This window comes from Pan paniscus, chromosome 7 (assembly GCF_029289425.2).
Source record: "Pan paniscus chromosome 7, NHGRI_mPanPan1-v2.0_pri, whole genome shotgun sequence".
In the NCBI taxonomy this organism is placed as follows: Eukaryota; Metazoa; Chordata; class Mammalia; order Primates; family Hominidae; genus Pan; species Pan paniscus.
The window spans coordinates 22603032-22675120 of NC_073256.2; the positions used below are offsets into that span (position 1 = coordinate 22603032).

Genomic DNA, 72089 nt, shown 5'->3' on the forward strand with positions numbered 1-72089 from the left:
CAATGCATAACTGGAAATGGAGGCAACATCTCCGATCCTGAACAATCGATGCGAGAATCCAGGATATACAAGGCTTATTTTTGCCTTTTCCCACTGAAACAAGGGCCAGTATTAAAAATGGTATGCTATCCTCTGTTTCACTCCCTGCTTTTAAACGTCTCCAATGTTTCTTCTTGAGACAGGGCCTCACTTCCGTCACCCGGGCTTTTCTACGGTATAATTTTCCTTGTTTGCTTTTGTCAAAATTAGAACTTTTTATTTCATCTCTATGAAACGTTGATCCATTATCACATACGTATGGAAATATTATCACACATGCTGTGAGATACGTTCTTTTTATTTTCATCAATTCTTTAATAAACAAAAGGTTATAGCTGGGATACCTTCTGATTTCTCAAGTTTTTTGTTTCATGTTTTCTTAAACTGCCGTGGCACGTCCGGAACCACTCACTATACAATGTCAGGACCGTCTCTCTTTTCTGGCAAACATAAATTTGGGGATTGTCATCAATTAGTCTCTCGGTGATTGCATGATTTCCCCAAAGTCTTTCACAGTCTACTTTGTGCACTGAGTATCTCTTCAAACTTCAGTGCATGTTTCTACCATTTGATGCTTTATTATTTGGCAATCTAGCTTCCACAAGAGCATTTCATGCAAAGACTTGTCTTGTTCTCCACTGGCAGCTAATTTCACTCGGATAGAGAATCGATAGGCTCAACGTGGAAAGGTTATCGCTGGAAGGTCTGTTAGATTCCACGGATCTCTCCTTTCTCATTAGGGAAGAAAATACGCTGTGCTAAATATTATACTTCATTGACTATTCTCAGGTCAGAAAGCGCACTTCCGACTTCTTGTCCTTCCGTCGCTGAGAGGATGATGGCAGCTGCCAAAAGTACATACTTGGAAGTTCATCCCAGCACAAACACACACACACACACACGCCCCCCCCCCCGCACACACAAACACACTCACACACACACTCACACTGTTTCCCAGGTAAAGATTTCTTCCCTGCCATTGCTTTACCTAAAATAAGGCAACTGTGTGGCCACTGTCCCAACCCGGTTACACTCATATTATATGTGCCTATCATCCTGAGGAGTAATTTGATTCAGGTGTTCTGGAAGTCATGATGTGGGCTGTGTCTGTTGAATTCCCAGCGATGCAAGGGGACACACCCTGTGACTCATTCCTGAATTGAGTGCTGATATTTGGTTGGTTTATCGCGCACCTGAGGAGTGGGTGGGGTGTTCGCGGTTGGTGGGGGTGAGTTATAGAAGGGCTGATGCGGCCAGAGAGCTCGTCATTTGAAGACTCTCTCGGAAGAGATAGCGTCTTTCTGCAACCTGCGGTCCCAGCAGAAAAACCTTGTGATCCTTGTTCCAGTCGACATGGAGGACGACTCACTCTACTTGGGAGGTGAGTGGCAGTTCAACCACTTTTCAAAACTCACATCTTCTCGGCCAGATGCAGCTTTTGCTGAAATCCAGCGGACTTCTCTCCCTGAGAAGTCACCACTCTCATCTGAGACCCGTGTCGACCTCTGTGATGATTTGGCTCCTGTGGCAAGACAGCTTGCTCCCAGGGAGAAGCTTCCTCTGAGTAGCAGGAGACCTGCTGCGGTGGGGGCTGGGCTCCAGAATATGGGAAATACCTGCTACGTGAACGCTTCCCTGCAGTGCCTGACGTACACACCGCCCCTTGCCAACTACATGCTGTCCCGGGAGCACTCTCCAACGTGTCATCGTCACAAGGGCTGCATGCTCTGTACTATGCAAGCTCACATCACACGGGCCCTCCACATTCCTGGCCGTGTCATCCAGCCCTCACAGGCATTGGCTGCTGACTTCCATAGAGGCAAGCAGGAAGATGCCCATGAATTTCTCATGTTCACTGTGGATGCCATGAAAAAGGCATGCCTTCCCGGGCACAAGCAGGTAGATCATCACTCTAAGGACACCACCCTCATCCACCAAATATTTGGAGGCTACTGGAGATCTCAAATCAAGTGTCTCCACTGCCACGGCATTTCAGACACTTTTGACCCTTACCTGGACAGCGCCCTGGATATCCAGGCAGCTCAGAGTGTCAAGCAAGCTTTGGAACAGTTGGTGAAGCCCGAAGAACTCAATGGAGAGAATGCCTATCATTGTGGTCTTTGTCTCCAGAGGGCGCCGGCCTCCAAGACGTTAACTTTACACACTTCTGCCAAGGTCCTCATCCTTGTATTGAAGAGATTCTCCGATGTCACAGGCAACAAACTTGCCAAGAATGTGCACTATCCTGAGTGCCTTGACATGCAGCCATACATGTCTCAGCAGAACACAGGACCCCTTGTCTATGTCCTCTATGCTGTGCTGGTCCACGCTGGGTGGAGTTGCCACAACGGACATTACTTCTCTTATGTCAAAGCTCAAGAAGGCCAGTGGTATAAAATGGATGATGCCGAGGTCACCGCCTCTAGCATCACTTCTGTCCTGAGTCAACAGGCCTATGTCCTCTTTTACATCCAGAAGAGTGAATGGGAAAGACACAGTGAGAGTGTGTCAAGAGGCAGGGAACCAAGAGCCCTTGGCGCTGAAGACACACACAGGCGAGCAACGCAAGGAGAGCTCAAGAGAGACCACCCCTGCCTCCAGGCACCCGAGTTGGACGAGCACTTGGTGGAAAGAGCCACTCAGGAAAGCACCTTAGACCACTGGAAATTCCTTCAAGAGCAAAACAAAACGAAGCCTGAGTTCAACGTCAGAAAAGTCGAAGGTACCCTGCCTCCCAACGTACTTGTGATTCATCAATCCAAATACAAGTGTGGGATGAAGAACCGTCATCCTGAACAGCAAAGCTCCCTGCTAAACCTCTCTTCGACGACCCCGACAGATCAGGAGTCCATGAACACTGGCACACTCGCTTCCCTGCAAGGGAGGACCAGGAGATCCAAAGGGAAGAACAAACACAGCAAGAGGGCTCTGCTTGTGTGCCAGTGATCTCAGTGCAAGTACCGACCCACACGTAGGGGTGCACACACACACACATAACTACACCCAGAAGCGCGCACGCAAACACACACACACACACACACACAAACACGAACACCGTCAATCCTACATAAACTAATGAGGAGCCCAAGTTTCTGTCTCTACAACAGGGACAACTGGATAGTGATGGCTACATCTCAGGATGAGCCCGCATATGGGAAACATCGAGTTTTGGGGTCGTGAGTCTTCCGAACCTCTGGAGGGACTGTCTGAGTGTTTGTGTTCATGATAGATGACATTCAGTGTGTATTTCTGAATATGACCTACCGACGTGTAGGTTTGCGTGTGAGGTTATTGCAGGGGACTCGGTTTCGTATTTTCTCTTGGGGTGTGTTTCATTCGTCAGTTGTTGGTCGGCATGAGAAGGTGAAATTTGGCTCATGTGGGACATCCGTGGATCATTCTCGCCACCTTGAATAGTGGAAACTGGAATGCATTTGGAAGATAAGAACGGTGCTCTTCTTTCTTACCGGGGCTCGCTGTTTTTACATTGGTTCCTGAATGGACCTCAGGCGCCCTGGGACTTGTGCTCTTGCTGGAACCCACATAACGCCGGAAACAGACAGACCGACTTGCCTGTTTCACGGTGCCCACTTCCCATGAGTCGAAACGGAAAATTTTCCCACTGGCATGTAAGTCATCTGGAACGAAGCTGTATTGATAATAAAGGAAAGCAAACACAGGAGTGTGTGTATTCAACTGAAATAAATTCAGAAAGCCCTGAACTAAATCTCATTTGGTGTGTTTAAAAATGGCATTTGGGGAATTTCTGGGTCATTCGTCCAGCTGCGAAAGCTGCGTCTCTGAAGCACAGTCCCTGTCCTGCAGTCAGACTTATTTATCCGACGTGGTGTTTCCGTGGAAATGATTGTGGGAAATCGCCCCTTCCTTTTCTCTATTTGCTGATTAGATTTCATGGTCCCTTTCTCGTCAGGTACAGGGATCAAAGTTGACCAACCCCAGAGGAAAGCTGCCCAGGGCACAACTCAGGGCTCCGTAGAACCACAGAATCTTGGGCGCAGCCCTGCTCAAGCACCCAAATGTGCATACGAACAGGGTCTCCGTGTGACGTGTGTGAAAACTACGGTGTGATGAGCATGACTGGCAGACAGCTTATCGATTGGGCTCCCCTCAAAATCGGTTATGAGCGTTAAAGCACACCGATGCCCAGGTCCCGGCTGCAGGAATAAGACCCTCCAGGGTCTTGTGTGAAGCCTCGGCATCTGCATTGCTCATGCTTCTGGGGATCATTCTCCTGAAAATGGTGGCTCCTTTCTCCCTGTGGAGCATCTTTCTAAGCAGTGCTCTTTTCTTCCCCCAGGACACTTTACATCCGGCACAGGAAGCCTTCTGATGGAGCACACCTGGCCCATGAAAAGACAAGGGAAAGAAACGGGGCCAAAGGTCACAGTCCACTCATTCCATCATCCTCCTTAAAATCATCCTAATTTCATGGGCCCTGAAGCCAGGGCTGTTTCTTTACACCTAGAGGCCTTGGCGCCGGGCCTCAATTCTGCCCTGTTCCTTACTGTCTAAGACATGTTGGGAAAATCCCTAGAGCCAGGATCTTCATTCCTGGTAAGCCAGACAGCCGGAAGACACACCCAAATTCTGTCCCTCTTACTTCAGGGAACATGTCCACTTTCGTCAGCATTACAATTTTGGCACCAAATGTGCGAACTGCAATTCCACCATACAATGCATAACTGGAAATGGAGGCAACATCTCCGATCCTGAACAATCGATGCGAGAATCCAGGATATACAAGGCTTATTTTTGCCTTTTCCCACTGAAACAAGGGCCAGTATTAAAAATGGTATGCTATCCTCTGTTTCACTCCCTGCTTTTAAACGTCTCCAATGTTTCTTCTTGAGACAGGGCCTCACTTCCGTCACCCGGGCTTTTCTACGGTATAATTTTCCTTGTTTGCTTTTGTCAAAATTAGAACTTTTTATTTCATCTCTATGAAACGTTGATCCATTATCACATACGTATGGAAATATTATCACACATGCTGTGAGATACGTTCTTTTTATTTTCATCAATTCTTTAATAAACAAAAGGTTATAGCTGGGATACCTTCTGATTTCTCAAGTTTTTTGTTTCATGTTTTCTTAAACTGCCGTGGCACGTCCGGAACCACTCACTATACAATGTCAGGACCGTCTCTCTTTTCTGGCAAACATAAATTTGGGGATTGTCATCAATTAGTCTCTCGGTGATTGCATGATTTCCCCAAAGTCTTTCACAGTCTACTTTGTGCACTGAGTATCTCTTCAAACTTCAGTGCATGTTTCTACCATTTGATGCTTTATTATTTGGCAATCTAGCTTCCACAAGAGCATTTCATGCAAAGACTTGTCTTGTTCTCCACTGGCAGCTAATTTCACTCGGATAGAGAATCGATAGGCTCAACGTGGAAAGGTTATCGCTGGAAGGTCTGTTAGATTCCACGGATCTCTCCTTTCTCATTAGGGAAGAAAATACGCTGTGCTAAATATTATACTTCATTGACTATTCTCAGGTCAGAAAGCGCACTTCCGACTTCTTGTCCTTCCGTCGCTGAGAGGATGATGGCAGCTGCCAAAAGTACATACTTGGAAGTTCATCCCAGCACAAACACACACACACACACACGCCCCCCCCCCCCGCACACACAAACACACTCACACACACACTCACACTGTTTCCCAGGTAAAGATTTCTTCCCTGCCATTGCTTTACCTAAAATAAGGCAACTGTGTGGCCACTGTCCCAACCCGGTTACACTCATATTATATGTGCCTATCATCCTGAGGAGTAATTTGATTCAGGTGTTCGGGAAGTCATGATGTGGGCTGTGTCTGTTGAATTCCCAGCGATGCAAGGGGACACACCCTGTGACTCATTCCTGAATTGAGTGCTGATATTTGGTTGGTTTATCGCGCACCTGAGGAGTGGGTGGGGTGTTCGCGGTTGGTGGGGGTGAGTTATAGAAGGGCTGATGCGGCCAGAGAGCTCGTCATTTGAAGACTCTCTCGGAAGAGATAGCGTCTTTCTGCAACCTGCGGTCCCAGCAGAAAAACCTTGTGATCCTTGTTCCAGTCGACATGGAGGACGACTCACTCTACTTGGGAGGTGAGTGGCAGTTCAACCACTTTTCAAAACTCACATCTTCTCGGCCAGATGCAGCTTTTGCTGAAATCCAGCGGACTTCTCTCCCTGAGAAGTCACCACTCTCATCTGAGACCCGTGTCGACCTCTGTGATGATTTGGCTCCTGTGGCAAGACAGCTTGCTCCCAGGGAGAAGCTTCCTCTGAGTAGCAGGAGACCTGCTGCGGTGGGGGCTGGGCTCCAGAATATGGGAAATACCTGCTACGTGAACGCTTCCCTGCAGTGCCTGACGTACACACCGCCCCTTGCCAACTACATGCTGTCCCGGGAGCACTCTCCAACGTGTCATCGTCACAAGGGCTGCATGCTCTGTACTATGCAAGCTCACATCACACGGGCCCTCCACATTCCTGGCCGTGTCATCCAGCCCTCACAGGCATTGGCTGCTGACTTCCATAGAGGCAAGCAGGAAGATGCCCATGAATTTCTCATGTTCACTGTGGATGCCATGAAAAAGGCATGCCTTCCCGGGCACAAGCAGGTAGATCATCACTCTAAGGACACCACCCTCATCCACCAAATATTTGGAGGCTACTGGAGATCTCAAATCAAGTGTCTCCACTGCCACGGCATTTCAGACACTTTTGACCCTTACCTGGACAGCGCCCTGGATATCCAGGCAGCTCAGAGTGTCAAGCAAGCTTTGGAACAGTTGGTGAAGCCCGAAGAACTCAATGGAGAGAATGCCTATCATTGTGGTCTTTGTCTCCAGAGGGCGCCGGCCTCCAAGACGTTAACTTTACACACTTCTGCCAAGGTCCTCATCCTTGTATTGAAGAGATTCTCCGATGTCACAGGCAACAAACTTGCCAAGAATGTGCACTATCCTGAGTGCCTTGACATGCAGCCATACATGTCTCAGCAGAACACAGGACCCCTTGTCTATGTCCTCTATGCTGTGCTGGTCCACGCTGGGTGGAGTTGCCACAACGGACATTACTTCTCTTATGTCAAAGCTCAAGAAGGCCAGTGGTATAAAATGGATGATGCCGAGGTCACCGCCTCTAGCATCACTTCTGTCCTGAGTCAACAGGCCTATGTCCTCTTTTACATCCAGAAGAGTGAATGGGAAAGACACAGTGAGAGTGTGTCAAGAGGCAGGGAACCAAGAGCCCTTGGCGCTGAAGACACACACAGGCGAGCAACGCAAGGAGAGCTCAAGAGAGACCACCCCTGCCTCCAGGCACCCGAGTTGGACGAGCACTTGGTGGAAAGAGCCACTCAGGAAAGCACCTTAGACCACTGGAAATTCCTTCAAGAGCAAAACAAAACGAAGCCTGAGTTCAACGTCAGAAAAGTCGAAGGTACCCTGCCTCCCAACGTACTTGTGATTCATCAATCCAAATACAAGTGTGGGATGAAGAACCGTCATCCTGAACAGCAAAGCTCCCTGCTAAACCTCTCTTCGACGACCCCGACAGATCAGGAGTCCATGAACACTGGCACACTCGCTTCCCTGCAAGGGAGGACCAGGAGATCCAAAGGGAAGAACAAACACAGCAAGAGGGCTCTGCTTGTGTGCCAGTGATCTCAGTGCAAGTACCGACCCACACGTAGGGGTGCACACACACACACATAACTACACCCAGAAGCGCGCACGCAAACACACACACACACACACACAAACACGAACACCGTCAATCCTACATAAACTAATGAGGAGCCCAAGTTTCTGTCTCTACAACAGGGACACCTGGATAGTGATGGCTACATCTCAGGATGAGCCCGCATATGGGAAACGTCGAGTTTTGGGGTCGTGAGTCTTCCGAACCTCTGGAGGGACTGTCTGAGTGTTTGTGTTCATGATAGATGACATTCAGTGTGTATTTCTGAATATGACCTACCGACGTGTAGGTTTGCGTGTGAGGTTATTGCAGGGGACTCGGTTTCGTATTTTCTCTTGGGGTGTGTTTCATTCGTCAGTTGTTGGTCGGCATGAGAAGGTGAAATTTGGCTCATGTGGGACATCCGTGGATCATTTTCGCCACCTTGAATAGTGGAAACTGGAATGCATTTGGAAGATAAGAACGGTGCTCTTCTTTCTTACCGGGGCTCGCTGTTTTTACATTGGTTCCTGAATGGACCTCAGGCGCCCTGGGACTTGTGCTCTTGCTGGAACCCACATAACGCCGGAAACAGACAGACCGACTTGCCTGTTTCACGGTGCCCACTTCCCATGAGTCGAAACGGAAAATTTTCCCACTGGCATGTAAGTCATCTGGAACGAAGCTGTATTGATAATAAAGGAAAGCAAACACAGGAGTGTGTGTATTCAACTGAAATAAATTCAGAAAGCCCTGAACTAAATCTCATTTGGTGTGTTTAAAAATGGCATTTGGGGAATTTCTGGGTCATTCGTCCAGCTGCGAAAGCTGCGTCTCTGAAGCACAGTCCCTGTCCTGCAGTCAGACTTATTTATCCGACGTGGTGTTTCCGTGGAAATGATTGTGGGAAATCGCCCCTTCCTTTTCTCTATTTGCTGATTAGATTTCATGGTCCCTTTCTCGTCAGGTACAGGGATCAAAGTTGACCAACCCCAGAGGAAAGCTGCCCAGGGCACAACTCAGGGCTCCGTAGAACCACAGAATCTTGGGCGCAGCCCTGCTCAAGCACCCAAATGTGCATACGAACAGGGTCTCCGTGTGACGTGTGTGAAAACTACGGTGTGATGAGCATGACTGGCAGACAGCTTATCGATTGGGCTCCCCTCAAAATCGGTTATGAGCGTTAAAGCACACCGATGCCCAGGTCCCGGCTGCAGGAATAAGACCCTCCAGGGTCTTGTGTGAAGCCTCGGCATCTGCATTGCTCATGCTTCTGGGGATCATTCTCCTGAAAATGGTGGCTCCTTTCTCCCTGTGGAGCATCTTTCTAAGCAGTGCTCTTTTCTTCCCCCAGGACACTTTACATCCGGCACAGGAAGCCTTCTGATGGAGCACACCTGGCCCATGAAAAGACAAGGGAAAGAAACGGGGCCAAAGGTCACAGTCCACTCATTCCATCATCCTCCTTAAAATCATCCTAATTTCATGGGCCCTGAAGCCAGGGCTGTTTCTTTACACCTAGAGGCCTTGGCGCCGGGCCTCAATTCTGCCCTGTTCCTTACTGTCTAAGACATGTTGGGAAAATCCCTAGAGCCAGGATCTTCATTCCTGGTAAGCCAGACAGCCGGAAGACACACCCAAATTCTGTCCCTCTTACTTCAGGGAACATGTCCACTTTCGTCAGCATTACAATTTTGGCACCAAATGTGCGAACTGCAATTCCACCATACAATGCATAACTGGAAATGGAGGCAACATCTCCGATCCTGAACAATCGATGCGAGAATCCAGGATATACAAGGCTTATTTTTGCCTTTTCCCACTGAAACAAGGGCCAGTATTAAAAATGGTATGCTATCCTCTGTTTCACTCCCTGCTTTTAAACGTCTCCAATGTTTCTTCTTGAGACAGGGCCTCACTTCCGTCACCCGGGCTTTTCTACGGTATAATTTTCCTTGTTTGCTTTTGTCAAAATTAGAACTTTTTATTTCATCTCTATGAAACGTTGATCCATTATCACATACGTATGGAAATATTATCACACATGCTGTGAGATACGTTCTTTTTATTTTCATCAATTCTTTAATAAACAAAAGGTTATAGCTGGGATACCTTCTGATTTCTCAAGTTTTTTGTTTCATGTTTTCTTAAACTGCCGTGGCACGTCCGGAACCACTCACTATACAATGTCAGGACCGTCTCTCTTTTCTGGCAAACATAAATTTGGGGATTGTCATCAATTAGTCTCTCGGTGATTGCATGATTTCCCCAAAGTCTTTCACAGTCTACTTTGTGCACTGAGTATCTCTTCAAACTTCAGTGCATGTTTCTACCATTTGATGCTTTATTATTTGGCAATCTAGCTTCCACAAGAGCATTTCATGCAAAGACTTGTCTTGTTCTCCACTGGCAGCTAATTTCACTCGGATAGAGAATCGATAGGCTCAACGTGGAAAGGTTATCGCTGGAAGGTCTGTTAGATTCCACGGATCTCTCCTTTCTCATTAGGGAAGAAAATACGCTGTGCTAAATATTATACTTCATTGACTATTCTCAGGTCAGAAAGCGCACTTCCGACTTCTTGTCCTTCCGTCGCTGAGAGGATGATGGCAGCTGCCAAAAGTACATACTTGGAAGTTCATCCCAGCACAAACACACACACACACACGCCCCCCCCACACACACACAAACACACTCACACACACACTCACACTGTTTCCCAGGTAAAGATTTCTTCCCTGCCGTTGCTTTACCTAAAATAAGGCAACTGTGTGGCCACTGTCCCAACCCGGTTACACTCATATTATATGTGCCTATCATCCTGAGGAGTAATTTGATTCAGGTGTTCGGGAAGTCATGATGTGGGCTGTGTCTGTTGAATTCCCAGCGATGCAAGGGGACACACCCTGTGACTCATTCCTGAATTGAGTGCTGATATTTGGTTGGTTTATCGCGCACCTGAGGAGTGGGTGGGGTGTTCGCGGTTGGTGGGGGTGAGTTATAGAAGGGCTGATGCGGCCAGAGAGCTCGTCATTTGAAGACTCTCTCGGAAGAGATAGCGTCTTTCTGCAACCTGCGGTCCCAGCAGAAAAACCTTGTGATCCTTGTTCCAGTCGACATGGAGGACGACTCACTCTACTTGGGAGGTGAGTGGCAGTTCAACCACTTTTCAAAACTCACATCTTCTCGGCCAGATGCAGCTTTTGCTGAAATCCAGCGGACTTCTCTCCCTGAGAAGTCACCACTCTCATCTGAGACCCGTGTCGACCTCTGTGATGATTTGGCTCCTGTGGCAAGACAGCTTGCTCCCAGGGAGAAGCTTCCTCTGAGTAGCAGGAGACCTGCTGCGGTGGGGGCTGGGCTCCAGAATATGGGAAATACCTGCTACGTGAACGCTTCCCTGCAGTGCCTGACGTACACACCGCCCCTTGCCAACTACATGCTGTCCCGGGAGCACTCTCCAACGTGTCATCGTCACAAGGGCTGCATGCTCTGTACTATGCAAGCTCACATCACACGGGCCCTCCACATTCCTGGCCGTGTCATCCAGCCCTCACAGGCATTGGCTGCTGACTTCCATAGAGGCAAGCAGGAAGATGCCCATGAATTTCTCATGTTCACTGTGGATGCCATGAAAAAGGCATGCCTTCCCGGGCACAAGCAGGTAGATCATCACTCTAAGGACACCACCCTCATCCACCAAATATTTGGAGGCTACTGGAGATCTCAAATCAAGTGTCTCCACTGCCACGGCATTTCAGACACTTTTGACCCTTACCTGGACAGCGCCCTGGATATCCAGGCAGCTCAGAGTGTCAAGCAAGCTTTGGAACAGTTGGTGAAGCCCGAAGAACTCAATGGAGAGAATGCCTATCATTGTGGTCTTTGTCTCCAGAGGGCGCCGGCCTCCAAGACGTTAACTTTACACACTTCTGCCAAGGTCCTCATCCTTGTATTGAAGAGATTCTCCGATGTCACAGGCAACAAACTTGCCAAGAATGTGCACTATCCTGAGTGCCTTGACATGCAGCCATACATGTCTCAGCAGAACACAGGACCCCTTGTCTATGTCCTCTATGCTGTGCTGGTCCACGCTGGGTGGAGTTGCCACAACGGACATTACTTCTCTTATGTCAAAGCTCAAGAAGGCCAGTGGTATAAAATGGATGATGCCGAGGTCACCGCCTCTAGCATCACTTCTGTCCTGAGTCAACAGGCCTATGTCCTCTTTTACATCCAGAAGAGTGAATGGGAAAGACACAGTGAGAGTGTGTCAAGAGGCAGGGAACCAAGAGCCCTTGGCGCTGAAGACACACACAGGCGAGCAACGCAAGGAGAGCTCAAGAGAGACCACCCCTGCCTCCAGGCACCCGAGTTGGACGAGCACTTGGTGGAAAGAGCCACTCAGGAAAGCACCTTAGACCACTGGAAATTCCTTCAAGAGCAAAACAAAACGAAGCCTGAGTTCAACGTCAGAAAAGTCGAAGGTACCCTGCCTCCCAACGTACTTGTGATTCATCAATCCAAATACAAGTGTGGGATGAAGAACCGTCATCCTGAACAGCAAAGCTCCCTGCTAAACCTCTCTTCGACGACCCCGACAGATCAGGAGTCCATGAACACTGGCACACTCGCTTCCCTGCAAGGGAGGACCAGGAGATCCAAAGGGAAGAACAAACACAGCAAGAGGGCTCTGCTTGTGTGCCAGTGATCTCAGTGCAAGTACCGACCCACACGTAGGGGTGCACACACACACACATAACTACACCCAGAAGCGCGCACGCAAACACACACACACACACACACAAACACGAACACCGTCAATCCTACATAAACTAATGAGGAGCCCAAGTTTCTGTCTCTACAACAGGGACACCTGGATAGTGATGGCTACATCTCAGGATGAGCCCGCATATGGGAAACGTCGAGTTTTGGGGTCGTGAGTCTTCCGAACCTCTGGAGGGACTGTCTGAGTGTTTGTGTTCATGATAGATGACATTCAGTGTGTATTTCTGAATATGACCTACCGACGTGTAGGTTTGCGTGTGAGGTTATTGCAGGGGACTCGGTTTCGTATTTTCTCTTGGGGTGTGTTTCATTCGTCAGTTGTTGGTCGGCATGAGAAGGTGAAATTTGGCTCATGTGGGACATCCGTGGATCATTTTCGCCACCTTGAATAGTGGAAACTGGAATGCATTTGGAAGATAAGAACGGTGCTCTTCTTTCTTACCGGGGCTCGCTGTTTTTACATTGGTTCCTGAATGGACCTCAGGCGCCCTGGGACTTGTGCTCTTGCTGGAACCCACATAACGCCGGAAACAGACAGACCGACTTGCCTGTTTCACGGTGCCCACTTCCCATGAGTCGAAACGGAAAATTTTCCCACTGGCATGTAAGTCATCTGGAACGAAGCTGTATTGATAATAAAGGAAAGCAAACACAGGAGTGTGTGTATTCAACTGAAATAAATTCAGAAAGCCCTGAACTAAATCTCATTTGGTGTGTTTAAAAATGGCATTTGGGGAATTTCTGGGTCATTCGTCCAGCTGCGAAAGCTGCGTCTCTGAAGCACAGTCCCTGTCCTGCAGTCAGACTTATTTATCCGACGTGGTGTTTCCGTGGAAATGATTGTGGGAAATCGCCCCTTCCTTTTCTCTATTTGCTGATTAGATTTCATGGTCCCTTTCTCGTCAGGTACAGGGATCAAAGTTGACCAACCCCAGAGGAAAGCTGCCCAGGGCACAACTCAGGGCTCCGTAGAACCACAGAATCTTGGGCGCAGCCCTGCTCAAGCACCCAAATGTGCATACGAACAGGGTCTCCGTGTGACGTGTGTGAAAACTACGGTGTGATGAGCATGACTGGCAGACAGCTTATCGATTGGGCTCCCCTCAAAATCGGTTATGAGCGTTAAAGCACACCGATGCCCAGGTCCCGGCTGCAGGAATAAGACCCTCCAGGGTCTTGTGTGAAGCCTCGGCATCTGCATTGCTCATGCTTCTGGGGATCATTCTCCTGAAAATGGTGGCTCCTTTCTCCCTGTGGAGCATCTTTCTAAGCAGTGCTCTTTTCTTCCCCCAGGACACTTTACATCCGGCACAGGAAGCCTTCTGATGGAGCACACCTGGCCCATGAAAAGACAAGGGAAAGAAACGGGGCCAAAGGTCACAGTCCACTCATTCCATCATCCTCCTTAAAATCATCCTAATTTCATGGGCCCTGAAGCCAGGGCTGTTTCTTTACACCTAGAGGCCTTGGCGCCGGGCCTCAATTCTGCCCTGTTCCTTACTGTCTAAGACATGTTGGGAAAATCCCTAGAGCCAGGATCTTCATTCCTGGTAAGCCAGACAGCCGGAAGACACACCCAAATTCTGTCCCTCTTACTTCAGGGAACATGTCCACTTTCGTCAGCATTACAATTTTGGCACCAAATGTGCGAACTGCAATTCCACCATACAATGCATAACTGGAAATGGAGGCAACATCTCCGATCCTGAACAATCGATGCGAGAATCCAGGATATACAAGGCTTATTTTTGCCTTTTCCCACTGAAACAAGGGCCAGTATTAAAAATGGTATGCTATCCTCTGTTTCACTCCCTGCTTTTAAACGTCTCCAATGTTTCTTCTTGAGACAGGGCCTCACTTCCGTCACCCGGGCTTTTCTACGGTATAATTTTCCTTGTTTGCTTTTGTCAAAATTAGAACTTTTTATTTCATCTCTATGAAACGTTGATCCATTATCACATACGTATGGAAATATTATCACACATGCTGTGAGATACGTTCTTTTTATTTTCATCAATTCTTTAATAAACAAAAGGTTATAGCTGGGATACCTTCTGATTTCTCAAGTTTTTTGTTTCATGTTTTCTTAAACTGCCGTGGCACGTCCGGAACCACTCACTATACAATGTCAGGACCGTCTCTCTTTTCTGGCAAACATAAATTTGGGGATTGTCATCAATTAGTCTCTCGGTGATTGCATGATTTCCCCAAAGTCTTTCACAGTCTACTTTGTGCACTGAGTATCTCTTCAAACTTCAGTGCATGTTTCTACCATTTGATGCTTTATTATTTGGCAATCTAGCTTCCACAAGAGCATTTCATGCAAAGACTTGTCTTGTTCTCCACTGGCAGCTAATTTCACTCGGATAGAGAATCGATAGGCTCAACGTGGAAAGGTTATCGCTGGAAGGTCTGTTAGATTCCACGGATCTCTCCTTTCTCATTAGGGAAGAAAATACGCTGTGCTAAATATTATACTTCATTGACTATTCTCAGGTCAGAAAGCGCACTTCCGACTTCTTGTCCTTCCGTCGCTGAGAGGATGATGGCAGCTGCCAAAAGTACATACTTGGAAGTTCATCCCAGCACAAACACACACACACACACGCCCCCCCCACACACACACAAACACACTCACACACACACTCACACTGTTTCCCAGGTAAAGATTTCTTCCCTGCCATTGCTTTACCTAAAATAAGGCAACTGTGTGGCCACTGTCCCAACCCGGTTACACTCATATTATATGTGCCTATCATCCTGAGGAGTAATTTGATTCAGGTGTTCGGGAAGTCATGATGTGGGCTGTGTCTGTTGAATTCCCAGCGATGCAAGGGGACACACCCTGTGACTCATTCCTGAATTGAGTGCTGATATTTGGTTGGTTTATCGCGCACCTGAGGAGTGGGTGGGGTGTTCGCGGTTGGTGGGGGTGAGTTATAGAAGGGCTGATGCGGCCAGAGAGCTCGTCATTTGAAGACTCTCTCGGAAGAGATAGCGTCTTTCTGCAACCTGCGGTCCCAGCAGAAAAACCTTGTGATCCTTGTTCCAGTCGACATGGAGGACGACTCACTCTACTTGGGAGGTGAGTGGCAGTTCAACCACTTTTCAAAACTCACATCTTCTCGGCCAGATGCAGCTTTTGCTGAAATCCAGCGGACTTCTCTCCCTGAGAAGTCACCACTCTCATCTGAGACCCGTGTCGACCTCTGTGATGATTTGGCTCCTGTGGCAAGACAGCTTGCTCCCAGGGAGAAGCTTCCTCTGAGTAGCAGGAGACCTGCTGCGGTGGGGGCTGGGCTCCAGAATATGGGAAATACCTGCTACGTGAACGCTTCCCTGCAGTGCCTGACGTACACACCGCCCCTTGCCAACTACATGCTGTCCCGGGAGCACTCTCCAACGTGTCATCGTCACAAGGGCTGCATGCTCTGTACTATGCAAGCTCACATCACACGGGCCCTCCACATTCCTGGCCGTGTCATCCAGCCCTCACAGGCATTGGCTGCTGACTTCCATAGAGGCAAGCAGGAAGATGCCCATGAATTTCTCATGTTCACTGTGGATGCCATGAAAAAGGCATGCCTTCCCGGGCACAAGCAGGTAGATCATCACTCTAAGGACACCACCCTCATCCACCAAATATTTGGAGGCTACTGGAGATCTCAAATCAAGTGTCTCCACTGCCACGGCATTTCAGACACTTTTGACCCTTACCTGGACAGCGCCCTGGATATCCAGGCAGCTCAGAGTGTCAAGCAAGCTTTGGAACAGTTGGTGAAGCCCGAAGAACTCAATGGAGAGAATGCCTATCATTGTGGTCTTTGTCTCCAGAGGGCGCCGGCCTCCAAGACGTTAACTTTACACACTTCTGCCAAGGTCCTCATCCTTGTATTGAAGAGATTCTCCGATGTCACAGGCAACAAACTTGCCAAGAATGTGCACTATCCTGAGTGCCTTGACATGCAGCCATACATGTCTCAGCAGAACACAGGACCCCTTGTCTATGTCCTCTATGCTGTGCTGGTCCACGCTGGGTGGAGTTGCCACAACGGACATTACTTCTCTTATGTCAAAGCTCAAGAAGGCCAGTGGTATAAAATGGATGATGCCGAGGTCACCGCCTCTAGCATCACTTCTGTCCTGAGTCAACAGGCCTATGTCCTCTTTTACATCCAGAAGAGTGAATGGGAAAGACACAGTGAGAGTGTGTCAAGAGGCAGGGAACCAAGAGCCCTTGGCGCTGAAGACACACACAGGCGAGCAACGCAAGGAGAGCTCAAGAGAGACCACCCCTGCCTCCAGGCACCCGAGTTGGACGAGCACTTGGTGGAAAGAGCCACTCAGGAAAGCACCTTAGACCACTGGAAATTCCTTCAAGAGCAAAACAAAACGAAGCCTGAGTTCAACGTCAGAAAAGTCGAAGGTACCCTGCCTCCCAACGTACTTGTGATTCATCAATCCAAATACAAGTGTGGGATGAAGAACCGTCATCCTGAACAGCAAAGCTCCCTGCTAAACCTCTCTTCGACGACCCCGACAGATCAGGAGTCCATGAACACTGGCACACTCGCTTCCCTGCAAGGGAGGACCAGGAGATCCAAAGGGAAGAACAAACACAGCAAGAGGGCTCTGCTTGTGTGCCAGTGATCTCAGTGCAAGTACCGACCCACACGTAGGGGTGCACACACACACACATAACTACACCCAGAAGCGCGCACGCAAACACACACACACACACACACAAACACGAACACCGTCAATCCTACATAAACTAATGAGGAGCCCAAGTTTCTGTCTCTACAACAGGGACACCTGGATAGTGATGGCTACATCTCAGGATGAGCCCGCATATGGGAAACGTCGAGTTTTGGGGTCGTGAGTCTTCCGAACCTCTGGAGGGACTGTCTGAGTGTTTGTGTTCATGATAGATGACATTCAGTGTGTATTTCTGAATATGACCTACCGACGTGTAGGTTTGCGTGTGAGGTTATTGCAGGGGACTCGGTTTCGTATTTTCTCTTGGGGTGTGTTTCATTCGTCAGTTGTTGGTCGGCATGAGAAGGTGAAATTTGGCTCATGTGGGACATCCGTGGATCATTCTCGCCACCTTGAATAGTGGAAACTGGAATGCATTTGGAAGATAAGAACGGTGTTCTTCTTTCTTACCGGGGCTCGCTGTTTTTACATTGGTTCCTGAATGGACCTCAGGCGCCCTGGGACTTGTGCTCTTGCTGGAACCCACATAACGCCGGAAACAGACAGACCGACTTGCCTGTTTCACGGTGCCCACTTCCCATGAGTCGAAACGGAAAATTTTCCCACTGGCATGTAAGTCATCTGGAACGAAGCTGTATTGATAATAAAGGAAAGCAAACACAGGAGTGTGTGTATTCAACTGAAATAAATTCAGAAAGCCCTGAACTAAATCTCATTTGGTGTGTTTAAAAATGGCATTTGGGGAATTTCTGGGTCATTCGTCCAGCTGCGAAAGCTGCGTCTCTGAAGCACAGTCCCTGTCCTGCAGTCAGACTTATTTATCCGACGTGGTGTTTCCGTGGAAATGATTGTGGGAAATGGCCCCTTCCTTTTCTCTATTTGCTGATTAGATTTCATGGTCCCTTTCTCGTCAGGTACAGGGATCAAAGTTGACCAACCCCAGAGGAAAGCTGCCCAGGGCACAACTCAGGGCTCCGTAGAACCACAGAATCTTGGGCGCAGCCCTGCTCAAGCACCCAAATGTGCATACGAACAGGGTCTCCGTGTGACGTGTGTGAAAACTACGGTGTGATGAGCATGACTGGCAGACAGCTTATCGATTGGGCTCCCCTCAAAATCGGTTATGAGCGTTAAAGCACACCGATGCCCAGGTCCCGGCTGCAGGAATAAGACCCTCCAGGGTCTTGTGTGAAGCCTCGGCATCTGCATTGCTCATGCTTCTGGGGATCATTCTCCTGAAAATGGTGGCTCCTTTCTCCCTGTGGAGCATCTTTCTAAGCAGTGCTCTTTTCTTCCCCCAGGACACTTTACATCCGGCACAGGAAGCCTTCTGATGGAGCACACCTGGCCCATGAAAAGACAAGGGAAAGAAACGGGGCCAAAGGTCACAGTCCACTCATTCCATCATCCTCCTTAAAATCATCCTAATTTCATGGGCCCTGAAGCCAGGGCTGTTTCTTTACACCTAGAGGCCTTGGCGCCGGGCCTCAATTCTGCCCTGTTCCTTACTGTCTAAGACATGTTGGGAAAATCCCTAGAGCCAGGATCTTCATTCCTGGTAAGCCAGACAGCCGGAAGACACACCCAAATTCTGTCCCTCTTACTTCAGGGAACATGTCCACTTTCGTCAGCATTACAATTTTGGCACCAAATGTGCGAACTGCAATTCCACCATACAATGCATAACTGGAAATGGAGGCAACATCTCCGATCCTGAACAATCGATGCGAGAATCCAGGATATACAAGGCTTATTTTTGCCTTTTCCCACTGAAACAAGGGCCAGTATTAAAAATGGTATGCTATCCTCTGTTTCACTCCCTGCTTTTAAACGTCTCCAATGTTTCTTCTTGAGACAGGGCCTCACTTCCGTCACCCGGGCTTTTCTACGGTATAATTTTCCTTGTTTGCTTTTGTCAAAATTAGAACTTTTTATTTCATCTCTATGAAACGTTGATCCATTATCACATACGTATGGAAATATTATCACACATGCTGTGAGATACGTTCTTTTTATTTTCATCAATTCTTTAATAAACAAAAGGTTATAGCTGGGATACCTTCTGATTTCTCAAGTTTTTTGTTTCATGTTTTCTTAAACTGCCGTGGCACGTCCGGAACCACTCACTATACAATGTCAGGACCGTCTCTCTTTTCTGGCAAACATAAATTTGGGGATTGTCATCAATTAGTCTCTCGGTGATTGCATGATTTCCCCAAAGTCTTTCACAGTCTACTTTGTGCACTGAGTATCTCTTCAAACTTCAGTGCATGTTTCTACCATTTGATGCTTTATTATTTGGCAATCTAGCTTCCACAAGAGCATTTCATGCAAAGACTTGTCTTGTTCTCCACTGGCAGCTAATTTCACTCGGATAGAGAATCGATAGGCTCAAGGTGGAAAGGTTATCGCTGGAAGGTCTGTTAGATTCCACGGATCTCTCCTTTCTCATTAGGGAAGAAAATACGCTGTGCTAAATATTATACTTCATTGACTATTCTCAGGTCAGAAAGCGCACTTCCGACTTCTTGTCCTTCCGTCGCTGAGAGGATGATGGCAGCTGCCAAAAGTACATACTTGGAAGTTCATCCCAGCACAAACACACACACACACACGCCCCCCCCACACACACACAAACACACTCACACACACACTCACACTGTTTCCCAGGTAAAGATTTCTTCCCTGCCATTGCTTTACCTAAAATAAGGCAACTGTGTGGCCACTGTCCCAACCCGGTTACACTCATATTATATGTGCCTATCATCCTGAGGAGTAATTTGATTCAGGTGTTCGGGAAGTCATGATGTGGGCTGTGTCTGTTGAATTCCCAGCGATGCAAGGGGACACACCCTGTGACTCATTCCTGAATTGAGTGCTGATATTTGGTTGGTTTATCGCGCACCTGAGGAGTGGGTGGGGTGTTCGCGGTTGGTGGGGGTGAGTTATAGAAGGGCTGATGCGGCCAGAGAGCTCGTCATTTGAAGACTCTCTCGGAAGAGATAGCGTCTTTCTGCAACCTGCGGTCCCAGCAGAAAAACCTTGTGATCCTTGTTCCAGTCGACATGGAGGACGACTCACTCTACTTGGGAGGTGAGTGGCAGTTCAACCACTTTTCAAAACTCACATCTTCTCGGCCAGATGCAGCTTTTGCTGAAATCCAGCGGACTTCTCTCCCTGAGAAGTCACCACTCTCATCTGAGACCCGTGTCGACCTCTGTGATGATTTGGCTCCTGTGGCAAGACAGCTTGCTCCCAGGGAGAAGCTTCCTCTGAGTAGCAGGAGACCTGCTGCGGTGGGGGCTGGGCTCCAGAATATGGGAAATACCTGCTACGTGAACGCTTCCCTGCAGTGCCTGACGTACACACCGCCCCTTGCCAACTACATGCTGTCCCGGGAGCACTCTCCAACGTGTCATCGTCACAAGGGCTGCATGCTCTGTACTATGCAAGCTCACATCACACGGGCCCTCCACATTCCTGGCCGTGTCATCCAGCCCTCACAGGCATTGGCTGCTGACTTCCATAGAGGCAAGCAGGAAGATGCCCATGAATTTCTCATGTTCACTGTGGATGCCATGAAAAAGGCATGCCTTCCCGGGCACAAGCAGGTAGATCATCACTCTAAGGACACCACCCTCATCCACCAAATATTTGGAGGCTACTGGAGATCTCAAATCAAGTGTCTCCACTGCCACGGCATTTCAGACACTTTTGACCCTTACCTGGACAGCGCCCTGGATATCCAGGCAGCTCAGAGTGTCAAGCAAGCTTTGGAACAGTTGGTGAAGCCCGAAGAACTCAATGGAGAGAATGCCTATCATTGTGGTCTTTGTCTCCAGAGGGCGCCGGCCTCCAAGACGTTAACTTTACACACTTCTGCCAAGGTCCTCATCCTTGTATTGAAGAGATTCTCCGATGTCACAGGCAACAAACTTGCCAAGAATGTGCACTATCCTGAGTGCCTTGACATGCAGCCATACATGTCTCAGCAGAACACAGGACCCCTTGTCTATGTCCTCTATGCTGTGCTGGTCCACGCTGGGTGGAGTTGCCACAACGGACATTACTTCTCTTATGTCAAAGCTCAAGAAGGCCAGTGGTATAAAATGGATGATGCCGAGGTCACCGCCTCTAGCATCACTTCTGTCCTGAGTCAACAGGCCTATGTCCTCTTTTACATCCAGAAGAGTGAATGGGAAAGACACAGTGAGAGTGTGTCAAGAGGCAGGGAACCAAGAGCCCTTGGCGCTGAAGACACACACAGGCGAGCAACGCAAGGAGAGCTCAAGAGAGACCACCCCTGCCTCCAGGCACCCGAGTTGGACGAGCACTTGGTGGAAAGAGCCACTCAGGAAAGCACCTTAGACCACTGGAAATTCCTTCAAGAGCAAAACAAAACGAAGCCTGAGTTCAACGTCAGAAAAGTCGAAGGTACCCTGCCTCCCAACGTACTTGTGATTCATCAATCCAAATACAAGTGTGGGATGAAGAACCGTCATCCTGAACAGCAAAGCTCCCTGCTAAACCTCTCTTCGACGACCCCGACAGATCAGGAGTCCATGAACACTGGCACACTCGCTTCCCTGCAAGGGAGGACCAGGAGATCCAAAGGGAAGAACAAACACAGCAAGAGGGCTCTGCTTGTGTGCCAGTGATCTCAGTGCAAGTACCGACCCACACGTAGGGGTGCACACACACACACATAACTACACCCAGAAGCGCGCACGCAAACACACACACACACACACACAAACACGAACACCGTCAATCCTACATAAACTAATGAGGAGCCCAAGTTTCTGTCTCTACAACAGGGACACCTGGATAGTGATGGCTACATCTCAGGATGAGCCCGCATATGGGAAACGTCGAGTTTTGGGGTCGTGAGTCTTCCGAACCTCTGGAGGGACTGTCTGAGTGTTTGTGTTCATGATAGATGACATTCAGTGTGTATTTCTGAATATGACCTACCGACGTGTAGGTTTGCGTGTGAGGTTATTGCAGGGGACTCGGTTTCGTATTTTCTCTTGGGGTGTGTTTCATTCGTCAGTTGTTGGTCGGCATGAGAAGGTGAAATTTGGCTCATGTGGGACATCCGTGGATCATTCTCGCCACCTTGAATAGTGGAAACTGGAATGCATTTGGAAGATAAGAACGGTGTTCTTCTTTCTTACCGGGGCTCGCTGTTTTTACATTGGTTCCTGAATGGACCTCAGGCGCCCTGGGACTTGTGCTCTTGCTGGAACCCACATAACGCCGGAAACAGACAGACCGACTTGCCTGTTTCACGGTGCCCACTTCCCATGAGTCGAAACGGAAAATTTTCCCACTGGCATGTAAGTCATCTGGAACGAAGCTGTATTGATAATAAAGGAAAGCAAACACAGGAGTGTGTGTATTCAACTGAAATAAATTCAGAAAGCCCTGAACTAAATCTCATTTGGTGTGTTTAAAAATGGCATTTGGGGAATTTCTGGGTCATTCGTCCAGCTGCGAAAGCTGCGTCTCTGAAGCACAGTCCCTGTCCTGCAGTCAGACTTATTTATCCGACGTGGTGTTTCCGTGGAAATGATTGTGGGAAATCGCCCCTTCCTTTTCTCTATTTGCTGATTAGATTTCATGGTCCCTTTCTCGTCAGGTACAGGGATCAAAGTTGACCAACCCCAGAGGAAAGCTGCCCAGGGCACAACTCAGGGCTCCGTAGAACCACAGAATCTTGGGCGCAGCCCTGCTCAAGCACCCAAATGTGCATACGAACAGGGTCTCCGTGTGACGTGTGTGAAAACTACGGTGTGATGAGCATGACTGGCAGACAGCTTATCGATTGGGCTCCCCTCAAAATCGGTTATGAGCGTTAAAGCACACCGATGCCCAGGTCCCGGCTGCAGGAATAAGACCCTCCAGGGTCTTGTGTGAAGCCTCGGCATCTGCATTGCTCATGCTTCTGGGGATCATTCTCCTGAAAATGGTGGCTCCTTTCTCCCTGTGGAGCATCTTTCTAAGCAGTGCTCTTTTCTTCCCCCAGGACACTTTACATCCGGCACAGGAAGCCTTCTGATGGAGCACACCTGGCCCATGAAAAGACAAGGGAAAGAAACGGGGCCAAAGGTCACAGTCCACTCATTCCATCATCCTCCTTAAAATCATCCTAATTTCATGGGCCCTGAAGCCAGGGCTGTTTCTTTACACCTAGAGGCCTTGGCGCCGGGCCTCAATTCTGCCCTGTTCCTTACTGTCTAAGACATGTTGGGAAAATCCCTAGAGCCAGGATCTTCATTCCTGGTAAGCCAGACAGCCGGAAGACACACCCAAATTCTGTCCCTCTTACTTCAGGGAACATGTCCACTTTCGTCAGCATTACAATTTTGGCACCAAATGTGCGAACTGCAATTCCACCATACAATGCATAACTGGAAATGGAGGCAACATCTCCGATCCTGAACAATCGATGCGAGAATCCAGGATATACAAGGCTTATTTTTGCCTTTTCCCACTGAAACAAGGGCCAGTATTAAAAATGGTATGCTATCCTCTGTTTCACTCCCTGCTTTTAAACGTCTCCAATGTTTCTTCTTGAGACAGGGCCTCACTTCCGTCACCCGGGCTTTTCTACGGTATAATTTTCCTTGTTTGCTTTTGTCAAAATTAGAACTTTTTATTTCATCTCTATGAAACGTTGATCCATTATCACATACGTATGGAAATATTATCACACATGCTGTGAGATACGTTCTTTTTATTTTCATCAATTCTTTAATAAACAAAAGGTTATAGCTGGGATACCTTCTGATTTCTCAAGTTTTTTGTTTCATGTTTTCTTAAACTGCCGTGGCACGTCCGGAACCACTCACTATACAATGTCAGGACCGTCTCTCTTTTCTGGCAAACATAAATTTGGGGATTGTCATCAATTAGTCTCTCGGTGATTGCATGATTTCCCCAAAGTCTTTCACAGTCTACTTTGTGCACTGAGTATCTCTTCAAACTTCAGTGCATGTTTCTACCATTTGATGCTTTATTATTTGGCAATCTAGCTTCCACAAGAGCATTTCATGCAAAGACTTGTCTTGTTCTCCACTGGCAGCTAATTTCACTCGGATAGAGAATCGATAGGCTCAAGGTGGAAAGGTTATCGCTGGAAGGTCTGTTAGATTCCACGGATCTCTCCTTTCTCATTAGGGAAGAAAATACGCTGTGCTAAATATTATACTTCATTGACTATTCTCAGGTCAGAAAGCGCACTTCCGACTTCTTGTCCTTCCGTCGCTGAGAGGATGATGGCAGCTGCCAAAAGTACATACTTGGAAGTTCATCCCAGCACAAACACACACACACACACGCCCCCCCCACACACACACAAACACACTCACACACACACTCACACTGTTTCCCAGGTAAAGATTTCTTCCCTGCCATTGCTTTACCTAAAATAAGGCAACTGTGTGGCCACTGTCCCAACCCGGTTACACTCATATTATATGTGCCTATCATCCTGAGGAGTAATTTGATTCAGGTGTTCGGGAAGTCATGATGTGGGCTGTGTCTGTTGAATTCCCAGCGATGCAAGGGGACACACCCTGTGACTCATTCCTGAATTGAGTGCTGATATTTGGTTGGTTTATCGCGCACCTGAGGAGTGGGTGGGGTGTTCGCGGTTGGTGGGGGTGAGTTATAGAAGGGCTGATGCGGCCAGAGAGCTCGTCATTTGAAGACTCTCTCGGAAGAGATAGCGTCTTTCTGCAACCTGCGGTCCCAGCAGAAAAACCTTGTGATCCTTGTTCCAGTCGACATGGAGGACGACTCACTCTACTTGGGAGGTGAGTGGCAGTTCAACCACTTTTCAAAACTCACATCTTCTCGGCCAGATGCAGCTTTTGCTGAAATCCAGCGGACTTCTCTCCCTGAGAAGTCACCACTCTCATCTGAGACCCGTGTCGACCTCTGTGATGATTTGGCTCCTGTGGCAAGACAGCTTGCTCCCAGGGAGAAGCTTCCTCTGAGTAGCAGGAGACCTGCTGCGGTGGGGGCTGGGCTCCAGAATATGGGAAATACCTGCTACGTGAACGCTTCCCTGCAGTGCCTGACGTACACACCGCCCCTTGCCAACTACATGCTGTCCCGGGAGCACTCTCCAACGTGTCATCGTCACAAGGGCTGCATGCTCTGTACTATGCAAGCTCACATCACACGGGCCCTCCACATTCCTGGCCGTGTCATCCAGCCCTCACAGGCATTGGCTGCTGACTTCCATAGAGGCAAGCAGGAAGATGCCCATGAATTTCTCATGTTCACTGTGGATGCCATGAAAAAGGCATGCCTTCCCGGGCACAAGCAGGTAGATCATCACTCTAAGGACACCACCCTCATCCACCAAATATTTGGAGGCTACTGGAGATCTCAAATCAAGTGTCTCCACTGCCACGGCATTTCAGACACTTTTGACCCTTACCTGGACAGCGCCCTGGATATCCAGGCAGCTCAGAGTGTCAAGCAAGCTTTGGAACAGTTGGTGAAGCCCGAAGAACTCAATGGAGAGAATGCCTATCATTGTGGTCTTTGTCTCCAGAGGGCGCCGGCCTCCAAGACGTTAACTTTACACACTTCTGCCAAGGTCCTCATCCTTGTATTGAAGAGATTCTCCGATGTCACAGGCAACAAACTTGCCAAGAATGTGCACTATCCTGAGTGCCTTGACATGCAGCCATACATGTCTCAGCAGAACACAGGACCCCTTGTCTATGTCCTCTATGCTGTGCTGGTCCACGCTGGGTGGAGTTGCCACAACGGACATTACTTCTCTTATGTCAAAGCTCAAGAAGGCCAGTGGTATAAAATGGATGATGCCGAGGTCACCGCCTCTAGCATCACTTCTGTCCTGAGTCAACAGGCCTATGTCCTCTTTTACATCCAGAAGAGTGAATGGGAAAGACACAGTGAGAGTGTGTCAAGAGGCAGGGAACCAAGAGCCCTTGGCGCTGAAGACACACACAGGCGAGCAACGCAAGGAGAGCTCAAGAGAGACCACCCCTGCCTCCAGGCACCCGAGTTGGACGAGCACTTGGTGGAAAGAGCCACTCAGGAAAGCACCTTAGACCACTGGAAATTCCTTCAAGAGCAAAACAAAACGAAGCCTGAGTTCAACGTCAGAAAAGTCGAAGGTACCCTGCCTCCCAACGTACTTGTGATTCATCAATCCAAATACAAGTGTGGGATGAAGAACCGTCATCCTGAACAGCAAAGCTCCCTGCTAAACCTCTCTTCGACGACCCCGACAGATCAGGAGTCCATGAACACTGGCACACTCGCTTCCCTGCAAGGGAGGACCAGGAGATCCAAAGGGAAGAACAAACACAGCAAGAGGGCTCTGCTTGTGTGCCAGTGATCTCAGTGCAAGTACCGACCCACACGTAGGGGTGCACACACACACACATAACTACACCCAGAAGCGCGCACGCAAACACACACACACACACACACAAACACGAACACCGTCAATCCTACATAAACTAATGAGGAGCCCAAGTTTCTGTCTCTACAACAGGGACAACTGGATAGTGATGGCTACTTCTCAGGATGAGCCCGCATATGGGAAACATCGAGTTTTGGGGTCGTGAGTCTTCCGAACCTCTGGAGGGACTGTCTGAGTGTTTGTGTTCATGATAGATGACATTCAGTGTGTATTTCTGAATATGACCTACCGACGTGTAGGTTTGCGTGTGAGGTTATTGCAGGGGACTCGGTTTCGTATTTTCTCTTGGGGTGTGTTTCATTCGTCAGTTGTTGGTCGGCATGAGAAGGTGAAATTTGGCTCATGTGGGACATCCGTGGATCATTCTCGCCACCTTGAATAGTGGAAACTGGAATGCATTTGGAAGATAAGAACGGTGCTCTTCTTTCTTACCGGGGCTCGCTGTTTTTACATTGGTTCCTGAATGGACCTCAGGCTCCCTGGGACTTGTGCTCTTGCTGGAACCCACATAACGCCGGAAACAGACAGACCGACTTGCCTGTTTCACGGTGCCCACTTCCCATGAGTCGAAACGGAAAATTTTCCCACTGGCATGTAAGTCATCTGGAACGAAGCTGTATTGATAATAAAGGAAAGCAAACACAGGAGTGTGTGTATTCAACTGAAATAAATTCAGAAAGCCCTGAACTAAATCTCATTTGGTGTGTTTAAAAATGGCATTTGGGGAATTTCTGGGTCATTCGTCCAGCTGCGAAAGCTGCGTCTCTGAAGCACAGTCCCTGTCCTGCAGTCAGACTTATTTATCCGACGTGGTGTTTCCGTGGAAATGATTGTGGGAAATGGCCCCTTCCTTTTCTCTATTTGCTGATTAGATTTCATGGTCCCTTTCTCGTCAGGTACAGGGATCAAAGTTGACCAACCCCAGAGGAAAGCTGCCCAGGGCACAACTCAGGGCTCCGTAGAACCACAGAATCTTGGGCGCAGCCCTGCTCAAGCACCCAAATGTGCATACGAACAGGGTCTCCGTGTGACGTGTGTGAAAACTACGGTGTGATGAGCATGACTGGCAGACAGCTTATCGATTGGGCTCCCCTCAAAATCGGTTATGAGCGTTAAAGCACACCGATGCCCAGGTCCCGGCTGCAGGAATAAGACCCTCCAGGGTCTTGTGTGAAGCCTCGGCATCTGCATTGCTCATGCTTCTGGGGATCATTCTCCTGAAAATGGTGGCTCCTTTCTCCCTGTGGAGCATCTTTCTAAGCAGTGCTCTTTTCTTCCCCCAGGACACTTTACATCCGGCACAGGAAGCCTTCTGATGGAGCACACCTGGCCCATGAAAAGACAAGGGAAAGAAACGGGGCCAAAGGTCACAGTCCACTCATTCCATCATCCTCCTTAAAATCATCCTAATTTCATGGGCCCTGAAGCCAGGGCTGTTTCTTTACACCTAGAGGCCTTGGCGCCGGGCCTCAATTCTGCCCTGTTCCTTACTGTCTAAGACATGTTGGGAAAATCCCTAGAGCCAGGATCTTCATTCCTGGTAAGCCAGACAGCCGGAAGACACACCCAAATTCTGTCCCTCTTACTTCAGGGAACATGTCCACTTTCGTCAGCATTACAATTTTGGCACCAAATGTGCGAACTGCAATTCCACCATACAATGCATAACTGGAAATGGAGGCAACATCTCCGATCCTGAACAATCGATGCGAGAATCCAGGATATACAAGGCTTATTTTTGCCTTTTCCCACTGAAACAAGGGCCAGTATTAAAAATGGTATGCTATCCTCTGTTTCACTCCCTGCTTTTAAACGTCTCCAATGTTTCTTCTTGAGACAGGGCCTCACTTCCGTCACCCGGGCTTTTCTACGGTATAATTTTCCTTGTTTGCTTTTGTCAAAATTAGAACTTTTTATTTCATCTCTATGAAACGTTGATCCATTATCACATACGTATGGAAATATTATCACACATGCTGTGAGATACGTTCTTTTTATTTTCATCAATTCTTTAATAAACAAAAGGTTATAGCTGGGATACCTTCTGATTTCTCAAGTTTTTTGTTTCATGTTTTCTTAAACTGCCGTGGCACGTCCGGAACCACTCACTATACAATGTCAGGACCGTCTCTCTTTTCTGGCAAACATAAATTTGGGGATTGTCATCAATTAGTCTCTCGGTGATTGCATGATTTCCCCAAAGTCTTTCACAGTCTACTTTGTGCACTGAGTATCTCTTCAAACTTCAGTGCATGTTTCTACCATTTGATGCTTTATTATTTGGCAATCTAGCTTCCACAAGAGCATTTCATGCAAAGACTTGTCTTGTTCTCCACTGGCAGCTAATTTCACTCGGATAGAGAATCGATAGGCTCAAGGTGGAAAGGTTATCGCTGGAAGGTCTGTTAGATTCCACGGATCTCTCCTTTCTCATTAGGGAAGAAAATACGCTGTGCTAAATATTATACTTCATTGACTATTCTCAGGTCAGAAAGCGCACTTCCGACTTCTTGTCCTTCCGTCGCTGAGAGGATGATGGCAGCTGCCAAAAGTACATACTTGGAAGTTCATCCCAGCACAAACACACACACACACACGCCCCCCCCACACACACACAAACACACTCACACACACACTCACACTGTTTCCCAGGTAAAGATTTCTTCCCTGCCATTGCTTTACCTAAAATAAGGCAACTGTGTGGCCACTGTCCCAACCCGGTTACACTCATATTATATGTGCCTATCATCCTGAGGAGTAATTTGATTCAGGTGTTCGGGAAGTCATGATGTGGGCTGTGTCTGTTGAATTCCCAGCGATGCAAGGGGACACACCCTGTGACTCATTCCTGAATTGAGTGCTGATATTTGGTTGGTTTATCGCGCACCTGAGGAGTGGGTGGGGTGTTCGCGGTTGGTGGGGGTGAGTTATAGAAGGGCTGATGCGGCCAGAGAGCTCGTCATTTGAAGACTCTCTCGGAAGAGATAGCGTCTTTCTGCAACCTGCGGTCCCAGCAGAAAAACCTTGTGATCCTTGTTCCAGTCGACATGGAGGACGACTCACTCTACTTGGGAGGTGAGTGGCAGTTCAACCACTTTTCAAAACTCACATCTTCTCGGCCAGATGCAGCTTTTGCTGAAATCCAGCGGACTTCTCTCCCTGAGAAGTCACCACTCTCATCTGAGACCCGTGTCGACCTCTGTGATGATTTGGCTCCTGTGGCAAGACAGCTTGCTCCCAGGGAGAAGCTTCCTCTGAGTAGCAGGAGACCTGCTGCGGTGGGGGCTGGGCTCCAGAATATGGGAAATACCTGCTACGTGAACGCTTCCCTGCAGTGCCTGACGTACACACCGCCCCTTGCCAACTACATGCTGTCCCGGGAGCACTCTCCAACGTGTCATCGTCACAAGGGCTGCATGCTCTGTACTATGCAAGCTCACATCACACGGGCCCTCCACATTCCTGGCCGTGTCATCCAGCCCTCACAGGCATTGGCTGCTGACTTCCATAGAGGCAAGCAGGAAGATGCCCATGAATTTCTCATGTTCACTGTGGATGCCATGAAAAAGGCATGCCTTCCCGGGCACAAGCAGGTAGATCATCACTCTAAGGACACCACCCTCATCCACCAAATATTTGGAGGCTACTGGAGATCTCAAATCAAGTGTCTCCACTGCCACGGCATTTCAGACACTTTTGACCCTTACCTGGACAGCGCCCTGGATATCCAGGCAGCTCAGAGTGTCAAGCAAGCTTTGGAACAGTTGGTGAAGCCCGAAGAACTCAATGGAGAGAATGCCTATCATTGTGGTCTTTGTCTCCAGAGGGCGCCGGCCTCCAAGACGTTAACTTTACACACTTCTGCCAAGGTCCTCATCCTTGTATCGAAGAGATTCTCCGATGTCACAGGCAACAAACTTGCCAAGAATGTGCACTATCCTGAGTGCCTTGACATGCAGCCATACATGTCTCAGCAGAACACAGGACCCCTTGTCTATGTCCTCTATGCTGTGCTGGTCCACGCTGGGTGGAGTTGCCACAACGGACATTACTTCTCTTATGTCAAAGCTCAAGAAGGCCAGTGGTATAAAATGGATGATGCCGAGGTCACCGCCTCTAGCATCACTTCTGTCCTGAGTCAACAGGCCTATGTCCTCTTTTACATCCAGAAGAGTGAATGGGAAAGACACAGTGAGAGTGTGTCAAGAGGCAGGGAACCAAGAGCCCTTGGCGCTGAAGACACACACAGGCGAGCAACGCAAGGAGAGCTCAAGAGAGACCACCCCTGCCTCCAGGCACCCGAGTTGGACGAGCACTTGGTGGAAAGAGCCACTCAGGAAAGCACCTTAGACCACTGGAAATTCCTTCAAGAGCAAAACAAAACGAAGCCTGAGTTCAACGTCAGAAAAGTCGAAGGTACCCTGCCTCCCAACGTACTTGTGATTCATCAATCCAAATACAAGTGTGGGATGAAGAACCGTCATCCTGAACAGCAAAGCTCCCTGCTAAACCTCTCTTCGACGACCCCGACAGATCAGGAGTCCATGAACACTGGCACACTCGCTTCCCTGCAAGGGAGGACCAGGAGATCCAAAGGGAAGAACAAACACAGCAAGAGGGCTCTGCTTGTGTGCCAGTGATCTCAGTGCAAGTACCGACCCACACGTAGGGGTGCACACACACACACATAACTACACCCAGAAGCGCGCACGCAAACACACACACACACACACACAAACACGAACACCGTCAATCCTACATAAACTAATGAGGAGCCCAAGTTTCTGTCTCTACAACAGGGACAACTGGATAGTGATGGCTACTTCTCAGGATGAGCCCGCATATGGGAAACATCGAGTTTTGGGGTCGTGAGTCTTCCGAACCTCTGGAGGGACTGTCTGAGTGTTTGTGTTCATGATAGATGACATTCAGTGTGTATTTCTGAATATGACCTACCGACGTGTAGGTTTGCGTGTGAGGTTATTGCAGGGGACTCGGTTTCGTATTTTCTCTTGGGGTGTGTTTCATTCGTCAGTTGTTGGTCGGCATGAGAAGGTGAAATTTGGCTCATGTGGGACATCCGTGGATCATTCTCGCCACCTTGAATAGTGGAAACTGGAATGCATTTGGAAGATAAGAACGGTGCTCTTCTTTCTTACCGGGGCTCGCTGTTTTTACATTGGTTCCTGAATGGACCTCAGGCGCCCTGGGACTTGTGCTCTTGCTGGAACCCACATAACGCCGGAAACAGACAGACCGACTTGCCTGTTTCACGGTGCCCACTTCCCATGAGTCGAAACGGAAAATTTTCCCACTGGCATGTAAGTCATCTGGAACGAAGCTGTATTGATAATAAAGGAAAGCAAACACAGGAGTGTGTGTATTCAACTGAAATAAATTCAGAAAGCCCTGAACTAAATCTCATTTGGTGTGTTTAAAAATGGCATTTGGGGAATTTCTGGGTCATTCGTCCAGCTGCGAAAGCTGCGTCTCTGAAGCACAGTCCCTGTCCTGCAGTCAGACTTATTTATCCGACGTGGTGTTTCCGTGGAAATGATTGTGGGAAATGGCCCCTTCCTTTTCTCTATTTGCTGATTAGATTTCATGGTCCCTTTCTCGTCAGGTACAGGGATCAAAGTTGACCAACCCCAGAGGAAAGCTGCCCAGGGCACAACTCAGGGCTCCGTAGAACCACAGAATCTTGGGCGCAGCCCTGCTCAAGCACCCAAATGTGCATACGAACAGGGTCTCCGTGTGACGTGTGTGAAAACTACGGTGTGATGAGCATGACTGGCAGACAGCTTATCGATTGGGCTCCCCTCAAAATCGGTTATGAGCGTTAAAGCACACCGATGCCCAGGTCCCGGCTGCAGGAATAAGACCCTCCAGGGTCTTGTGTGAAGCCTCGGCATCTGCATTGCTCATGCTTCTGGGGATCATTCTCCTGAAAATGGTGGCTCCTTTCTCCCTGTGGAGCATCTTTCTAAGCAGTGCTCTTTTCTTCCCCCAGGACACTTTACATCCGGCACAGGAAGCCTTCTGATGGAGCACACCTGGCCCATGAAAAGACAAGGGAAAGAAACGGGGCCAAAGGTCACAGTCCACTCATTCCATCATCCTCCTTAAAATCATCCTAATTTCATGGGCCCTGAAGCCAGGGCTGTTTCTTTACACCTAGAGGCCTTGGCGCCGGGCCTCAATTCTGCCCTGTTCCTTACTGTCTAAGACATGTTGGGAAAATCCCTAGAGCCAGGATCTTCATTCCTGGTAAGCCAGACAGCCGGAAGACACACCCAAATTCTGTCCCTCTTACTTCAGGGAACATGTCCACTTTCGTCAGCATTACAATTTTGGCACCAAATGTGCGAACTGCAATTCCACCATACAATGCATAACTGGAAATGGAGGCAACATCTCCGATCCTGAACAATCGATGCGAGAATCCAGGATATACAAGGCTTATTTTTGCCTTTTCCCACTGAAACAAGGGCCAGTATTAAAAATGGTATGCTATCCTCTGTTTCACTCCCTGCTTTTAAACGTCTCCAATGTTTCTTCTTGAGACAGGGCCTCACTTCCGTCACCCGGGCTTTTCTACGGTATAATTTTCCTTGTTTGCTTTTGTCAAAATTAGAACTTTTTATTTCATCTCTATGAAACGTTGATCCATTATCACATACGTATGGAAATATTATCACACATGCTGTGAGATACGTTCTTTTTATTTTCATCAATTCTTTAATAAACAAAAGGTTATAGCTGGGATACCTTCTGATTTCTCAAGTTTTTTGTTTCATGTTTTCTTAAACTGCCGTGGCACGTCCGGAACCACTCACTATACAATGTCAGGACCGTCTCTCTTTTCTGGCAAACATAAATTTGGGGATTGTCATCAATTAGTCTCTCGGTGATTGCATGATTTCCCCAAAGTCTTTCACAGTCTACTTTGTGCACTGAGTATCTCTTCAAACTTCAGTGCATGTTTCTACCATTTGATGCTTTATTATTTGGCAATCTAGCTTCCACAAGAGCATTTCATGCAAAGACTTGTCTTGTTCTCCACTGGCAGCTAATTTCACTCGGATAGAGAATCGATAGGCTCAAGGTGGAAAGGTTATCGCTGGAAGGTCTGTTAGATTCCACGGATCTCTCCTTTCTCATTAGGGAAGAAAATACGCTGTGCTAAATATTATACTTCATTGACTATTCTCAGGTCAGAAAGCGCACTTCCGACTTCTTGTCCTTCCGTCGCTGAGAGGATGATGGCAGCTGCCAAAAGTACATACTTGGAAGTTCATCCCAGCACAAACACACACACACACACGCCCCCCACACACACACACAAACACACTCACACACACACTCACACTGTTTCCCAGGTAAAGATTTCTTCCCTGCCATTGCTTTACCTAAAATAAGGCAACTGTGTGGCCACTGTCCCAACCCGGTTACACTCATATTATATGTGCCTATCATCCTGAGGAGTAATTTGATTCAGGTGTTCGGGAAGTCATGATGTGGGCTGTGTCTGTTGAATTCCCAGCGATGCAAGGGGACACACCCTGTGACTCATTCCTGAATTGAGTGCTGATATTTGGTTGGTTTATCGTGCACCTGAGGAGTGGGTGGGGTGTTCGCGGTTGGTGGGGGTGAGTTATAGAAGGGCTGATGCGGCCAGAGAGCTCGTCATTTGAAGACTCTCTCGGAAGAGATAGCGTCTTTCTGCAACCTGCGGTCCCAGCAGAAAAACCTTGTGATCCTTGTTCCAGTCGACATGGAGGACGACTCACTCTACTTGGGAGGTGAGTGGCAGTTCAACCACTTTTCAAAACTCACATCTTCTCGGCCAGATGCAGCTTTTGCTGAAATCCAGCGGACTTCTCTCCCTGAGAAGTCACCACTCTCATCTGAGACCCGTGTCGACCTCTGTGATGATTTGGCTCCTGTGGCAAGACAGCTTGCTCCCAGGGAGAAGCTTCCTCTGAGTAGCAGGAGACCTGCTGCGGTGGGGGCTGGGCTCCAGAATATGGGAAATACCTGCTACGTGAACGCTTCCCTGCAGTGCCTGACGTACACACCGCCCCTTGCCAACTACATGCTGTCCCGGGAGCACTCTCCAACGTGTCATCGTCACAAGGGCTGCATGCTCTGTACTATGCAAGCTCACATCACACGGGCCCTCCACATGCCTGGCCGTGTCATCCAGCCCTCACAGGCATTGGCTGCTGACTTCCATAGAGGCAAGCAGGAAGATGCCCATGAATTTCTCATGTTCACTGTGGATGCCATGAAAAAGGCATGCCTTCCCGGGCACAAGCAGGTAGATCATCACTCTAAGGACACCACCCTCATCCACCAAATATTTGGAGGCTACTGGAGATCTCAAATCAAGTGTCTCCACTGCCACGGCATTTCAGACACTTTTGACCCTTACCTGGACAGCGCCCTGGATATCCAGGCAGCTCAGAGTGTCAAGCAAGCTTTGGAACAGTTGGTGAAGCCCGAAGAACTCAATGGAGAGAATGCCTATCATTGTGGTCTTTGTCTCCAGAGGGCGCCGGCCTCCAAGACGTTAACTTTACACACTTCTGCCAAGGTCCTCATCCTTGTATTGAAGAGATTCTCCGATGTCACAGGCAACAAACTTGCCAAGAATGTGCACTATCCTGAGTGCCTTGACATGCAGCCATACATGTCTCAGCAGAACACAGGACCCCTTGTCTATGTCCTCTATGCTGTGCTGGTCCACGCTGGGTGGAGTTGCCACAACGGACATTACTTCTCTTATGTCAAAGCTCAAGAAGGCCAGTGGTATAAAATGGATGATGCCGAGGTCACCGCCTCTAGCATCACTTCTGTCCTGAGTCAACAGGCCTATGTCCTCTTTTACATCCAGAAGAGTGAATGGGAAAGACACAGTGAGAGTGTGTCAAGAGGCAGGGAACCAAGAGCCCTTGGCGCTGAAGACACACACAGGCGAGCAACGCAAGGAGAGCTCAAGAGAGACCACCCCTGCCTCCAGGCACCCGAGTTGGACGAGCACTTGGTGGAAAGAGCCACTCAGGAAAGCACCTTAGACCACTGGAAATTCCTTCAAGAGCAAAACAAAACGAAGCCTGAGTTCAACGTCAGAAAAGTCGAAGGTACCCTGCCTCCCAACGTACTTGTGATTCATCAATCCAAATACAAGTGTGGGATGAAGAACCGTCATCCTGAACAGCAAAGCTCCCTGCTAAACCTCTCTTCGACGACCCCGACAGATCAGGAGTCCATGAACACTGGCACACTCGCTTCCCTGCAAGGGAGGACCAGGAGATCCAAAGGGAAGAACAAACACAGCAAGAGGGCTCTGCTTGTGTGCCAGTGATCTCAGTGCAAGTACCGACCCACACGTAGGGGTGCACACACACACACATAACTACACCCAGAAGCGCGCACGCAAACACACACACACACACACACAAACACGAACACCGTCAATCCTACATAAACTAATGAGGAGCCCAAGTTTCTGTCTCTACAACAGGGACAACTGGATAGTGATGGCTACTTCTCAGGATGAGCCCGCATATGGGAAACATCGAGTTTTGGGGTCGTGAGTCTTCCGAACCTCTGGAGGGACTGTCTGAGTGTTTGTGTTCATGATAGATGACATTCAGTGTGTATTTCTGAATATGACCTACCGACGTGTAGGTTTGCGTGTGAGGTTATTGCAGGGGACTCGGTTTCGTATTTTCTCTTGGGGTGTGTTTCATTCGTCAGTTGTTGGTCGGCATGAGAAGGTGAAATTTGGCTCATGTGGGACATCCGTGGATCATTCTCGCCACCTTGAATAGTGGAAACTGGAATGCATTTGGAAGATAAGAACGGTGCTCTTCTTTCTTACCGGGGCTCGCTGTTTTTACATTGGTTCCTGAATGGACCTCAGGCGCCCTGGGACTTGTGCTCTTGCTGGAACCCACATAACGCCGGAAACAGACAGACCGACTTGCCTGTTTCACGGTGCCCACTTCCCATGAGTCGAAACGGAAAATTTTCCCACTGGCATGTAAGTCATCTGGAACGAAGCTGTATTGATAATAAAGGAAAGCAAACACAGGAGTGTGTGTATTCAACTGAAATAAATTCAGAAAGCCCTGAACTAAATCTCATTTGGTGTGTTTAAAAATGGCATTTGGGGAATTTCTGGGTCATTCGTCCAGCTGCGAAAGCTGCGTCTCTGAAGCACAGTCCCTGTCCTGCAGTCAGACTTATTTATCCGACGTGGTGTTTCCGTGGAAATGATTGTGGGAAATGGCCCCTTCCTTTTCTCTATTTGCTGATTAGATTTCATGGTCCCTTTCTCGTCAGGTACAGTGATCAAAGTTGACCAACCCCAGTCTCTTTAGGACTCTGCTCATCAGGCCCGAGATGCCCCCTGGGTGCACATACCTGGCCTGTGAACAAATAAGGGGAAGGAAGGGTTCCAAAGACCATACTATGCTCAATCCACCCTCGCCTCTGACACTATGCTGACTTCATGAACCCTGGGTCAGAAGCTATTTCTTTACACCTGTAGGCCTTGCCTCATGGCCTAAAGACGTCCCCATTTCTTACATCTTATAAATTTTGACAAAACCCTCAGTGCCTGAATCTTCATTCCTCATAGGCCAAAGGGAGATACACCAGAATTCTGTCCCTCTGAAACTGCAGCACATCTCAGCTTCCATCACATGAAATTTTGCACCAAATATTGTTAGTGGAGTTCCACCTCACAATGAGTAACTGGTAGTTCAGACAACATCTCAGACTCTATACAGTTTCTGGCGAAGTTCATTTGGTGTGACTATGCTTTTCCTCTATAAAGAAGCTGTGAGAACACTTAGGATTCATATTTAGTCTTTTGATCAGTCTTTTATTATTTTCAATGTATTTACTAGACTTTAGTTTAATATTTCTGATGAACTTTGATGCAAAATTTGTCGATATAGTAGTGGCAAACCAAATCCAGCAACATATCAAAAAGCTTATCCACCAAGATCAAGTCAGCTTTATCCCTTTGGTGCAGGGCTGGTTCAACATACACATATCAATAAATGTAATTCACCATGTAAACAGAACTATAGACAAAAACCCCATGATTATTTCAGTAGACTCAGAAAAGATCTTTGATAAAATTCAACATTCCTTTAAGTTAAAAACCTCATGAAACTAGGTATTGTTGGAACATATCTCAAAATAATAAGAGCCCTTTATGAAAAACCCACAGCCAATATCATAATGAATAGGTAAAAGCTGGAAGCATTCCGTTTGAAATTCAGCACAAGGCAAGGATGCACTCTCTCACCACTCCTACTCAATATAGTACTGGAAGTTCTGGCCAAGGAAATCAGGCAAAAGAAAGAAATAAATCATATTCAAATAGTAAAAGAGGAAGTTGAACTGTCTTTGTTTGCAGATGACATGATCCTATATCTATAAAATCCCAACATCTCAGCCCAAAAGATTCTTAAGCTTATCAGCATCTCAGTAAAGTCTCAAGATACAAAATCAGTGTGCAAAAATCACAAGCATTCTTTTACACAAACAACAGACAAGAAGAGAGCCAAATCACAAATGAGTTCCCATTTACAATTGCTGAAAAGAGTATAAAATACCTAGGAATACAGCTAACAAGGCAAGTGAAGGACCTCTTCAAGGAGAACTACTAACCACTACTCAAGGAAATAAGAGAGGGCACAAACAAATGGAAAAACATTCCATGCTCATGTGTAAGAAGAATCAATATCATGAAAATACCATATTTCCGAAAGTAATTCATAGATTCAATGCTATTCCCATAAACTACCTTGGACATTCTTTACAGAATTAGCAAAAACTACTTCAAAATTCATATGGAATGAAAAAAGACCCCATATACCCAGGAGAATCCTAGGGCAAAATAACAAAGTTAGAGGCATCACGCTACCTGACTTCAAAATGTATTACAAGGCTACAGTTACCCAACAGCATGGTAGTGGTACAAAACAGACACACAGACCTATGGAATGGAATAGATATATCAGAAATAAGACTGCACATCTTCAACCATTTTATTTTTGATGAAAACAAGCGATGGGGAAAAGATTCCCTGTTTAATAATAAATGGTGCTTGAAAAACTGGCTAGACATATGCAGAAAACTGAAACTGTACCCCTTCCTTATACGTTTATACAGGAATGAACTGAAAATGGATTAAAGACTTAAATGTAAAACCCAAAGCTGTAAAAAATCCAACCCCATATAAAAGTGGGCAAAAGCTGGGTACAGTGGCTCATGCCTGTAATCCCAGCCGTTTGGGAGGGTGAAGTGGGCACATAACTTGAGGCCAGGAATTCAAGATCAGCCTGGCCAAGCTGGTGAAACCACATCTCTACTGAAAATACAATAAATTAGCCGGATGTAGTGATGCGGGCCTGTAATCCCAACTACTCAAGAGCCTGAGAGAGAAGAATCGCCTGAATCTGGGAGGCAGAGGTTGCAGTGACCCGAGATTGTGCCACTGAACTCCACTCTGAATGACAGAGCAAGACTCTGTCTTAAAAAATAAAAATTTAAAAATTTCAAAAGTGAGCTAAGGACATGAACAGACACTTCTCAAAAGAAGACATTTATGCAGCCAACAAACATGAAAAAAAGCCCAACATTACTCATCATTAGAGAAATACAAATCAAAACCGCAGTGAGATACAATCTCATGCCAGTCAGAATAGTGATTATTAAAAAGTCAAAAAACAACAGATGCTGGTGAGACTGTGGGGAAATAGGAACATTTTTACACTGTTGGTTCGAATGTAAGTTAGTTCAACCACTGTGGAAGACTGTGGTGATTTTTCAAAGACCTAAAATCAGAAATACCATTTGACCCAGCAATCCCATTACTGGGTTTATACCCAAAGGAATATAAATTCTTGTATTATAAAGATACATGCATGAGTACGTTCATTGCAGCACTATTCACAATAGAAAAGACAGAATCAACCCAAATGCCCATCAATGATAGACTGGATACAGAAACTGTGATACATATACACCATGGAATACTATGCAGCCATAAAAAGGAATGAGATCATGTCCTTTGCAGGGACATGGATGAAGCTGGAAGTCATTATTCTCAGCAAACTAATGCAGGAACAGAAAACCAAATACACATGTTCTCACTTATAAGTGGGAGGTGAACAATGACAGAACATAGACACTGGGAGGGGAACAACATACACCAGAGTCTGTCTGGGGGTGAGTGAGGAGGGAGTGCATCAGGATAAATAGCTAATGCATGTGGGCTGAATACCTAGGTGATGGGTTGATAGGTACAGCAAACCACCATGGCACACATTTACCTATGTAACAAACCTGCATATCATGCACATGTATCCCAGAACTTAAAATGAAATAAAATAAAATTTTAAAAAACTTCATTTTTTCTAACCTTCCAAAATGCAGGGATTACAGGCGTGAGCCACCGTGCCTGGCCTTGTTTTAACATATCTGAACAAGATTTAAGACATCAGTTTGAAAAGAGCCCCTCTATGGCAGCAACATGAATTCTGTCAAACCTGAAGCAAGAACAAACATCAAATTTACGGTGAAGCTGGGGTACAAAAAATGGTGAAATTATTCTTTAAGAAAAGTCTGTGGGAAAAATGACCTGAAGAATCAGTCATTTACAAATGGATACCTTATTCTAAGAAGAGATAACACAATGTTGAAGATGAAGTCAGCAGAGGAGGGACATCCATACCAATTTTTGAGAAAAAAATCGTTTCTATGCCCTAACTGAGGAGGGTTGACAATTAACAAGAGATATTATAGCCAACACCACAGACATCTCAATTGGTTCAGCTTACACAATACTGACTATAACGTGAAAGTTGAGAAACTTTACATTTGATGAGTCCCAAATACCCTTGTGTCTAGATCAGCAGTGGACAAAAGCAGAGCTATTAGTGACTATTCTGAGCAAGCGGAATCAAGATCCTGAAGCATTATTTTGAAGAATTATAACAGGGAGTGAAACTGGCTTTATCAAAAAGATCCTGAAGACAAAGCACAATTCAAGCAATGGCTACCAAGAGGTAGAAGTGGTCCAGTCAAAGCAAAAGCAAATTTCTCAAAAGCAAAAGCCATGGAGGTTTTGGGATGCTCAAGGCATTTTGCTTGTTGACTTTCTGTAAGATGAAAGCACCATAACATCTGCTTACTAGGAGAGTTCTTAGAGAAAATTACCAAATACTTTTGCAGAAAAGCGCCCTGTAAAGCTTCACTAGAGAGTCCCTCTGCTCCACAACAACACTTCTATTCCTTCCTCTCATCAAACATGGGTAATTTTGTAAGAGTTTTCATGGGAAATTATTAGGCATCAACATTACAGTCCTGATTTGGTTTCTTCTGACCTTTTTTTCCCTAATCTTAAAATAACTGTAAAGGGCACCCATTTTTCTTTAGTTAATAATAGAAGACTGCATTGATACGGTTAAATTCCCGTTACCCTCAGTTCTTTAGCAATGGACTGAATGGCTGGGATCATCCCTTAATGGAGTGTCTGGACCTCAGTAGAGCTTATATTGAGAAATAAAGTTTATATTTATATTTTTATTGTTAATTCCATTTTTCACTGACATTTTTAAATCCCTTCACAATTCACGTTTGTCTCAAAGGTATTTAAATTTAGAAATCATATCAAGTGTTAAATAAAGAAAATTATATAGACAGAAGGAGAACAGAATCTATAAATATGCATGTTTGTGTACATACATCCATATACATACATATGTGTGTGCATGCAGTAATTTTATTCTCCTAAAGCAATGCCTCTGCCTTCCACCCTCACTGCACATGTCCTAGTCCTGTGATGTCCCTGGAACTGAGCACCTGATTTCCTTCTCTGCCTCCCACATGAACAGGGAATAGAAATGGAAACCACACTCTGTGGTTGCTGTTGTGAAAATCCATGTTCCCCACAGGCTGAGTTTGGCATCTTACATTCTAGTTCCCATTGTAAAAAAGCAAGCAACAAACAAAAACTACAAAAGAAAAAATGAAATAGTTGAAAGTCTAGAGCCACAGAGGTTCCGGATCCACCCACCGCCCACGGTGACCTCCACAGCCCTCCAGGCCTGAGGGCAGTTATGCCTGAACGGCCTGCCTCTTCACCATCCACGCAGGAAAGTGACTTTAAACTTCAATAGCTATGACTCTGTTCCACAAGGAACCAGATCAACATTCAAAGTCAGTGGTCTGACAACTCTAAGCTTTGGCCGGAAAGTATTGGAAACATTTAACGTGCAGTGGATGAAGCGGCCCGGCCCCACTGCACACAACACACTCACAGGGACTCAAAGGAAGAGACTCAGGATCCACTGGGTGGAAGTGAGGACATACCCAGAAACACAGGGGGTGGGAGGGGGTCAAATCAGGAAGGCTCAGGACCTGACCTCCTCCTAGGCCCTGCCCCTCCGGAACTCGCAGTTTTTTCTGACCCAGAAGCGGATTTCACTGACGGAAAAGAAGTTCAGTGTTTCTGGTCCAGCCCAGTAAGCTGCTCCTGTTGCCCAGCCTTCCACACCCCTGTAGACGTCACAATCCCTGCACCCACTAACCTGACAAGGGAGCTATGCATCACCTGGAGACAGTCCTAGGCCTGCACTCCTGTGATGGGGTCCAGGGTCTGTGTCCATTTCTGGTTAAAATTGCTGTAAGGCTGGTCGCTGTCTTGGCCTCCCCTCCTCACCCCATGTGAAGTTTTTACTCAGGAGATGGATTCTCACCCCTCTTGCAACATCAAGGACAGTGCCAGGACACCGTACCATCCCCTTGACCCTGGGATTCTGTAGACCTCAGTCTTCTCCTGAGGTCCCCTCCTTCCCTACCTCATTTTTTCCATACTTCTGGGGCCAGAGCCTGCTACACCTCAGGCTTCCTCTTCACAGTCACAGAGCAAGGGAGCCCCCTTCATCCTTGGGCTTTGGCCACAGCTCACCTGCTGCAGGACACTCAGCAGCTTTCAGTAGTTCATCCAGACATCCAGTTGGAAGTGGGATTTCCTGGAAGGAAAGCAGGAACCCAGAATTACACTGAATTCTAACACCAGGGCCCAGATTCCCATTCTGCATGGGACACCAAGCTGCAAACACTACATAGGCACTTAATGCTCAGCTCTCCTTCTAACATCGGGTCCAATTGTGTCCCTCCTCCTTGGAATATCTCAGAAAATGTATCTCCACCTAGAGTTGTTTGAAAGCATCATCCTATGTGATTCCAGACCATCAGGGGGTGCAATGGGTCCTCACCAGTATTTCCACTCTGCTTGGAAGACTTAGAAAATCCTGAGGCTGCTCAGAGGGTCAGATTCCCATCTGTGTGTTTCAGTAAAACTTCAGTCTTCCCCGGACAAGTGAGGAGACAGAAAATGTCTAGTCCCTGGCACATCTTTTGCAAGCAATGGAGGCTCCCAGGAATCAAAACTATCAACGAATATATTTTTGAGACTCTGGTCAAAAGAAGAGTCATCCTGCAATTTCAGGTAGGATGGAGTGGTTCTGTGGCTCCTGAGGTGATTTTGAAAAGATCTTGACTCTCAGAAGGACCAAGGAGGACATTTCCGGCATTTCCAGACCTGGAAGAGTGACTGATGGACCTCCAGTGTTACTTGGAAAACTTTTTGTTGGACAGCTTTGTAATAAGAGGATCTTGCTTTGGCTTTCAGGCCTTCACATAGGTTGTTTAGATCATGGAAGTGTTTCTGCATTTCTGCATAGGCTCAGGATGCCTTCTCAAGTCATCCCTGCAATTATGAGACAGTTGCTTTCTCCAGAGATCACTTAGAATAATACAAGAGGCTTCACCCTCAAAGGGACACCAGACAATATAGCCACAGTCCAGCCAAGATTATCTGTATTTACATACCTGTAAAGTAACACTCCCAGTTATCTCCATTAACTTGGACATCTTTCATGAATAGGGAAACTCTAGTGATTGTTATATAACAGCTGCCACAAAAATTAACCAATAAAAAGAAATGATAAAGGAAAAATAATTAATAATCATGATAATGAACACAATGACCTAAATAGTGTGAATTTTAATACTGGTGACAATATAAACATAAGGATACAAAAATTAATGTGGAGCTTCCCCTAAACATATGAAAACTTCACAAATTGAGTCCTCCTTGTGTAATTTGGAGTCAGAGTCAAAGAATTTCTCTATGAAATGTGTTCCATGATGGCAAACATCAAAAACAGGAGGTGAAAGAAAAGCAAGCTGCAGGAGACCATGGACTAAAATGAACATTTGTGTGCAAAACTCTCTCATCAAGAACTACCAGCCAGAGGTGAAGGGACTGTGATTTGTGTCCTGCCCACAACTGGGTACACAAAAGCTTTCAGTAGTGCAACCAGATGGCTGGTTTGGCCTGGCTCCCTGCAAGGAAGACACGTCTCTGATCCCCACCAGCCCATCAGTCCTGGAACTCAGAATCCTACATGCAGTAAACATGAAGCTCCAACTCCATAGCTGACTTTACCTCCTTACTGTCCTTCTGCCATCTGGTGTTTCAGGTGCTCTCCAGATCTGGACTTCTTGGCTCCCCTACCTTTACCAAGTGAACTCAGGATGTATCATTCTCAGTCTTCTCCTGCCAGTCCAAAGTGAAACTCACCAATACAAGCATATCCTGGATGGGCTTCCTTGGAATATTTAGAAAACAATGAGCTTGCTCGGGGGTGTTGTGAGCTCTAGGAGTAGAGTTACAGTCTCCCATGGAAACCTGAGAGGACTTAGAATATTCCCAAAGGCCTAAGCAGTCCAATCTGTCCTGGAAACATCAGGAATGATATACTCGGTCTTCCTGAGGCTCCAAAATTTTTCTAAATAAACTCAGAGGTTACAGAACCATTTTTCTCTTGGGCACTGAAGTGGAGTTATTTGCCTTCTGCCAGCATCTCACTTTTTTTTTCTCTAAGTTAGCTTTTGAGCCCAGAAGTAGATATTCCTTGTATTTGATTTACACAGGGAGCTTCCTAGAATGCCCATGCCTCTGGATAGTTTCTGCATTCACTCAGGTATTGACAAAATGCTGCAGTTCTACTGAAAATCTCTGAGATGACCATTTGATCACCTGAGTAACTTTTGAATGTGTCTTCTATGGTAGCCCTGGAGCCTCCCTTCTGGTGTTTCATACATTGCCGGTACCAAGTATCCAGGGTGAAACCCTCCATCAGATATTGTTGGCAATTCCAGTATGGAGATGACGCTAACGTGATGGGGCTCAAGAATCAGATGGTAGAAGACCAGCCGGGAGGTGAAGTCTCAGTAGGCTACGGGATTAATGTTCCATGCACACCAGACTTCTGAGACTCAGGAGGCGTGTGTGGATCTGTCTGCCCGGTGTCTCTCATCTACAGCCTGGACCAGCTATTTCTTGGGGTGAACTACTGAAGGCTTTTGTACGACCTGTGTCAGGCAAGACTCTGGCCAGACCCTTTGCCATAGTCCATTTGTAATGTATTTCCACATGGCACAGGTATCTCCACTTTTGCCCATGCTCTCATGTGGCTCAGAATTATTCTCCCTACTGCCACTCTTCTTTGCCATCACAGAAGATATTTCAAGATGTAGCCCTAAGCTTCTCCATCTAATCAATAACATGAGGGTTCATATGGGAACATTGTCACAGGCTTACAGGAATATGTTCTTAAATATCTGCTTTTTTATTATTCTCTTCATTAAATTGACATTTATATCATCACAATTATGACTGTTATTAATGTTATTATTATGTTGGTACAGTTCTTTATCATGGATATATTTGTGGTCATTTTTATGCAATGTTGAATAATTGTTTTATGTTCCTGAAGACTGTTGAATTTGCTGAAGATGATTAAAAGTCAACCTTAAAACATAAATACCACAGAAACCCCAGGACTCCTACTGTACTGCTTGGTGTCCTGTAGAAGAACGGGCTTCCTGAATTATTCTTTTATTTTTCAGGCAGGTACCTATTCATACCAGCATAGGAGACTGATGAAGTGCACCCTCATCTTGCCATGGGCTCAGAAAGAATTCGTAAATATGCTTTATGTGATAGCAACTCTATGTGTAGGACTGTGAGCCCTAGAATGCACTTTCTTTCACCAACTAGTCCACCTAACAGTTTTCTAAGTCAAATCCCCTATCTATGCTTGGATAGGTCATGAATGGCTTTCTGTTACCCACCTAAGATGAAGGGATATTGCTAAATCAGGTTTGTGGCCAAGAAACTTTTATCTGGAGTGGCAGGAGAGGGCCTACCTGTTCACCAGAGTGTCTGCAACATTTTCTTTTTTTTCCTTTTTATTTATTTATTTATTTATTTTTTGAGATAGAGTCTCGCTCCGTCACTCAGGCTGGAGTCCAGTGTCACGATCTTGGCTCGCTGCAACCTCAGACTCCCAGGTTCAAGCGATTCTCCTGCCTCAGCCTCCTGAGTAGCTGTGATTACAGGTGCGTGTCACCACGCCCGACTAATTTTTGTATTTTTAGTAGAGAGGGGGTTTCACCATGTTAGTCAGACTGGTCTCAAACTCCTGACCTCATGATCCACCTGCCTTGGCCTCCCAAAGTGCTGGGATTACAGGCATAAGGCGCCGCACCTGGCCTCTGCAACATTTTCTAAGTCAGTATAGAAGCTCTTTGAACCACCTTTTCAGTCAAAGAACTCATGAAAAAGTCCAAGAACATGTGACCTTCTGGAAATTGTCAAAATCTCCACAGGTGTCCACAGTCATCTAGATCTGTATTGCAAGCCACTGACTGGGTTCCAACATTGTTAAAGCAAATGCAAAATATGCCATGCCCACCAAAAAAAATCCAGAAGCCATGGTATTTAGCTGTTTCCATCTTTCTTGCCTCCTGCAGGTGGGAGAGTACTGAGTATCATGCCCTCCTACAGCCTCTGGAGGATATGCCAATGTCTAGAGGTACCAGTAGAGAAGGGCCATGAAAGACAGATGACAGCCAGGTGGCTGGGAATGACATTGTCCTGGGGCTTATTGCTTGTCATGAACTCTGCCACTGGGCAACATGTGCAGGTGTGGACCCGTGCCTTCTCTGGATCCCTGCCCCATCAGCCAGCTGTCTTATCTCCTGAAAGCTGGTAGGTGTTGGTCAGCATGGTGTTCCAGGACCAGGGTTATATTAACATTCTCTCTTAGGCTGAAACACCAGAAGTTAACACAGGAGTCCCCAGGTGTGCACATACTAACTTCCAGATTGTTTTTATTCTCGTTCTAGATGTTCATCCTTGCTTTTTGGGACTTGAAATAACCCTACACAGCCAAATATTTATGCCTATTATCCACTTATGGAAAACTTATATGTCCCAAGTCCATAGGGTTAGTATTATTATCACTATTAAAACCATTAGTACTAGTATCATGATGATCATTATTCCTGTTAATATACATCAATATTTTTATTACTGCCATTGTTAATATGGATTTTTCATTATTGTACAGCAATGAATATAGTTTATCCATTCACAAATGGTGTTCAGTTACCAAAGATGACTACAAGGCATGTTCTACAGACATATACACACACAGCTGTCCTGGAGACCCAGCTTTGCCACCAATTGCTCTTTCATAAGATGAGATCACCCAATACCCACCAGTTTTTCAGGACTCGACCTGAGCTGGCTCAGCTAGACCTGGAAAAGTTTCCTATGCCCAAATGTACTTGGAAAAATTTAAAAGTCTCTTCAGAGGCCCAGTAATAGCTTTTGGCAACTTCTAAGACCAGGGAGAGTTTCTTGGCCATTCAGAGCCATTCAAATATTCCAAGTAAACTCAAGGATCCAGAAACCCCACTTGCAGTCATGAAATACCAGTGAATGGCCTCTGTGAGTCTCTTCAAGGTTTTCAAAGATGACTGCCTGAGAAGGCTGGCCAGGAAGTCACCCAAGCCCAACCTTCTGCAGGACGTTCTATGACAGCCAGGGACCCAGGGAATTGCCACTGAACAGAAGGGAGGAACAGAGATGGCATGCCTGAGCTTCTGGAAATATTCTAAGTGCTCTTGTTGGCCCAGAAAAGACTGGTGCTACCATATGAGGAACAGACTTGGCAACCTACCTACTCCAAGAACCACAGAAGGTTTAAAGGTTCCCAGGAAGTCCCAGGAAGGGCAGCCATAGCCCTTTAGAGCCATCAGATTTTATTCTAAGTCTACTTGGGAGACAGTGCTCTTAGCTTCATAAAAACACCAGTGGAGGTGCTAAAACTTGCCCCAGTATCCAGTCTTTTCTACGTCATCTCAGAGCCAGGCAGCCACTATTTCCCAAAGCTGCTGTGCAATGAAAGGGGAATATTCTAGGTGCTCTCCTGTGCCCACGAAATTCTGTGGCTGCGCTGAAAGGCAGGAGATGTCCTCTGGAATGCTCTTCAGAAATCTGACAACACTGGTCAAGATTAAAGAAGCTCAATTCAACGTCATACAAAACCAATCCCAAATATATATATATATATATATATATATATATATATATATATATATGCATAGTGAAGCAAAATGATGAACACATCTGCTAATAATCATGAATGACAATAATAACAACAACGATGATCTTAGTGATAATGCCACCAACACTGTTAATGGCAATAACAATGAACCTGAGGTAATGAGTGTTAGGGTCCCTATTCACTGATGTGAAGGATGGCGACAATTTCTGGCCTCACAGAAATAAAGGAAAAGTAAACACCTGGAGGAGGAGGAGGTGAACCTGGAGCTGCCGCCGGCCTCTGGGCGCTCCTTGGTGGAAGGAGAGGGACTTGGTCCTGAGCCTGCCCCAGATCCACCTACAACAGAATCCCAGAGTCCCAGTCCCTGGATGGGCTCAGTCCCAACCAGGCCAGATGCCCCGGAGCCCCGTAGCCCGGGTCCTCCAGCCCTCGCTGCCGCTGCTTCTCGCGGAGCCAGGGCCGCCCCCGCGCCACCTCAGCCTCTGCGGGGCTCTGGGAGGGCAGCGCCGAGGATGCTCCGGTCCCAGCGGGGGCATCCGGGCCCAGAGGGGGTATCCGGCCTCAGGCGGATACTGACGTCCTGAGGGCGCGGAATAGGGCGGCCTGCGCAGGGCCGGCCGTCTCAGGCCTTGCAAAAAGAGCGGCCTGTCCAAAGCCCCTACCGGAACCTCCCCGGAGGCCCCAGCCTCAAAGCCAGGGCGATGGCGCTTCCCTGACCATGGGTGAGGAAAACTCAGGTCCTCCCTGGAGACCCGGCCCGTCGCGGGAGGCAGACCGCGCATGCGCCCGGCATGGCCGGAACGATGGGTTTCATTGCCCTCTGTCGGCCAAGAGGTGGCAGCACAGGACGTTTGGCCTTAGCGGTGGACCTGAGTCTGAATCACTGAAATTCAGGTGTAGATTATTCAGTACTTTTCTTTTGGAAGATCAAATGGAAATTGAGTACGATATCTTGTGCTTTAATTAAAGAAGATGGAAATAAAGAAGCAAATCCAAAAATCAGTATACAAAAGCCGAGTGATTCCCTCTATGTGGAGGGAAGACGAGCTTGAATAAGAGAAGCATTCTGTGTTACACTTTAATAATGGCTGGAGATCTGCCACCATGCATTTGTCAAATCCCATAGAATTTCACAGCACAAATAGTACATCTTAATGGGGTTCAGGAGTACATATAATGTCAGCCACAGTTTGTGGGTAAATTACATATTTAATTAAATAGATTAAACAATAAATAATGATATGAGCTCTGCCTGGACACAGTCCTTGCCTCTCCAACCAGTTTGCCAAGGGCTTGAATTTCTTGCTCATTATCCTCACACTTGACATCAACCCTGGCTGCAGAGTAAAATCAATCACTTGTGGAGATTTTAAAATATAATGATGTGTCAATTTCAACCATGGATAAGGCCATTTAGCCTTAGTAAGGCCGATCATATTAAGATTGTGCCTGTTTGGCAAAATTTCAAGTCATCCCACTTGATATTCAGGAAACATTTTCTCTTGAGTTTTAAGTTCAGTGGTGAGGCTCCTTCACAGACAATACATTTTCCAATTCTGAGGACAAGGCAGAGGAGGGCCCCTCTGTGAGAACTTTCATTTTGCTTCAGGAAAATGAAATCCCTATATTGAATCAAATATAGGAAAGGCTTGCAAGGTGGCTGACAGGTTCAGCTGTTTTATCATGCTGGTGTTTTATCTTCTGGACTGCAGTAAAAGGAGCACAGCTGTGTCTGTCTCTGTGTAATAACTCAGGACTTACCGGAATAAAATGTGGGGTGTTATGAGATGAACTGCTACTTCCAGTTAGAGAGGGTCCAGGGACAAAATTTCAAGAGCCTTCTGAGGGATAGAAGAGAAGAGCTGCCTTATTCTCTGATCCCAGGTAACAGCTCAGAGACAGAGGAAAGGGCTGCGGACACCCAAATGCATATACAAGGTGTCTTTGATACAGCCTCCATTTCCCTGCTAAATCTATGCAATGACACACTGAGAAATCTAGCAAGTGGGGCTGAAGATCCCTGGTGTGTCAACTCGAGGGTTGGATGGAAACAAGTGGTTTTAGTGGACGTTGAAGTAAAGGGAGGTGAGCTGTGAGGAAAGAGCTGTTGAAGACTGGGGAGACTCAGAAGTTGGGGTAGAATCTCGACCAAGAATCTCACCCAAGGAGTGCAGATGCAAATCGATTTGTTAGGGCTGCATAAATGAAACAAGGGCTTCGCCAACATACTAAGTTTGTTCAACAACAGATTGTATTCTTTCAATATTTGTAAGTATTGGTCTTTTGGAAAAGTTTAATGAGATTTCTTATATAATTCTGCACTCAATTTATTCCCTGGTCACTTTGCTATTATGCATTTACATGCCACATTTTTATGAATAGATATTTTCTCAAATTTCTGAATTATTTTGCTAAAGTATGTGTTAAGAGTTTTTTCTAGGGGTCCACCTTCTTGACTCACTTTTCTGATGAGAAATCTATCAGGTTTCTCCACAGTGATTTTCAAGTTTGATAGCTCCTCAATGTGAGAAACTCAATGTCAACTAAGAAATGAATTACCACTAAAGAATTTTCTCCTTTCAAGATGCTAACCATGTTTTGTCCAGTGAGAAATCTCACATGTGCCACAAGTGTAGCTCTATGAAGAAAGGATTTCTCATGATTTTTCATTGCATAACTTCTCCAGTAAGAAGTATTTGGTATTCCAAGAGAATTCATTGCCCTTGGAAAGATTTTCCCTTCTTATTTAGCTCATGAAGGCTTTCCTCTCTTATTTTCCATTTTAGCAGCATTTTATCACTCTTCTCTTGTGAACATCAAGCCTGTGCTTGGCTGAATGTTTATTCACAGAAAATAGAAATAAAGGGTTCATCCAAGTAAAGTTTTCTCATGTTATTTGGCAATAAATTGCAAATAAAAACATTTTCACACTGAATTCAGAGTTAGAGATTCTCTACCTGAAAGTCCCACATGTTTTAAGTTATAGCTGTTGCTGAACACTTTTAGTTGATTATATTGACAGTTTCAGCTCTCTCATGTCACTTATGCTCAGATCACTAACAAGTCTTTGGTACATACATGTCATACAATTTCTCTTCCATATGAATTTATTGATGTGGACTGAAGAATAAAGGTAACTGAAGTATCTTCCATGTTGATTACAGTATTTCTTCAAAATGTGAGTCCTTCGGCATGTTTAGATGCTACAACTACAGCTGAAGTCTCTTCCACATTCCTTACCTTCGTCATTCCTAACACCGTGTCATCTAAAGTCAGAATATGTTCTGAAGAAGTTTATAATTTTCTCTCCAGGGTGAATTTTCTGATGCTCTTTAAGATTAGTACATTGTCTGAAGGCTTGCCCACATAAAAGGCATTCATATGCCTTTTCTCCAGTGCGTGTTCTCTCATGTCATCTAAGGTCGGAAGACAGACTGAAGGCCTTCCCACATAGAAGACAAGCATGTGGTTTCTCTCCAGTGTGAATTATTTTGTTTCCTCTAAAGCCAGAGCTTTGACTAAAGGCTTTCCCACTTTTATCACATTCATAACACTTTTTTCCAAGGTGAGTTCTCTCATGTCTTTGAAGGTTAAAGGATTGAATAAAGGCTTTCCCATATTGATGACACTTATATGGTCTCTGTCCCGTGTGAGTTTTCTCATGTCTTCTAAGGTGAGAACACTGAGTGAAGGCTTTTCTACATAGATGACATGCATATGGCCTCTCCCCAGTGTGAGTCATCTTGTGCCGTCTAAGGTGGAAGCAATTAGTATAGGCCTTTTCACATAGATTACACTGATATGATTTACCTTTAGTATGAATTTGTTTATGTGGTTCAGTGGACAAAAGATTACGAAGGGATTTTCCACACTGTTTGCTGACATAGGGTTTCTTTCCACTATGAGTTAACGAACACTGAGTTATTGTGGAACTGTGAGTGCAATCTTCTCCTGAATCATTACATTCAAAAGGATCCTCCAGAATGAGAGAATTCTCCTTTGGGGCAAAGATTAAAAGCTCTTAATGGTTTACCCACATATATCTATACATTCATTTCACTACCTTTGAATCCTAGACCAACCATTCAGTGGTAGACCCCAGTTGAAAGCTTTCCAATGTTTCTTGTGTGAAAGGAAATTAAATTTTGGGACCCTAAACTCATTTAACCAAAGGGAAAAATCAATCTGGGAACTGGGTCACACAAGCCTGCCTCCCTCTTCTGGTTCCTAAATAATATGGCTACAAGATGAAAAGCTATAAGCCTCCCCCATATTTTGCCCATGAGGAAATTCCTCATGAGCTCTTAAAATTGCACCATGGCAATGCAAACTGATAACTTGTCTTTACAGGTGCAGTCATCCCCAGTTCACCAGACACAAATGCATATCTGATTGTTTCCCTGCCCCATGTTGCCTATGTTGTCTTATGTAAAATGCAGCTTTCCTGCATTATTCCTCTGCCTCATTTGTTTATGTCATCTTATCTAAAAAAATCCAGATTCACTGAGCCAGAAAAATGCATGAATGACTATTTTTTCTACCCACCTTTTACATGAAAATTGTGTACTTCTCAATATCCCACCTTTCCCCTTTAAATTTGGAGCCTTCAAAATCATCTTTGGAGAAAGGCATACACCTGTCCCCTGGATGCATGTCCTTAACTTTGGCAAATAAATCTCCTAAAATGATTGAGACTTGTCTTGTCATTTTTCTCGATTGACATTTGCATACACATTATCTCCTGCAGACACAGATATGTTCTCTTCTGTAACATCTCAACTGCAGAGTTATTGCATAATTGTGTTGATATCAATATCTTTCAATGTCTGGGCATGAGCAATGTATATGCACTTGTTCTATTTTAGAGATCTCATGTTATGGTTTAGAACACAGGTCAATGTATTCACTAAATTCAAAGTATCCAATTTTTTTTTGCTTAGAAAGCACTTAATGCCAGCCTAATTACGCTCAGGTGATTGTGCTTCATTACTAACTTAACCCATTACCATGTCTTTAACTTAGATGACTGGTGTACACAGCTATAAAACTTACCATTGTCATACTGGTGGAGGCGTCTTTTCTGGTGATAGGATGCATGGATATCATGTGTGTTTTCTTAAGGGCACTTTCCCTGTCTGAAATAATTGAAAAATAAATTGTTACATTGGTATTATGGTAATAAAATTGTTTGAAAAGCCCCAAGGCCCACGTACTTTTTTCAAAAATTGACACTTAGATGTGGCAAGTGTGTCAAATGAAGAAACTACTTGAATAGAAGAAATAGATTGTACAGTGTCAGAAATTAGAAAAGATTTTTAAAATTAAAATGTGAAAAGAGTTAAAATGGAGATGAGATATCAGGCAGGTAAAAAGAGGGATAGTCTTCACAGGGATATCAGGAAAAGAGTCAGCATATGAAAGTTTAACCCCAGCCAAGTATATGAATTATCCTTTTCCCAAAAGTGAAAGAAAAGAAAAAAAAGAGGAATTTGAAGGCACTCTCTCTCCTTGGGAGGGTTTGGTGTTTACAACACCCTTAAATCACTCGTCATGTTTCAGGGTTCTTATTTCTTCTCTTCTTATTTCTTTCTTCGGCAGCATTTTCGGCCACGCGTCGAGCACTTGCCGATCTGTTCCTCCTTTGGAAGGCAGGTGAGCACAGCACACCGGCCGCCTCTGACTCTGCAATAATATTTCTGCAATGTGTTTATGATTCCTCCATGACCTGCAATGACAAAATAGCACACACAGAAAGGTTTTAAGAAGGCTTTTAGTACACATACAAGGCTTCTGGAATTCCTCAAATAACTCATCTCTTGCTTTTCTTGTATTCTTTTGTTTCTTTTTCCTTTTTCTATAAAATCAGGAGGAAAATAAAGGTATGACTAAACAACCCATAGACAATGTTTCTAAGGCTGCAGCTCAGCTGTGGACCCACAGTGGCACCGGGGAAGTGGCGTGACCCTGTGACTGCCGCAGGAACAGTGGGGGTGCTGAGGCTGTGGTGTCCTCAGAGGTAGCACAAACATTCCACCTCCAACCACCGCACTTAGTAAAACAGGAGCCTGTGCTTCTATTCTCAGAGTAAATCAATCTTTCCTGCTATATTAAAATTTTATGTCTGATTCATGTCTCATCAGCTGGTATAATAATCTTCCCTTGAAGAGTTGGGGAAAGAGATACCTTTGGGGAGCTATTTAGTTTCTTAATGATTTTTTTTTTTTGAGGTGTACTCTCACCCTGTCACCCAGTCTGGAGTTCAGTGGCATGATCTCGGCTTACTGCAACCTCCGCCTGCCAGGTTTAAGCAATTCTCTGCCTCAGCCTCCCGAGTAGCTGGGATTACAGGTGCCCGCCACCGTGCCCAGATAATTTTTGTATTTTTAGTAGAGACGGGGTTTCACCATCTTGGCCAGGCTGGTCTTGAACTCCTGACCTCGTGATCTGCCCACCTCGGCCTCCCAAAATGTTGAGATTACAGGCATGGGCCGCCGCACTTGGCCTCTTAATGATTCTTGTCTGAAAAAAAAATGGTGATGCCTAGTTCCCATATAACAAACCTGCTTGGTCCAAAGCACTCTGACGGATGGAGAAATACTGACTCTGAATTACATATTCTCAATTAGCTCAATCCTTAGATTTCCCAGCCCATCTTACCTGGAACAGGCACCAAAAACAGGAAGAGCAAAGCAAACAGAAGATAATGGATCCTCATAGCTGCTAGGCTTCACCCCACGCCGAGACTGGATGAAAAGGTGTGCTTGGTCACTTTATAAAGGTTCCAGCCACGGCTGCAATTCTTGTCATATTACAGTGATGACATTATGACATGTTTTCTGATGCATCATTCCAATGCCTCTCGCCATGCAGAACACACCCACTCACTCAGTTAATTAGGAACCCAATGGTAAGGCAGAGCTCCCTATGGATTTGTGGCTGTCCGGGTGCTCTCTGGACTCCAGGGGCTTGTCTGGGTGTGGGTCGGATTGGGGTGTGGGTACAGATAGGGCTGGCATGGGCAAGAATGCCCCCTTTGGAGAATAGTCTCAGGGCATGTGACTAGGGGCTGACTTGTCCGTACTTTGCTACTTTGGAGTTTTTTCCTCTTCCTAAAATGCTGGGAGAGTCTAAGACCCTCCTGGGGACCAAATAAATCCAGCCCTGGACATATTCAATACCTGGCAATAGGACTGGCTTTTTGGTAGTGAGGTAAGGGAGGAAAATGGGCTACATTCAAGGTTAGCTGACCGCCTGGCCCTTGGCCTATGATGGGGTGCTATAATTTGAGTGAAACATGTCTCATTCTTTCATTTTTTTTTTTTTTTTGAGAGACAGAGTCTCACTTTGTTGTGCAGGCTGGAGTGCAGTGGCATGATTACAGCTCACAGCAGCTTGAGCTGTCAGGCTCAAGAGGTCCTCCCACTTCAGCCCCCTGAGTAGCTGGGACCACAAACGCATACCTCCACACATGGCTAAATTTTAAATTTTCTGTAGAAAATAAAATGGGGTCTCACTATGCTGCCCAGACTGGTTTCGAGCCCAGATGTGAACTCCTGGGCTCAAGCAATCCTCTTGCTTCAGCCTCCTAAATTGCTGGGATTACTGGTATGAGCCACTGTGTGCGGCCCATGTCCGATTCTTCATCATTGTCTAAAACCTACCAAATTTATGAGTAAAGAAGGTGTTTAATTTTACTTCATCAGAGAAAGAGGATGCTGGGATGATAGATTTAATAGACTGGCATCTCCTCCTAGTCAATGACTGTCCCTGTGCAAAAGAGGGGCTTCAGAATAGACATTTAAGACCTCAAGTTACTCTTGACTCAGGAGCATTCAAGGCAGTCCAGGGGCCAGATGATTTCCCCTGCATATAGATTCAACGTTTAGAGGGAAAAATGCTAAAAAAGAAAAAAAAAACAGCTATTAAACTTAAATGTTCAGGAATCCAATGGATGGGTTGTATTTGGTTGACTATCAATTGGGAACTAAGTAAGTCAATGACAATTCAATTGGGAGCTGAAGTCACCGTGATGTCTCCTAGCTGCTGCTTCATGTGAATGCAATTATAACGGATCCACTAAGGATCAAGGGTGTGTTAGTTCTGGGAGTGTGTGTTCAGAATTTGGGTGCACCACACCTGTCAGATTCAGTAAGAAAACTCTGAACACATACTATAGGAAGGGACAAGTATCATGTTTTCAGCATAGGTGAGGGTGAAGTGGATGAGATACCAAGAGGGACCAGTCTTGGTTCTTTCTCTCCAGAAGCTCCATGTAGGGCCAGGTAGATGGGCAGACAGTCAAATGATAAATTTAGGATGGATTCTAATGGGAGTCATAGGAAGATTTCAAGCACAGGGCTGCAGAAACGTAGAAGAAAGATAACTCATCATAACTCAAAGATAACTCTTTGAGCCAAGAGTGGAGCTCAATCAGCAGATTTAAGACTTTAGATATGTAGATGCTTCTTTTTAAAATCTAACTTTCCTCTTAAGTTCATGATTTCAGACGAAGCAATTGGAGATATTTATAAATGGGGGAAGGAGGTGAGTGTGGGTGGGATGGGTGCTGACTTCACAGTCTTACTATGTCAGAGATAACGATGGCATTGGGTGTTGTAGAGGATTAACACCAGCCCTCAGCCTGGGGTGAAGACAGTCAGACGCTGGAGATGACTTGCTTTTCCACATGGAGAATAGACTTCCACAGGTGAACCCCTGGTCTAACCTGTTCCTTCATAGACTGGGAGGCATTTTTATGGCAACACCACTATTTCATAAAGGTTCCTTGGGGAGGAAAAAGTGCCACTTTTTCTTGTCAACTAATTTGGGAGCTGGAAATTGGAGATTGGGCTGTGACAATCAGCCTTTTCAAGTTTGGACATACTCCAGACACACAAAATCCGTTTTGAGAGGGACTTACGTGTTTTAAGAAAATTATAAAACTAATGCATTTTATGGTAAAATTTCAAACAATAGAAGAGAGAGACTGTGTAATTTACTTCTCTACTCCAGGGAGCCACTGATAACTGTGAATTGCCCTCTTTTTGGCTTATTATAATCCTTTTCATGTCATAAATACTTTTAGCCTCTCAAATGATAACAAGTACACGTGTGCTGTCTAATAGTTGGGTGAATAGATTCATGTGTCTGAAGCCTCACAACACTAACGAGAGCTGGGTCTTGTCACTCCCTGCCCCTGGGCTCTGAGTCACAGCGCTTGGAACTGCAGATCCTGCAAATTTTTGTACCCATGTGCTTGGTTTCCTTGTAGCTCTCACAGCCAGCATTTCGACAATTTTGATTAGGTTGAGCGAGGAAGAGAAAATTTAGTTATTTATCACCTTTGTTCATGTCAGACTTTCCTTTAATTATTATTTTTTAAATCCTGTTCTTAAAATGTGGAGCCGAGATGTGATTGGTCCAAGTTTGTGGCTGAAGGGCAGAGCTATGTAGAAGACAAACACCAGGTCTGAAGTGAGGCGTCACTGGGCCATCACTCAGCCCTACTGTGTATGGCGTGGGTTTACCTGAATAAATTACCTAAGCTCTGTGAGCATCTGTAACTCAGCAACAAAGCACAGAGAGCAGTACATTTCCTGTTTAGGTCACAGTGAAAGCCCTATGAGTTAATGGTGTGAAATTGACTTGTACATTGCAAATTACCATGTGACCCATGTATCACCCAAGTATCACCCACGTGACCCTCGGTTAACGATATCAAGACTCTGGCATGGGCTCCCAGCACGGGAATCCAGGGTGTCAACTCTTCTTCATCTTGACATAGTCTAAGATGAAGTTTGGCTGAGCCATTCTCCTTTGCAGCCATTAATCTTGTCACCATTATATAAGTTATACAAATAAAGGCAGACATTTTTCCAATTTTATAGATGAGGACACTGAGGCTCAGAGAGGTTGAATGACATGCTGTAGTGAATGGCAGCATTGTGACCTGAAGCCAGGATGTCCAGTCATTTCTCTGCCTGCTCTCAGAGTCATCCCTTGACTACTGGTGGTCTACACTCATGTGTAGTGGTCTATACTTAGGTGTGTACCCTTTTCCATCACCCCATTGTCCCTAAATTCTTTGCATCCTAGCGTCTCAAGAAATCTGTCCAAACTACTCTTCCTAAGTCCAGCCAAGCCTTTTACATCCCCAGCTCAGTGAGTTTTTTGTCTGTAATCTTCCAACCTGACCATTTTGCAACATGTGCCTCATAAGGCCACTTTCAGAAACCTATCCCTCGATTTCAATTCAACGTCCAGAGAACTTCATGGACATCTGCTCTGTATTAGGGTCTTAGGACCTGGTGCTGTGCAGGAAAGAAAGATAAACAATATTCACCCTCTAGGCTCTGAATTTTCACTATTTCCCAGTCTAATGGAAAAAGATACAAGCTGACAGTAACACGATATAACAGACATCTGCTTTCCATTGTCTCCTCCTATCCTTCCCATTACTGCCTTTGATTCATCATGGAACTTTTCCTCCTTCTCCTGTCCCTGAAGTCCCCAAAAGGGAGCATCTTCAAGAATTTAACATTTTCATGGCAATCATAATGATGATGATGATAATGATCCTCCTCCTCATGATCATCGTCAAGTCATTGTAACAGATTTATTGAGTACATATTATGTTCTAGACACTGTGCTAAGCAATTTACTTGCATTTATTTCATTTGAATCATGCAGTAATTTAATAATGTTGATACACTTATCTGCATTTCCCAAATGGGGAAAGGCCTGTTGATGCTCCCATGCTCCTAACTGTATTCCAGATGCTTACTCGTGGGCCTCTGCTGGCTTCATATGATCTTTGGGATGTGGTTATCTATGCCTGCATGCAGCTACCTTCCATCTTCATCTCTAGTCTGGACCATTTCCCCAATGTTCTCAACCAATCTTTACATCACTTTTTCTGTAAATATCAACTTCACTCTCCAGATTGCTTGGTGATAGATGCTGGAAACTAGATTCTTTCTGACTCTTCTTTCTTTTTTTTTTTTTTTTTTTTTTTTTGAGACAGAATCTCACCCCGTCTCCCAGGCTGGAGTGAAGTGGCACAGTCTTGGCTCACTGCAACCTTCACCTCCCGGGTTCAAGCGATTCTCCCACCTCAGCCTCCCAAATAGCTGGGACTATAAGTTTGTGCCTCCATGCCCAGCTAATTTTTGTATTTTTAGTAGAGACAGGGTTGCACCACATTGGCCAGGCTGGTCTTGAACTCCTGATCTCCAGGGACCTGCCCTCCTCGGGCTCCCAAAGTGCTGGGTTTACAGGCATCAGCCAATTCTTTCTACAAAGTGGTTTGCATAATTTTCAGGGACCAACGCAAATACCAGTTCCTCATGATCACAGTCACCCCAGTTGAAAGTGATCCCTCCCTCCTCTGCAGTTCTGCAGAGCGCATTTTGCATGACACTTGGAGCTTCTACCAAGTTCCATAATGAATGCCATATACTATTTGTGAACATTTCTTATTATCTTTAATAGATGGTGTCTTTTCATTTATGTCCTTATGTTAATGAGAAAGTACATACTCAAGTCCTATGTTGCTTTCACCCTTTAGATAATAAGAATTATTTTCAAATCCTAGAGTATCTCCTAGGATGCTCAGGATGAATATCACAAAGAAGAAATACTTCCAGAAGAGCAAGGAAATAGGGAGAGAACACTAGCAGCTAATGCAAAGACAACAAATGATTTACCACATGAGAACAATCTGAACACACTTATGGTTTAACAAAACATAAATAAATTCGTGAGATACTGAGTGTGGCAGGCAGCCACTGCAATGGCCCCCAGTAACCCTTGCCTTTAGGGAATGCTGGTATCATGCTTTGGTGCAGATATGATATGGAGGGTGGAGCAGAGGCTTACGAGACTGAAGGCCAGAAGACCAAGAGCTGAACTCAGGGCTGCTGTGTTTTGGATGCCAGTGGGAGAAAGGCAGACCTGAGTGCCAGAGCCATCTAGAAGAAGCAATCAAGAGTTAATACAATGGTTGAGCATGAGAGAAGGAATTAAGAGAGGAGGCAGCCTAGGGATACTGTTCAGGGGACAGGGTAGGTGGCAGTCCCATCAATTAGAATTAAAGTGGTGATGCCAGCAGGCACTGAGGGAGACATGCTATGGAGAGAGAGCCAGGCTTAACATATGGCATCTTTTTAAAACAGGCTCAAACTAGTTTAGGAATTTATAGGCTTAGCAGTGATGTGGGGTTGCATGCCTTTCCCAGAGTTTCTAAAATCATGCTTGACAAGATGGGGACTGACTCTCCTAATTCCTATAGGCAAAATCAAGGAGGGGATAAGTGTATGAGAAATTCATATAAAGCTACCCTAAAGACATTTTTCTACCCATTTGGCAGCAATATTTTCGCCACAAATAGAATGAAGTGCATAATAGTACCTCACCTTCTGTTTAGCCTGTGTAACTCCAACCAGGTTCTTTCTATTTAATCATGGCCCTGTCCCAGTAAAAACACACCCTATACTACCTCTGGCCACCAGCCTACACAGTTCTGATGGCTGCTTCCTCAGGGAGGACTTTTAGGGGACAGGTGGCTCTTACAAAACAATCATGAGGTCAACTCATCAATGGGCTGGCAGCAGAGGTGGGGAAGTGATGCATCCAAGGCAAAAGGTGTGACCCAGGGGACTTTTTTGTTAAAACAGGTCATCTGCCACTATCCTTTCTTCAGAACTGGTAATTGAGATGAGCCTATTGACTGATGTGGTAATAGGCCATGGATGACTATTAAATGATTTGCACATGGTGGCTAGTATCTATGGAGCTGTTATTACGTACCTGGCATGGCAATTGGTGCTTTAATGCATTTCTCTGACAAAAAAAGGCATAAAGTAGGTATCAGAATTTTTACTTAAGGAGAAGGAGGAGGCACAGTGGCTCACACCTGTAATCCTAGCACTTTGGGAGGTCAAGGTGGGTGGATCACCTGAGGTCAAGAGTTTGAGACAAGCCTGGCCAACATGGTGAAACCCCGTGTCTATTGAAAATACAAAAATTAGCTGGAAGTGGTGGTGGGCACCTGTAATCTTAGCTACTTGGGAGGCTGAGGCAGAAAAGTTGCTTGAACCTGGGAGGTGGAGGTTGCAGTGAGCCCAGATCACACCATTGCACTCCAGCCTGGGTGACAGCAAAACTCTGTTTCAAAAAAAAAAAAAAAGATTAGGAAACTAAGGCTAAGACAAATGAAATAACTTTCTAAAATTTGAAGCCCAGGACCATCAGGCTCACAGATTATGCTAACTACTTGCTTTATTATTCAGGTTATTGTAGTTATATTTTATATCAATGTTTCTGTCAAAGGTTTTTGGTGTGGGGTTTCCCAGTGGAAAGGTAAATGATTATATGTGGTGGAGAATAAATGAGAGAGGGCTTGGGGAATGGAAGCTACACCTCACCCACTTGGCTCAGACCACAAGGCTACTCCTGTTTTGAGAATTTCCAGCTAACTGCCTTATAAAATTACATAGCATGGTATTTATGGTGCTAGAGCACCAAGAAAAATTCAATAAAATGATGAATTTGACATCTCTGACTCAATCTCCTCTTCCCTATTTTTCAAGAGGTTTTATGATTGCGTATATTAGGGGCCAGCAAACCTTTTCTGTAAAGGGCTAGACAGTAAATATTTCTAGGCATTGCTGGCCATGTGGCTTCTGTTGCAACTACTTAATTCTGCAGCTATAGTACAGAAGCAGTCATAAACAATACATAAACAAATGGCCGTGGCTTTGTTCCAATAAAAATGTATTTATAAAACTGGGTGGCAACTGGATTTAGCCAGTAGTCCATAGTTTTCTGATCCCTGGCATAAATTTATGAGACACTGAGTGTGGCAGGAAGCCTCTACGATTGCTGCCAAGGATTCCTGTCTTTGTGAAATGCTGTTATTCATGCTCTGGTGTAAGCCGCTCCTTTTGATTATGAGCTGGCCTCATTCACTCATTTCTAATAAATAGATTATAAGTCTATGAAGCAATAGATTATAACCTAATCTCAGAAGTCATGAGAGTAAGCTATAAAAAGGCTGTGGGTTCAGTTTTGGATGCCTTCTCACTCTTCTTGCTCTTGTGGAAGCCTGCTTCCATGTTTTGAGTCGCCCTATGGAGAGACCTACAAGGCAATGAACTGAGGGGCTTCTCTGGCCAACAGCTAGGCAGTCACTAAGGCTCTTAATATACCAGCCCACAGGGAACTAACTCCCTCCAATAACCATGTGAGTGAGTTTATGGAAGTAGATCCTTCCCTGTGTAGGCTTCAGATACAACTGCAGCCCTGGCTGACAGCTTAACTGCGACTTCATGACTGAGCTTGATCTAGAAGCATCCAGCTGGGCCATGCCTGGTTTCTACAATCCACAGAATGTGTGAGATAACAATGTTTCTCGTTTTCATCCACTAATTTTTGGGATAATTTGTTATGTAGCAATGGATAACAAATATAGTGAGGTATAGTGCAAAGAATGGAAGAGATTTAGAGACCTATGTTTCAATCCCAGTTTTTTTACAAATTTACTACGTAAATTTAGACTAACTGTTGACCAAGTCTAGCCCTTCCATTTTTTATTCTGCCTACAAAAGGGAAAGGAATCATGGATTTCTGAGGTCATTACAGGTCTAAGTCTTCATGGTTCATTGAATTGAGTCAAGCTGATTCCTGCGTCTAAACCAGAGTCTTGAATTGGAAGCCCATGAGTAAAATATAGTCCATCGACGTATTTTGATATTAGGTGTCAACATTTAAAAAACTAAAAATTTTGTATAAAAATTCAGTTTTCTGACTTCCTCAGAAAAATTCAATGATTAAACCACCAGGGCCCACGTTTCTACATGTAACACTAAGATTTATCCAAAAATCTCTTGTCCCGTTACATCACAGGTCCCCAACCTCTGGGCCATGGACCAGTACCAGTCCCTGGACTGTTAGGAACTGTGCCACACAGCATGAGGTGGGTGACAGGCAAGTGAGCGAAGCTTCATCTGTATTTAAAGCTGCTCCTCATCACTTGCATTACCACCTGAGCCCCACCTCCTGTCAGATAAGTGGCACCATTAGATTATCATAGGAGTGCGGACCCTATTGTGAACTGTGCGTGCCAGGGATCTAGGTTGCATGTTTCTTATAAGAATCTAATGCCTGATGATCTGTCACTGTCTCCTATCACCCCCAGATAGAGCTCTTTAGTTGCAGGAAAACAAGCTCAGGGCTCCCACTGATTCTACACTATGATGAGTTGTATAATTATTTCACTGTATGTTACAATGTAATAATAGAAATAAAGTGCACAATAAATGTAATGCACTTGAATCATTCCAAAACCATCTCCCCCACCTTGGTCCATGGAAAAATTGTCTTCTACAAAGCTAGTCCCTGGTGCCAAAAAGGTTGGGGACAGCTTCTTTACATAGTACATGAGTGCTCCAATGCACTGCAGTAGCCAATTCCTTAATATCTCTCACTGGCCTGGCTCTGATGGACTTTGGGGAACCACTTGAATGATGCTTATTTTGAGATCTTCCCTAAAACAGAGAAATTATGTTCTTTTACCATCTGCTTGTATCTTGGGTCCAGGACACTGACCAATTTTTAGTTCAATATGGCCTTTGCAAAGTTCTGTGATGTGATAACATCTAGATCCACAAGTCCCGCTCACGCAAACTTCAGGGAAATCCCAGATCAGAGCCACATATTCTTATGTTAGAACATTAGAGCTCTTATGTTCTTCTCTCTCTTCCTTACATCTAGAATACATCTTATCCCTCCCTCTTTACAGAAAAAGACACACACTTCTACATACACACAGACATTTCTAGTTTCATACCATTGTGTTTGGTAAAACATACTTCATATGATGTTAATCTTCTTAAATTTGTTAACTTGTTTTGTGGCCTCACATGTTATCTACTCTGGAGAATATTCTACGTGCCCTTGAGAAGAATGTGTATTCTGCTGTTGAATAGAATGTTCAGTATATGTCTGTCAGGTCCGTTTGGTCTTTAGTGTTGTTCAAGTCCACTGTTTCTTTATTGTGTTTCTTTCTAGATGACCTATCCAATGTTGAAAGTGGGGTGTTGAAGTCTCTGATATTACTGAATTGCTGTTACTCCTTTCAGTTCTCTAAATCTTTGCTTTATATATTTATAATTGTTTTATTTTCTTGATGAATTGACCACTTTATCATTATATAATAACTTTATTTGTCTCTTGTTACAGTTTTTGACTTAAAGTCTCTTTTATCTGATGTAGGAACAGCCACTCTTGCTCTTTTTGATTACCACTGGCATGGAATATTTTTCCCATCCCTTTACTTTCAGCCAATGTGAGGCCTTCTAGCTAAAGTGAGTCTGTTGTAGACAGCATATAGTTGGACCTTGCTTTTTGATACATTCAACCACTTTACATGTTTTGATTAGAAAATTTAATCCATTTACATTCAAAGTGATAGGTAATGACTTACTATTGTCATGTTGTTAATTGTTTTTCTTTAGTGTTTGTAGTTACTTTGCTTATAAAATCAATGCACTATTTTTTTTCTCTTTGTTAACTTCAGATCTCAGAGTGTATTTAAGAATATCACATCTTTGAGCAGTTGCCCATTAATTCAATCTCAAAACTGAGCATCTTCTTTAAGTCAGACTTTGAGTTCCTCATGCCATTCTGTGCAATGGCAAACCAAAAATGTGTTTTAGTTTTTCTCAAAAACACATTGAAATCTCTTTATCTAGTTTTTGGAGACGGAAGATTATAGGAGTGGAAATCAGTACCCTCCTCTTCTCTATTCATCTCTGATACAAGCATGTGCACAGAGGTGGTTTTTGGCATTTCTCCATTTCCTGGGGACAGCTTCTTTGAAAAGGAAGTCTTTTTCTCTATTTTTATTTCCATAAAGGCTACTCAGCCAAATAAATGAGATAGCTGTTTCTTTCCCTACCCTGCAATCTATTTGTTCTTTTTTCAAGGTTCCAACTTCTTCTTACCTTTTTTCCTTTTTTCCAGGAAGAAAAAAAAATATTTAATTTGATCCTAACTTGAAGAATCCAGGTTCAACACCTCCTGAGATACAAAAAGAGGGTGACAGTGTACCTTAATGATCCAAGAAGGCATGAGGTGGAGCAGGAAAGAAATCAAATGCTACTTTGGTGAACAATGAGATCCTAGCTCTTGGGGAGGTGAGAAGCATCTGAGTACTCAGGGAAATATTTCTTTCTTCACTTGGGGTTGAGACTGTACTGTCCTCAGAACCTAACATTTGTCCTGGGGAGTTGTACAGATGTTCTATCTAACAGGTTCATGAGCTAAGATATAAGTTTGTTGGCACTCACCCTGGTGGGCATGCATGGAGACAGGCTGAGGGTTGGACCAGTACCCAGTAGACAAGGCATTTTAGAGAACTCAGCCCCTCAGGCTTAATGTTCTCTGGAGCTTGGGTGTCACTAGATACCCATGATATTCCTGCTGCTATTCTCAGTGACTGCTCCAGCCTGTTTAAGCAAAGGGAAAGAGGTGCTGGAACAATCAAGTGGTGTCCTCACTGCTGGCAGGTGGGAGGGAGGGAGCAAAGGAGAGCAGTGAAGCAAGACTGCACTCCCAAGCAGTGAAGGAGAGAAGGAGGGTGAATGAAGGAGGAGGACAACTTGGGGTCAAGAGACTGAGGCTGGAACATGTAAGAGCCCACTGGCCTTTTAAAGGACCTAAGCAAAGAAACTTCCCTTTTGGAATCTGGGAAAAGCATTAATTTTCCAGACTTTAATTTGTTGCCCTTCTTTGATGAAATCTCCAGAAACTTTGATAAAATGTTCTGTTTGTACTGCATAGGTCTCGTACAAAAGTGTGAGGGAGTTTGAGGGAACTTTTGGTCAGGGGAGGGTGACTGTGGTCCACTGCAACCCTCCTGTGTGCTCCTGGAGAGAGGGCATCACCTTTTACATGGAGGTGACCACAGCAGAAGACCATGACCCCCAGCAGGGCCTCGGTTCCAGGCAACGCTCACAACACATAGGAGGACCCAGAAACACTTTGTTCAGGAAGAACCACAACTCTGTACTTCAAGCAATGGTTCTGGGCTCTGGATGCAGAATGAACACAATGAGGTATCTTAATAATAACAGCTAAAGATCCACCCCAGACAAGGAAGTCACGTCACTGCAGGAGGTGCCTTGGCATAATATTTAATTTTCAAAAGCAGCCGAGATGGGGATGAGAACCAGAGGATTAGAGGAAGATGACTCCTTAAGGATGAGGACACTCATCTGGCTTAGAGACACAACCTGGCCTGTAGCTGATACCGTCTGCACCTCAGGCTCCTCCCTGTAACAACAACTCAGTGACAATGGTAAACTCAAATGTGAAGCTTTTCCAGTTCCTTTGGTTTTGCTCACCTGTGACGTGCACCACACCTAGCATCGAACATCGCAGCTGAATATTCAGTCCTGTGAGTCACCGTGACTCTGCCATCAGCTGGTCAGGCAGATGAGAATTCCAGGAAGCCCGAGGCTGGCGCATCCCCCTGCCGGGAAGGGACCTAGCCTTTGCCCTGTCTCGTGGTGTGAATGTGCATTCCTGGTGCTGAGATTGCCCAGCCACCTTTACTCCCAGTCATGCTAGAGTCTGCCAGGCTTTCCTCACCTGGAGGAGGACACGTGAGTCTTGTGGGAGGAATTGGATAGAAAGACACCCCCCTTTAGGGGAAGAAGGATGGAGAAGCACAATGATGCCAAAATGCTGCCTTCCAAGACTTCTTCAGCTGTAGCAACTTTCCCCACTTCCAGGCACTACCACATGCCTGGTCAATCCTACAGAGAGGCTGAGAGTCTCTTTGTCACCTGGTCCCCCCATTGCTGCCCCTCTACCCGGCCTTGCAGCTGATGCTTCCCTCCATGGGCTCCCCCACCCAGGATCTAGGCACTGAGTCAACTGGGAGGCAGGAAGGGAGGACAGAGTCCCTTTGACTCTCCCCACATTCTGGTGGGGCTGATCTGTCACTCTTCCGGGTGCCAGCCACTGGGCTAGTCCTTAACTTCCTTCCTTCATTTCTTCCTTCCTTACTCCCACTTTCATTCCTCCCTCCGTTTCCTCCTTCTTTCCACAAACATAGGCATCGAGCTAAATATTCAGGAAAATAAATGGTGCACAGGTCACAGGCTCTGGGTGGCACAGGAGTCTGTAGAGGACAGCAGACACAGGAGGCAGTTGAATGGTGACAGACTCCAGCTCCAGGTGGGCCCAGCAGTGGAGGAGTCACAGGAGCGGCAGCCAGCCACATTCGGGCCTGAGTGTCAGCTTCCCGGAGAAAGTGTAGTCAGAGCTGCAAGCTAAAGGGTGAACAGGGGAAAATGTGAGCAACGTCCCAGGTGTAGGAACCAGAGGGTACAAAACTGGAAAATAAAAAGCATGTGAGTTCAGGAATTTAAAATACCTTGGGGCTGGAAGTGGTGGCTCAACACCTAAAAAAACTAGCAGTGTGCAATGGTGCATGCCTGTGGTCCCAGGTATTTGGGAGGCTAAGGTGGGAGGAGCACTTGAGCCCAGGAGGTGGAGGCTGCAATAAGCGGTGACAGTGCCACTGCACTCCAGCCTGAGCAACAGAGTGAGTCCCTGTTTCAAGAAACAACAACAAGAAAAAATACTTTGGGCTGGTTGGAGATGAACAAGGCAGCAGTTCTGGCTGGGGAGTTTAGCAGGGGCTTCTATACAAGGGGTCTTGGGGACCCTATTGGGAAGTTTGGGGCTAACCAGGAGGACAGTGAGCAGCTTGTGATGGGGTTTAGGCAGTCAATGCGGGGGTCAGACTAGGCTTCAGGACAGTCAGCCTGGTACCTAGGGAGGCCTGGGAGCACCAGGCTCAGCGTCAGGGAGGCTCTTGACCTCCTTCCTGTCTGGTGCCCATCGCCCCTTTACGGGCCACCTGGCTTTGGTTTGGATGTCTCCATCTTGCTTTTAGACCAAAACCAGTGGCTGAATCCATGCCCAGGGCCTGGGACCTGGCTTTGCTCTCTGCTGGCCTCCCTGTGCTTGCTCATTGAGTCTTTCCCACTTGTCATTTTCAGTTTCCATGCTGTACCCAGGATCCTACCATAGGAAGGAAGCCAGTTCGCTCTGCTACATTGAATTTATGCTTCTCTCTTGCTTTTCTGCACCATGCAGACCCACTCGGGGACCAGGGGAGCCTCCTGTAGTGATGGGTCTCATGTCTGAGCCTGACCCTTCTCTCTCCCTGCAGCCCTGCATTGGAGTCCCAGGACACGAGAAGCTGGCAATTCAAGGCCTGACAACAGGCTTAAGCCAGTGTCTAGAGGCATGGAACTGTGCCTGTAGTTCCATTTATATTTTTGAGTGGGAAATATGATGAACAGTGGATTCAAACCTCTCCTTGGAAGTTCAAATGACAGGAGGAGAAGCCTGCTATGCTAACATGGATCAAAGGGATGGAGACTTTTGAGTGTAAAATCATCCACCAGCTTCTCCCAATACCCACTGCTGGGACAGACACAAATCTCCCTCCTTCCAGGACCATCTTGCCAGGCTCCTGTCTGCTTCCTTCTCCTGAGACAGGGCAGGGGTCCCTTATCTCTTAGTCTTGAGGTGAGCTGTGAAATACCTTGAGATGGCTTCCCAGAGCGGCATGGAGCAAAGCTCACAAGTCATTTTCCACCTTGCCCAAATCCAGGAACACATGCATTTCGCAGAAACCCCAACTCCTTTCACACATTCCCACCACAGCGAGAATAGGAGACTCCGCCCCTTTCTTCCACTTTACCAGCTGTGTGCTCTTGGGCAAGTTTCTTAACTTGGGTGAGTTTCCACTTCTTCATGTCCAAGTAATAATAACCACTTCATTGCAGATCAAGTGTAAAACATAAAAAGCAATTCTTAACGCATGGTCTTCTGTTATCCTTGTTATGACCACAGTGATTGTCACAAGCACTATTTATTAAGAGAGGGAGAGCTAGAAGTGACGTTGTGGGTGAACAGCATGTCTCCTATATTCTATGGCATAGGAACCATGTGGCATAAGGGAAAGTGCACCAGGTTGGGGGCCCATCAGGGTCCACCATTAACTTGCTTCGTGCAGACATGCCTCTTAAACCTTAAAATAGACATGGTAAAAGTCTGCTGGCTCCCGGCTGTGTGGCTCTGGGTAAGTGACTTCACATTTCTGAGTCTTAAGTATCTCATCTGCAGTGTAGGCATATTCATGCCACTCCATAGATGACCTGGGATCAATGCATGGGCAGTGCTCGGCATAGAAGCTGGAGTGGAGAAAGCATTCAGAAAGCTCCAACGAGCTGGGAGAGGTGGTGTTGCTAGGTCTACCTGCAGGAGGTACTTGGACCCCTGGGAGTTTAGCAGCAGAGTTCTTCTCTACCTGTATGCTGGACAGATCTGGTCTGAGCTCTCCATCTGCCTGGGCCTTGTCTGTGCCGGCGCTTGTGTCCCATCCCAGGGGCCTCCCTCTGGGTAACCACAGTGACCACGAAGCCCTTGCTAGCCTGTCTATAGGGTGGGCTACTCCTTTGTGTGCATTCTCAGATTTAGGCAGGACAGGCACATGTTTCCCTGCAGGCGAGACCTGTGACTAAGCTTCCAGTGGAGTCACCTGTAGAACAATCTGCAGGTGATCTAACACACCCATGGCATCCCATGGGGAGGAATCTTGGAAAAAGCTTGAACCTCTGGCATCCCGCCATCCCGAGGACCGTCAGGATTTTAGAGACGCCATTTATGGTCTTCTCAGTGTGGCGGACCCTTGCTTCTCTGCAGAGTGAGGGAGGAAGCCGAGGACCTTGGGTGAATTTCTTTTATAATTTTGGGTGAATTTCTTAATTCATTCCGAACAGATGACATTATTTGTGTGCATAGAGGGGGATGTGGAAGGCAATTCCAAAAGAGGAATTTTAGTATTCTGAGGTATTGCAGTGTTATTGTTAAAGTACATAGCCTATGGTCCTGCAAGAGTAGTATTTTGAAAGGTTTCCTTCTTTGTTTTGTTAAAAATCCATCTTACCCCTTTATTGTTGCAGTATGTTAACAGAGAGCTATTTTCAAGTGGTCGATAATCAGCCTGGGAGAGCTATGCTGCCCGTCTCTGCCTCATGTGAGGAAGGATAGGGGCTTGGAGGAGTTTCGGTGGGATGGACCTGCTCATATCGCCCAGCACAGGATTGTCATGGGGGTGGGATTTGGTGATAATAAATCACCTTTAGAGATGGGTGGCAGGACAAGAGCCTCACCTTTCTGTGACGACTATTCACATTCAAGTGTTCCAAGAGGTGGCAAGACAGGCCTGACTGCCTTGATCTGAAGAGCCCAGACCAACTCTAAAAGGTTTAGACTTTGAGCTTATGTGGGAGATTGGCTCATGCATGGGTGGTTTAAAAATCCATTCTAGGCCGGTCGCGGTGGGTGATGCCTGTAATCCCAGCACTTTGGGAGGCCAAGGAGGGTGGATCACCTGAGGTCAGGAGTTCGAGACCAGCTGGCCAACATGGTGAAACACCGTCTCTACTAAAAATTTAAAAACTAGCCAGGTTCAGGTGCGCACATCTGTAATTCCAACTACTTGGGAAGGTTGAGGCAGGAGTATCCCTTGAACCTGGGAGGCGGAGGTTGCGGTGAGCCAAGATTGCACCACTGCACTCCAGCCTGGGTGACGGAGTGAGACTCAGTCTAAAAAAAAAAAAAAAAAAAAAAAAAAAAAAAAAAAATCCATTCTGGCTATAATTGCATAGTGAGACACTATGTGTAAATTATACATGTATCTGCATGTGTGTATTTTAGTCACTAAATTACTCCACCTGTATGATGTTAAAATGCAATATGTACTCTTTCCAGGTTGACAACTATCTCAAATCACATTTGCTGTATCTTATTTGAATCAAGAAGATTCAATTATTAGTTAATAAAATGAATCACCTGTACAGTCCCAATACTGTATGGTTCATAAGGAATTTCGTGTATCCTCTGTTTTCAAAATCAAAGAGCAAACAGCGTGTGTTCAAATTATCAAGGAAGGGCCAAAGCTCAGTGAGGTCAAGGACGGCAGACATAGGACAAGGACGCAGGCATTTTCATTCCTAGTTCAGGGCTTTTTCCAGGATGCCATGAGGCTCACTGGGGCATGGCTTCAATTTAGTGACATCCTGGGTCCCTTTTCTGTCTATGATTCCATGAGGGAGGGACAGAAGATACACATGTCATGCTGTCAGAGGCAGATGCTCAGTGTGGAGACTCAGGGGCCAGGGGACTCTTCACTTCTCCAGCCCCAACACATCGAGCCTCCCTGTTAGCTCTGCTGCCTCCTGTGGGGTAAGTGTCAAGCCCCTGAAAATGAAGGGGTTACAAGTTCTGTTGTGAAGCCCTATAATAAAGGAGAGCTAATAAAGGCTTTGCCCCACCTTCTGACCGATTGTAGAGACGAGTACCCCAATGGGACGGGGAGTGGCTGGAATGAGGAGAGGAAGAAGGCGGTGAAACCAGGGGATTGTGAGAGATAAGACAAGGATGCGGGCTTCAGGCTGTGACTAGGATGTGGCCGCGATCACAGTGGGGTTTCCCAGCATCCCCTGGTGAAATCTGCCCCAGTGCTTGGATTAAAAAGGACAGTAGTGGTGCACTGAAGAAGACCAGTGTTTGAGGCTTAGGTTAATTCACTCATTCCTTCCTCTATTTCATATTTATTGTTCTTCACTGGTTACTAAAGATGTAAATATGAGTATTTATGTACCAGGCCCTGTCCTTGAGGAGCTCAAGGTCTAGTGGGAGGACTATAAATATGTAAATAAATGATGGCAACAGAGTGACTAGACCCTATGATAGGATGCACCGAAGTGTCTGAG

General features: G+C 46.0%; 2 protein-coding genes across 2 annotated transcripts; both read right to left on the reverse strand.

Moving 5' to 3' along the window:
- Nucleotides 1-51640: 51640 nt before the first annotated feature.
- Nucleotides 51641-53780, reverse strand: LOC100982111 (putative zinc finger protein 705G). The gene is made up of 3 exons (XM_034951172.2): nucleotides 53774-53780; nucleotides 53281-53363; nucleotides 51641-52225 (listed from the first exon to the last, which is right to left on the reverse strand). The coding sequence occupies exons 1-3, from the start codon at nucleotides 53778-53780 to the stop codon at nucleotides 51641-51643; spliced, it is 675 nt and encodes a 224-aa protein (XP_034807063.2).
- A 27-nt stretch (nucleotides 53781-53807) lies between these two features.
- LOC117978329 (beta-defensin 103A) lies at nucleotides 53808-56585 on the reverse strand. The gene is made up of 2 exons (XM_034951170.2): nucleotides 54886-56585; nucleotides 53808-53953 (listed from the first exon to the last, which is right to left on the reverse strand). The coding sequence occupies exons 1-2, from the start codon at nucleotides 54941-54943 to the stop codon at nucleotides 53808-53810; spliced, it is 204 nt and encodes a 67-aa protein (XP_034807061.1). The 5' UTR covers nucleotides 54944-56585.
- Between the last annotated feature and the right edge of the window lie 15504 nt (nucleotides 56586-72089).

Excerpts from the sequence above, each read along its gene's own strand:
- LOC117978329 (XM_034951170.2), bottom strand. The coding sequence starts at position 54,943 with ATGAGGATCCATTATCTTCTGTTTGCTTTGCTCTTCCTGTTTTTGGTG. Across the intron at positions 53,954-54,885 it reads GTTTTTGGTGCCTGTTCCAG|GTCATGGAGGAATCATAAAC; the intron begins GTAAGATGGGCT and ends TTGTCATTGCAG.
- LOC100982111 (XM_034951172.2), bottom strand. Across the intron at positions 52,226-53,280 it reads CCTCCACCAGTATGACAATG|GAGAATTCTCTCATTCTGGA; the intron begins GTAAGTTTTATA and ends TTTGCCCCAAAG.